Here is a 72,089-nt window from a genome sequence, read left to right as displayed (position 1 = left end):
AATACCATGGTATCAATGAGCCATCACCAAACTGAAGTGGGTGGGGAGTACTCTGCTGCTTCTGTTTTGCTTGGAGACCTTTCTGTAGGGGGTGTGTGTCACCCTGGGAGAAGCATATTTGTGTTGACTCTATTTCCAGTGGGAAGAAGTGTTGTGTGTATTTTAATGAAAGTGTGGAACACTTCAGAAAGCTTGAAACACAGCAAAAAATGAGACTCTAAAATAAGACTCTGATTTCTATCTCCTGCTCTCACCTGGAATTTTTGGTTGTATTTTGTGGGCCTGGTATTTTTTTCTTTTGGTTTTTTTAGCATTTTAAAAAAGCGTTCTGTAAGTCATTGGACAGCTCCTGAGTTTAGACAAGCCCTTGTTTAATTTAAATTGGCTTAGGTGAATTGGTGCAACTTTTGTGTATGTTTTTATACCCATTTAAACCTGGCTTGTATCTGTTTAGGTTGCACCTTTAAACTTAACTAAAGCTATGTAAAATAACACCATTAGTCATATCAGTACAACTTTGTGTGTAGACCGGGCCACTAATCTATAGTCTCTATCTACCAAATATTTGACAACTTACGAAATTAAATCACTCACTTTTCCAAATTTTTCGGTACAGGTTAACAAGGTGGGAATAGGTTTTGATGTCAGTGTTTATGGAAGTGACCAACATTAACTATCCTGAAACCTGCTGGTCAAAAATTAAAAAAACTGGCTTTGCAATTCTCGTGTTCAACTGGTTTATAATTTGAGAAATACTGTAGATGACAGCTACAACAAATATACCTAATTTATCTTGTTTTATAAGAAAAATGTCTTTTCTCCTTTACAGGTTTTGGCAGCACAAAGGAATTGGATGTTTCAGACTACAGATATCTACAATTTCTTCTTGTGAACTACAAATCTCAGTATGGAGGCCTAAGCCCCTTAAAAGGGACTTCAGTCTGAAATCTGGGAGGTAGTTTTGTGCACAAATAAAGAAACTAAAGTTAACAAAATATATTTCTGTATTGACCAGTGTAAGTTCTGTTTGCTTTCTGAACATGGCCTACAGAGATCTTTTAATTAATCCATATAAAATACTAGAATATTCTAGCATAAAGCCATATATTTGTATTAAATGTTATAAGAGTATACTTGTACCCAAGCAACCTGGCTTAGTTTATGATGCCCAGAGTTGAGAGTGTCATGGAAGAAAACACACTCGGTCTGTTCCAGGCCGGTGGGTATATGTGACAAGTTGGTGGTGTCACTGCTGTGGTCAAGAATCATTCTTGCTGGAGCTATAGCTCTGCTGTATGTAAGGTTGTTGAGTATAACCTTTAATTTTGTTTGTAGCGTCTTGCATATCTTTGGGTGAGGATTGCTAAAACAAAGAGTATTTTGTTTTGGCAGTCTGGCATATGAATACACCTTCAGAAGTTTTAGGGCTGTTCTGTTTGTGCCTCTGTAATGTCTCAGATTAGAATTTCAACATAAGTATGCGACGCTCTTATCAAAACAATCTTTACAGATGTATAAAAGCTGCATTCATATTGGCTATCTAGGATGAAATAAACACTTAATTTTAAATTGGAGCATGATATTAAGATGCAGTGTCTTCAGTTTTACCCATTTTAGTTTCTTTATTGGGGTGGATTTTGATCACCCTTACATATTTTTCTGTATCTCTTCCACCCAACCTCCTTCTGCACCGAAGTGCCATTGACTGTGAGATGAGAAGTACAGTATACTAAGGAAAATGTGATGTATTGTGACAGGAAAGTCCAGTTGACATACTTTCTGAACCTCCTAGAGTGTTGAGATCGTGTAACTTTTCTCCATTGAAAGCAGTTTTGCAGATTAAAATAAAAGCAGGACTTCCCACATGTATCAAATCTGTTTATGAATCATAATTCATTCCTTTCACATGCGTTCAGTGTTACAAACCAAAATGTTTCACTTTCAGGTCCTTACTCTTTTATATGGCCTGGGAGTTATTCAAAATCACCTCCATGCACAAAACTACCTCCCAGAGAAAGACTTGTCCCATTCTTCCCTAATATTTCATTATGAACATAGTGGAAAGCAGCTCGTTCCTGGCTAATCTGATGAATAACAGCACGGTGTGTGAACTGAAGTATGAGTTGTCATGTGAACTCTACAGAATGTCCACGTTTTCTACTTTCCCTCTCAACGTGCCAGTGTCTGAAAGGAGTCTTGCTCGAGCTGGGTTTTATTACACTGGTGTGAAAGATAAAGTTAAATGCTTCAGTTGTGGCTTGATGTTGGATAACTGGAAACAAGGTGACTGTGCTCTGGAAAAACATAAACAGCTCTATCCTAGTTGCAGCTTTGTTCAGAATTTGCTTTCAGTTAGTAATCTTGGATCATCCTCTCATTCAGCCTTCTCACCTCCAGCCACAATAAACAGTTTTTCACCATCTTTGCATTCCATAACTGGTGCTCCAAGCTTAGAACAAATTGGCTTTTTCAGCACTACTTTCTCCAGTTTTCCTCAAGAACCAGTAACTTCTAGGGCTGTTGAGGACCCATCACACCTGCGATCTAACTTTTATAATCCTGCAATGAGCACAGAAGATGCTAGGCTATGTACTTTTCAGACATGGCCCCTGACATTTCTATCCCCAACAGATCTGGCCAAAGCTGGATTTTACTATACTGGGCCAGGAGACAAAGTTGCTTGTTTTACCTGTGGGGGTCAACTAAGTAACTGGGAACCGAAGGATAATGCCATGTCAGAACATAGGAGATACTTTCCTAACTGCCCTTTTGTGGAAAATAAAACTAGAGGCCATCCAATATTCAGCATTTCTAACCAGAGCATGCAAACCCACGTGGCTCGTGTTAAAACATTCATAAACTGGCCAACAAGAATTCCAGTTCGACCTGAACAACTTGCAAATGCTGGGTTTTATTACGTAGGTAAGAAAAGTTAACCTATCTAATGTCTTAGTTTATTTCTTTTAGAATTTGCTAAGCAATGGCTTGTGTGAACGCTTATTGAATACTTTGTAAACTTGCTTTTAAAGGTCGTAATGATGATGTCAAATGTTTCTGCTGTGATGGTGGATTGAGGTGTTGGGAGTCTGGAGATGATCCATGGATTGAGCATGCTAAATGGTTTCCAAGGTAACTATTTGAAAATCTCTGTAAGTGGAAGAATTAGGCCAGTGCCGAGCTTTTTCAGACCTTCCCCTATAATTTTTTTATCTTGAAATTTGTCAGTTGGAGCAGAGTTAGGCCAATGTGAGTGCTTTTGAAATTGTCACTCTACAGGAGGGTGTGTGGGTGGTTTTTGTGTGTGTTCCAGATGGAAAGAATTGAGTGAGAACATCTCTACTGCTGAATAATAAAATGGGGGAAATAATGATGCTAATAACTATGAGGGAGATTTTCAAAGACAGATGTCAGTAAGACACAACTACTATTTGTACCTTTTGAAAATCTCCCCATATGTTAATGATTTTTAAATAGCTTTCATGAAGTTGAGAACAGTACAGGAAAAATAGTGTTTGGTATGCTAATCTTTGACACCGTTTACCATCAGCTATTAAACTTAAGTTCCACATCCAACTTTTTTGCTTAGCTCCTTGTTCATCTCCCCCTTTAACTTTTATCATTGTATTTTTTTTATCTTGAGTAAAGTTTAAATTGCTTTACTAGACTGATACGTTTTAAAACCTCTTAATTTTTTGATATCCATTTCATTGCAGTGTACTTCTTTTTATTTTTAAATTTTAGACTAGTTTGTAGACACTGAGTGATTTGAGGGGAGGGGTGGAGTATTGGCTGAGTTTTAAAAACTGTTGACGTTGTACACTAAAAGGTACTTATTACTAAATGCTTTGATATTGATGAGATCACATTTATATCTGATAAATACCGAAATTAGGCCATATTAAGATGATTCAGCAAAACATCCCTCTTCAGTAATGATACTTAAGTGTGTGCTAAAGTTCCATTGAAGTCACTGGGACTTAATCATGTGCTTAACTTTTAAGTATGTGTTTAAGTGCTTCCCTGAATTGGGGCCTAACTGAGCACAGTATTGTAGTCTTCTTATTCTGTGTGGCTTTTAACTAGTATATATAAGAAACAAATATTGTAACTTGACAAACATTTATATTCTGTTAATGTTTTAGATGTGAGTATCTACTGCGAATAAAAGGGCGAGAGTTTGTCAATCAAATTCAGGCGAGATTCCCACATCTCCTTGAACAGGTAAACCTAGAATTTTTATGTAATTTTTCTGGTTGCTAATATCAGCATTAGATGGTAGTACATAACTCCCCCCTCCCTCTCCCCACTCACTCTCCAGATATTGCTCTAAGTAGTTTGACAGGTATGAGTTTTAGGTTTGATTGACAGTTCATGAATGAAAAGCTTTACATGAAAATGAGATGAACCAATTCTAATTGATGATCTTCAAAACTGACTCTTTGCACATCTTCCATGAGCAGTTTTTGTATTTTTGAGAATTGATATTGAAAATAGATCTGGTAGCATTGGGACTTGACTCATTTGAAGAGCTTCACAGCCATTTACAGTCAAACCTTATGACACTTAGTGTGAGGCAATGAGAGTTCTAGACCAGGGATTGGCAACCTCTGGCATGCGGCTTGCCAAGATAAGCACCCTTGCAGGCTGGGCCAGTTTGTTTACCTGCTGTGTCGGCAGGTTCGTGGCCAGTGGGAGCCACGATCTGCCAGTTCGCCGTCTCAAGCCAATTGGGACGGCAGGAAGCAGTGTGGGCGAGGGATGTGCTGGCTGGTATGGTGAACCGTGGTCAGTGGGAGCCGTGATCGGCTGAACCTGCCGAAGTGGCAGGTAAACAAACTGGCCCGGCCTGCTGGGTGCTTACCCTGGCGAGTCGCGTGCCAGAGGTTGCCAACCCCTGCTGTAGACTTTGAGTATAAAGAAGTGAAGTTCTGATTATACAAGGCTTAGTGACTAATGCAGATTAGTACGTGCTAGTACAGAAATTGGTTCCGGGTGCCTCTCTTGTGGGACTTTTTTTTTTTTTTTTAAGTAAGCTGTTTGTAACAAGTTTATATTTGCATAAACAAAAGGCATAGTGAGTAACTTCATTTGGAAGAGAAAAGCTTGTGTTGGTATAAACTGCCTGGATTTACCTCAATACACATTCGCAGTACAAATTGTTTAAGACTTGTATAATCCTATCTGCAAATACTTCACTTAGGCTATTTGAGTTAAAATTCTTAATTGCAAATCTTTGGGTGGAGTGTGACTGGACAGTGACTAGCACAATGGGATCCTGGCCCCTTACTGGGGCTCTTAAATGCTACAGTAACTTAATTATTTGTACCAAGTTCTTCATTATTATTATTATTATTATTATTTATTATTTATTATAATAGGAGATATATCTATCTCCTAGAACTGGAAGGGACCGTGAAAGGTCATTGAGTCCAGCCCCCTACCTTCACTAGCAGGACCAAGTACTGATTTTTTGCCCCAGATCCCTAAGTGGCCCCCTCAAGGATTGAACTCACAGCCCTGGGTTTAGCAGGCCAATGCTCAAACCACTGAGCTATTCCTCCTTCCTTAAGCACTTAATGCTCTGGAATTATCAGCTTTGTATGCAAAGCGTTGTATGCTGACTTGTTTGTTTTTTGTTGTTGTTTAATGCTGTTCCTTTGCATTCCATAGCTCTTGTCAACTTCAGATACCCCTGTGGATGAAAGTGCCAATCCACCAAGTATGTACATTTTAGTTAATGTCTTTCAAGCTACATAGTGATAGAACTTTCAGCACACTTATAAACCTAATGAAAATATAAATAGAACTTTTGTATGGATGCTTTCCAAAATTAGCTTGCTAAGCAATTCATAGCATTTTAGAAAGCAGCAGCATTGGAATGCTTCCCAGCAGGTCAAAGCTTTTTTTGACAGTTGTGTAGTGTACTTAAAATGTCAGTGAGGTGTGTAGGAAATTTTATGCTACAATATTCCCTTCAAGTTTGTTGCAAGAAAAATTTCTCATCCCTTCATAATTTCCACAATACTTGGGATTTGTATACATACTGTATAGTTTCTGAAGAGTTTGTCTCTGTTTGTGTGTTCTCTAACTGGACTCTATGGACTCATTATTGGTTACACCAGCTTCTGCTAGAGTAACCCAGGGTATGGACCACCCTGGTATCAGAACTCTTTAGAGAGTGTTGTGATTACACAAGATACCTACAACCCTACCCTGCTGGGAGCCTGCAGCTATGTCAGCACCTTCAAAAGTGGGCAGCAATAGCCAGGGAGAGGGAATGGCCAAGCCAGCTTGGGGACATACTGAAGAAGTGCAGCCTTCCAGACAGCTTCCTCGAGCTGTAAAGCTGTCTTATTCAGTGGAATACCCAGGTATGATGACAGTGCTGTCTGACTTCTCTGGGGGTGAATTCCCCATAGTGCCATTGGCCCCTGCTGAGGCAGTGAGATGAGTCAGATTTCCAATTATTACGCTTAGTTAGCTAAGTGCCAGGAAAAGGATGACCAATAGTAGAACTGTAACAATTCTATTAATGCAGATGCGACTCAAGAACTTGTTATACTATATGAAAGGGAGGTATTTCCATAACTAACTTTTTTTACCATTCTTTTTCAGTTCTAATCTAATGACGCTGTTCAACAATGGCATGACCTCTGGGTTTTCCCTGCTTTTGCTGCTTTAAATTGGATCTTTGTTATTGTAACAAAGCTTTTTTTGTTGAAATACAGTCTAATAAAATTCTAAACGGGAGTTAAGTAAAAATATCTTGATCTTTAAGAAGTTAAGCCTATGTCATTAAATGATTTTTTTTATGCTAAATCTCATTTACATACTGAAGATGTTAAAAATGTCTAAAGTTTTCATATCCTCTAAAGTATCTCTTTTCTTTTTCTTTCTTCCCGTTCATGAATAGCTATTCATTCAGAATCTGGAGAAAGCCATTCAGAAGATGCAATCATGATGAACACCCCAGTGGTTAAAGCAGCCTTGGAGATGGGCTTTAGTAGAAGACTAATAAAGCAGACAGTTCAGAGTAAAATCTTAGCAACTGAGGAAAATTACAAGACTGTTAATGATCTTGTGTCCGATCTGCTTACTGCAGAAGATGAAAAAAGGGAAGAGGAGAAGGAGAGACAATCTGAAGAAGTGGCATCGGGTATGCATAGGGCACTAGTAATACACTTATCCTCGTTGTTAGATTGTTATCTGTTTGCTTTTTGGTCTAATTCTGGGGACACTTGTTTTCATGAGCTTTGGTAATTTTTTGTGTGTGTGTTTTACAGTGTTAATCCTTTATATTTACCTTTATCATCTGGATATCAGTGTGGAATTTAGGCCTCAATCCTGGAATTATCCTTAGTGATGCACCCCATATTTCACTGGGGCTCGATAAGATCCATGAGTCCACCTGCACAATGCTCTGCAGGATCAAGACCATATTTTTGTCAATATGCCTATATGTGGTGTTAAGTCCCTCATATAAACCAAAACTGTAACTCCTCTATATAGTAAAACTTCCACCACATAGAAACGATTATAAATATAATTTCAGTCTCCTAAAATTACTACTGGTCAGCTCTGTTACTTCTGTGACTTCTCAGTAATAATAAAAACATTGAGATTAATGTACAAGAGGCCAGATTTTTTTTTTAATTGATATTCCTTGACGTTAGATGTAGTTAAGTCAGCAGGGTCTGGCACAATTCACCCAGAAGTGCTTCAGCTAATTCCTTATGCAATCTTAGAACTATTACTTATCTTCAAGAGCTCATGGTGGACAGGTGTGGTCCCAGAGGAGCAAAGAAGAAAGCTACTATGTTTTCCCACCTTTAGAAAGGGAAACATTGAAGACCTGGGGAATTATAGACGAGTGGGCCTAACTTCAATACCTGGAAAAGATACTGGAACAAATTAAACAATCATTTTGTAACCTCCTAGAAGATAGTAGACTGATAAGTAATAGTCAACATGGTTTTGCCAGGAACAAATCTTGTCAAACTGACCTAATTTCCTTCTTTGGTAGGGTTACTGGCCCAGTGACTTGAGGATGAGAGGGTAGATATGGTGGTAGATATTGGTTGGTTTTTGGTTTTTAAAGTAAGGCTTTTGACACAATGCCATATGACAGTCTCATCAGTAAACTAGGGAGATGTGGTCTAGGTTAGTGGCTCTCAACCTTTTTTTTTCCCCATTTGTGAGCCCTTAATCTTCAAATGGAGATACAGACCCCTTTGGAAATCCTAGATGTAGTCTGTGGATGCCCAGGGGCCTGCAGACCACAGATTGAAAACCACTGGTCTAGGTGAAATGACTATAAGGCAGGTGGACTGGCTGAAAGACCATACTCAGAGTAGTTTTTGGAATTTGCAGGTGACACCAAGCTGGGAAGGATTGCAAGCATTTTTGGAGGATATTAGAATTCAAAATGACCTTAACAGACTGGAGAACAGATCTAAAATCTACAAAATTAAATACAATAAAGACAAGTGCACTTAGGAAGGAAAAAAGTGAAATGCACAATTATGAAATGAGAAATAAATAGCTAAGTGGAAAAACTGCAGAAAAGGATCTGGGGGTTAAAGGGTCAGAAGTTGAATGAGTCAACAATGTGTTGCAGTTTTGAAAAAGACTTAATAGAATTTTAGAGGTGTTTTTAACTTGGTTAATGAGGAAAGTTTGTGATTTTTGTTTGTTTTTAAACCATAACCTGGTCATGTTTAGCCTTAAGAAAAGATGACTATGGGGGAGAGAGGAAATGGGTACAGATAAAATAGCACATACTGTATTTCATGTCTGTTTTTATAAAGAGGCAGAGACCAGTTCTCCTCCATATCTACTGAAGGTAGGGAAAGAAGTAATGGGCTTAATCTGCAGTAAGGGAGATCTAGGTTACATGTTAGGAAAAACTTTCTAACAATAAGATTAGTTAAGTAGTGGAACATTTTACCAAAGGAGGCCGGAATCCCTGTCCCTGGAGTCTTTAAAAGAACAGGTTGGACAAACACCTGTCAGGAATGGTCTAGGTATATATGGTCTTGCCTCAGTGCAGAGGGATGGACTAGATGACCTCTCAAGACCCCGTCCAGTCCTGTACTTCTGATTCTTTAACATTTGCTTTTCAGTTTCAAAACCTCACAAGCATGCAGTCTGGCTTTGAAACTCTTAAAAAACAGTAGGAGCCATGATTTAATGAACATAATTTCTGTAGCACAGCATATTAAAGTGCTGCGTATGTCATCCTGGCTCACTATATGCCAACAGCTGAGATGTCACAACGTGGTACATTTCTAGTCATTAAACCACAGTAGAAATTGGACAGCCACAATCTGGAGAATATAAAACACAATTTACAATGTGTGGTTTGTTTGGGGTTGTTTTTTGATGTGTTCTGTACTGTTTAGGTCTTCCCCATGCATAACTCTGTCCCTATGGTTTTTCAAAAAAATACTTAGTCCACACAGATTTAACAGTATTTTTGACTGGCATTGAGTTTTGACTTGATAAGCCAGGCCTTTGGGTCTGTGCATTCCACATGTGCAATGAATATACCTTTCACTGTTGTGAGGTGGCCTCACTACTTTGGAGGAGAAGGGTGACTTTGTAAAACTTTACAATACTCAAACTACTTGTCTGCCTCTCATGTGATATGTGAAGTCTGTAGTAATTTAATAGTGTGTATTACTGATATGGAGTGGGAAGTGAAATGAAGAATGAAAAGAATCAAGGTATCTCTTATAATTGGATAGCACACATCAGTTACTAGTAACAGTGGAACTTCAAATCTTGTAACTTACTGAATTTTCCCCTTGAATTTAAGATGACCTGTCCTTAATTCGGAAGAATCGAATGGCTTTGTTTCAGCATTTGACATGTGTGCTTCCTATCCTGGAGAGTTTACTATCGGCCAAAGTGATAACTGAACTTGAACGTGATGTTATTAAACAAAAAACCCAAACGCCATTGCAAGCAAGGGAACTGATTGATATGATTTTAGTGAAAGGAAATGCAGCAGCCCACATATTCCGAAACTGCCTGCGAGAGTGTGATCCTATGTTGTACAAAGATTTATTTGGTGAGTTTGACTGACAGCTGTACTTTTTTTTTTTTCTTTTTTCTTTTTTTCCTTTTTCTTTTCCCCAGAAGATTGATAAACTTATTTCCTAAGTCTAACCATCTTTATTTTCTTAGTAATACGTAGATCCCTGCATGGATACAAAATTTATATCTGCAGATGTGGATGTCCATGGATATAAAATGGATATCTGCAGGGCTCTACCAGGAACCACAACAGCGAAAGCTGCAGTATGTCGGGCTGCTGCTGCACGCAGGAGCCAGCGCCCAGTCTGGGCAGCTTCTCCAGTATGACTGTATCTCCCCCAGCCTTACCCATTGACTTGGGCACCAGGCTCACCAGCAGCTGTCCCTGGTTGTGCTAGTGTGCACAAGTGGCTCACATGCTCCCGGACAAGAATCCCTTTCATGCAGTGATCTGCCTCTCCTGGGTCCTTTGAGCGACAGCCTGACATGCTCCTGCTTTCCTCGCTGTTCCTAGTAGAGCCCTGCAGCTCTGTGGATATAAATCTTGTATCCATGCAGGACTCTAGTAATACAGTCTGAGGTATAGTAGTAAAGCATTAGTTAAAGATTCTACTGGAATATAGATAATTCTAGTGACTAAAATGTTCTTTTTGTCATTTTAGTTGAAAAAAACATGAAGTATGTTCCCACAGAAGACACTTTAGGTAAATTTTCAGTTTTATTCATTTGAGTGGTTTGGGCAATAACTGAGGTTCTCACAACAAATTTTTCTCTTTGACACTATCACATTCTGGGGTGTAATCCAGACTAGTGAGAGGTTGTCACCACCTGCTCTGTGACCTGATTGCCTCATAATGCTTTACTATTGTAGTTCCCAACTTTTGCTGCTCACAGAGAGCCTACGAGCATGCAAGTTACTCTGAGTGTCTGTTTATAACTACAGTCCTAGTTTGGTGGCTCTGACTCCAGCAGCCTGTTAGCAGCACTCTTGTCACACTGTGGCTTCCACCAGCCTTGGTTACTACTTGCAGAGTAGCCTCAACATAACCCGAGTCCCAAATTTTTCCCAAAACTGTGTGTACTGCACTATGCAGCCGTTTTCAGGTCTGTTGCTCCTGCAAAGGGTCAATAGTCAACAGCTTGTGACTTCAACTAGTTACCAAACACACTGGACCCTCGCTAGAATGTGGGATTTGAGATCCATGCATGGTACCGCATTAACGTGAGGATCGTGTTAAAATGAATTGCAATTAAAGTAATTAAATTTGGGATCCATGGCCGTGACCGTGTTATATGTGAATTCGCGCTATATAGATGCACATTTTAGCAAGGGTCCGGTGTAGTTCATTTTAAACAATACCATTTTATTCTCTAATTCAAACTAAACCAAGCTTATTTAACTAAAGACATCTTAGGTGAGTACAACTCTAAGGCATTAAAGTCAGAAATAGTTACAAGAGAAATAAAAATACTCACTTTCTAGTAGCTAAAACTTAACAAGCTAGACTGGGTTCAGAGTAAAATCCTTACCACATGATCCCAGCAACATGGCTGACCAAATTCTCAGATCAGGGTCTCCCCCACTAAAATCAAAGGGCTGGCTCCTTTGTCTTAGGAGAGAGTGAGCTTGCAGTGTTTGTGGTGTTTTTTTGTTGTTGTTTTTTTTTTGCCCCTCACTTTTATAGTCCAGTCACCCTTTGAAATGCATTTTCCTGAAGGTTACCCTTAGATAAAGTTCATTCCAGCTCTTAGGATGGAGATCTGAAGTCTCAGGGTGAAAGAGGTTCTATGTTGTTCCTTGCTGAAATGCAGATCAGTTTGTTCCTGCACCCCTTCGTTGTCAAGTGGCCATTCTTTGCCAGGTGGTTGCCAGTCAACTTAGACCTGTGGCATGAGGCATCAGCTTGTCCTTTTGTCTATCAGAAACTGGTTCCCCCTTCCCCCCCCCTCCTCCCAGACTTGTGTGGTAAACACATTTTAGTCATAATTTCTATAACCCTTAATATGCACTTCTGACATACATGACACAAGAATATCAATGATCCGTGTGGTGTTCATTTTGAAATGATACCTCACAAGGCATATTTTGTACTGGGTGGCAGTTGTACTGAATTTCATTGCTTTCCCATCTCTAATCAGTTCTGCCATTTGAAGATCTCTTTGTGGTGTTAAGTTTGTTTGTTCTCTTCTCAGGGTTACCCATGGAAGAACAACTGAGAAGATTACAGGAGGAAAGAACCTGTAAAGTTTGCATGGACAAAGAAGTTTCTATTGTATTTATTCCATGTGGTCACTTAGTGGTGTGCAAAGAGTGTGCACCTTCCCTAAGAAAATGCCCTATTTGCAGGGGGACAATAAAGGGTACTGTTCGTACATTTCTTTCATGAAGAGAGAACCTGCAAGCTCCTGTTCCTGTGCATCCTAGCAGTGCTCAGGACTAACCCAGTGATGTGTTAAGAATGGAAAACTCTAGTAAAGAAGATAATGGATAAATTACTTGCTTAATGTGGCTTATGGGGTAATAGTGGACTGTTGTGTGAGCATGCTAGGCCTTATGCTGCCAAAGATCTTTTTTGAAACCTGTGTAAGTAATTATTTAAAAATGATGGAAACATAAGATCTATTTTTTGTGAAGTAACTTTTTTTTCCAGAAAGTCTTATCAATGAGGAAGAGATCTCATAAACATGCCTTTATCCTAATTTGAAAAGAAATCCTTTACTAGTGAAGCATTGTGTTCTAATACATTTAATTTTAAAGCTGAGTCTTAAATAACTGAAGCGTTTTCATGAGACTTTCCTACAAATGACACTTGATACTTGTAAGACTACAGGATCTTCTACTTCAGCTGTTCTGGTTGTATCAAGACTTAAAAAAAAATAGACTACAAAAAGACCTTATAAAAGTCTGACATTCTGTTAATGTGTGTATAATTGATATTTAATTATATGAAAACAGCATTAAAATGTTTTCAATAAACTATTTTAGAAGTGAAGACTTTTATTTAGTACAAAATGTTCCCAAAGTTAGCTTAAATTTTTGTATAGGTTGCAGTGACAATGGAAAAGTGTTTGTTAGCTGTATTAATCTGTACTGTGTGTTCTGCTGATTTCCTCTTAGCACAGCCTTTTTTAATTACACTTTTCCTAGCAAAATTAATCTGCTTTAGTTTCCTCCTTATTCAAATTAATAGGGAGGGTGATTACTGCATTAAAGGTAGACTAATGCAGGTATTACACACTCCTGTAATATTGGTAAATGTATTGTGTTTCACGCAGCTCCTGGCAAAAAGTGCCGTCTGAGCAGCATCCCATGCAAACAAAAGGGACTTCTGTTCAACTTCACTCCTTCTGTCTGCCTCTCCCTCATGAAGAAGAAAATGCTGCTAACAGAGGAGCAGCCCCTAGTACTCACTACTGTGTTGTCCTTGGGGCGGAATCCAAGTCCTGCTATAGGACTTGCACTCATGACATTAGAAACCAGGTTGCTGGCCAGTAGTGGTAATAGCCTTTTTAAGATGACGAGATCAATTACAGGTAAGTAAAAGTTCTTCAAGATGTGTGGTCCTTATCTGTATTCCACAGAGGATTATACACATGTGCCAGGCACTTGGTGCCGGAGCTTTTGAAAGTAGTGCTGTTTGGTAGTCTGTGCGTCTGGCCTTGTGGTCTTGCCCCAGGTGATAAAGGGCACATTGGGCTGCCAGCGTTTCCAGTTCCTTCTCTACCACAGAGCTGTTGACTCTGCAGCAGAGGGGAAGGAGGGTGAGTTTGGAATAGATAGGGACAATCTATCTTGAAGAACCTTCACTTACAGTAAGCAAGCTCGTTTTCTTTTTCGAGTGGTCCCTATTGTATTTCAGGGAGGGTGATTAACACACAGTACTTGTGTGGGAGGATGGGGCAAGGAGATGGGAGTGGAGGTCTGCTGCTTCAAACAGAGCATCTGTCATGGAATTGTGCACTAGAGCATAATATATGGAAAAGGTGTGTACCAAACTCCACATGGCTGCCTTGCATATATCTGCAAGGGGCATGTTGTGGAGTGTGGCTGTAGTTGATGATTGTGCTCTTGTGGAATGGGCCCAAATCCCTTCAGGCAGGGGTCATCCTGATGATTGATAACAGCACGCCAATGTACTGAGAACCACTTGAAGATTCTGTGGGTGGAAATAGTTTGTTTCATTCTCTGCTATGGCAACAAACCCTGGGAGATTTCCAAAAGGGCTTTGTTCGGTCATGATAAAAATCCAATGCCCTTCAAACATCTGAGTGAAGCCGCCTTTCCTCATTTGAGATGTGAGGTTTGGGGAAGACGGTAGATAAATATATGGGTTGATTTGAGGTGGAATTGGAAAACCACCTGGCAGAGGAACTTGGGATGGAATTGTTACGGAAACTTTTCTTTCCTAACCAATGTAATGGTGACAAGGAAGGGAACTTTCATGGAAAGGAGAGAGAGTGAGCACAAGACCATAGGTCATCAGTGAGGTGAAGACTAAGTTAAGGTCACATGGTAGGAGGGGGGGCAATCAGTTGACTAGGTGGTGTATTTTTGCAGGAGGCAAAACTGCAGTTAACAGGTGGATAAAGATGGAACAACTATCCATCAATGGATGAAGGGTGCTAATGGCAGCTGTATGCACCTCAGTGGAACTGAGGGTCAGTCGTGAGTCCTTCCAATTAAAGGAAACATTCAAGGAGTAACAGGATGTGCATTGCTTCAGGGACAAGGCCCTGTCTGGTAGCCCAGGAAGTGAAATGTTTCCACTTGGCTTGACATGAGCATCCTGTGAACTCCTTCCTGCTGCTTGAGGCCATCTCCTACTGCCAGAGAGTATTCTTGCGCTAGTTGTAGGTGTCCATCCAATAACCAAGCTGTCAGGTGAAGAGAGTGTGGGGTTGGGGTATCTGAGACTGCCATTTTCTTGGGCCAGTACCTCGGGGAATGTTTGAAGTGTGATTGGGGGGGGGGGGGGAGAGAGACGGGCGGTATTTTGACATGCAGAGGAGGAGCAGAAGCCAAAATTGGTGAGGCCAGAATGTGGCTATGAGGATGGCTGTTGCCGTCTCCTGTCTGATCGTATGGATCACTCGTGGTAACTGCAGGAGGGTGAAGGCATAATTGAGGATTAGGGCATCCCCCTATGATTGAGTTTCAACTCCTCCCCTCAAACAATATTAGGGTACATTTGGTATTGGGGTGGGATGCAAAAAGATCCGTCACTGAGGGTACCCATTGGCTAAAGATGTCTGCAATTAGTCATTCAACTCCCATTCAGGATCAGTTGCAAAGTTTCTACTGAGAGCATAAGCAGTCGTGTTCTGGGCGTCCAGTAAGTAGGCTGCTGCCAAAAGAATATGGTGTGTGATGTACTATTTCCAAAGATATTCAACTTCCACATAAAGGGCTAGGGATTTTTGTTTATATAGAAGATGGTGGTGGTGTCTGACATGACAAATGTGTCAGTTTTGGATGGTTGGCAGGAAGGCCTGGCAAGTTTTTTGTACTGCCTGGAGTTCAATATGTTTATGTGCAGCCTGCATTTATCTTGCTGTCTTAATGGAAGAAGAAATAAATGGGCTGCATAAGTGTTAGACAACTTAGTCCTTCACTCTCCCACTTCCCTGGTCCTTCTCACATGTACAGAGAGCAACAATACTTAAAGTTCGAAGGTGCAAACAATTCGATGTTTATTGGGGTGAACTTCCAGCAAGCTTAAATCCAAATTCCTTTTTCCTTATTTTTGAATCCCAACTTAATTCCTGTTTGCCCCTAATTTATACAGTAATATTCTTAGCTGCACCTTAAGCAATCATGCTACTAAAATTTCCCTAACTGCTTCTAACATAACGTAACATGATTAGCTAACCAGTTATATCCCACCACCTTAATTAGTTTACACCCAGCAAAATTAATTACACAGGTGTCAAGGTTCCTCCCCTACTCTGAACTTTAGGGTACAGATGTGGGGACTTGCATGGACACTTCTAAGCTTAATTACTAGCTTAGATCTGGTAACACTGCCACCATCCAGAATTTCAGTGTCTGGGACACTTCCTGTCCCCCCCAAACCTTCCCCCTCCCTGGGCAGCCTTGAGAGGCTTTTTCACCAAGTTCCTGGTGAACACCGATCCAACCCCTTGGATCTTAACACAAGGAGAATTTAACCATCCCCCTCTCCTTTTCCCCCTACCAATCCCTGGTAGTCCAGATCCAATCCCCTTGAATCTTAAAACAAGGAAAAATCATTCAGGTTCTTAAAAAGAAAGGTAAAAATCATTTCTGTAAAATCAGGATGGGAAATACTTTACAGGGTAATCAGATTCATATAGCCCAGAGGAACCCCCTCTAGCCTTAAGTTCAAAGTTACAGCAAACAGAGGTAAAATCCTCTCAGCAAAAAGGAACATTTACAAGTTGAGAAAATAAAAATAAGACTAACACGCCTTGCCTGGTTATTACTTACAAGTTTGAAACATGAGAGACTGATTCAGAAAGATTTGGAGAGCCTGGATTGACATCTGGTCCCTCTTAGTCCCAAGAGTGAACAACCCCCAAAACAAAGAGCACAAAAGACTTCCCTCCACCAAGATTTGAAAGTATCTTGTCCCCCTATTGGTCCTCTGGTCAGGTGTCAGCAAGGTTTACTGAGCTCCTTAACCCTTTACAGGTAAAAGAGACATTAACCCTTAACTATCTGTTTATGACAACAGGAGACAGAAACAATTACAGAACCAGACAGAGATCATGCAAATAAACAGCAAAGTGGGAATGATAATTATAGAAGTAAGATTTCACAACTACATCTATACAGGACATAAGGGTTTCCTAGCTGTGTCTATTGATAAGTGAGTTCTTACCAGACAGAAAACTATCAAACTAAATTTCCTTTTACATCTTCTGGGCTTTTCCCTTTCTCTAGAGGTGATAGATTGGATCACCTTCCTAACAGCCCCAGCTTGCCTTATTTCAGTAGGGTTAGTTTGGAATGTGAGGATGACTGCACACTTCCCAGTTTATGGCTGCCTCTTAACCAAAGGCATTGGCCTAAGAACAGGGCCTCAGCCGTCACAGTGAGGGAAGGCCCTTATACAGATTCTTTCTTTTATATCTCTATAAGTAGCTAAATAATAAACATATACCTACATTCTTAAAGCATAGGCCTTTACAGACAGGCTTGAATATCTATATCCTAACAAGAAGATCTGTGAAGAGCATCTACAGTACTTTCAGATATGGGGGTTGTTCAGGGCCCAGCCCATAGGCTGGGCAAGTTGACTAGGATGGGTCTGTGATTTAATGGGTGCTGTAATATTGATTTATAAACCCAGAGTAGGGCCCATATTTTGTACAGCATCACACATACATTCCTTAACAAACCAGTTCTATGCATATAGACAACATCAGTACACTGTAGGCATCTAAAATGCCACTTGACTATACATCCTATGTAGATGGGACCTTGAAGTGAGTTGTAGAATCAACTGCACTAGTATAGATTAGATTAAACCATGGGGTCTCAAAGTCCTGGCCCACGGGCCATGTGCAGCCTGAGAACCTTCCCTGTGCGGCCCGCGAAGGGGAGATGTGTGCAGCCATACTGCTGGCAATGTCTGCTGCAGGCCCCAACTCCTGCAGCTCCCATTGGCTGGGGGAGAGGGAAAGAGATAACATCACTAGTCACCAGGCAGAGTCAACCATGGAGGCGGCGTCCCTTTTTTCCACAATGACTATAAAGTCAAAATACCAAACACAACTCTCTGATGCACACCTTGCTGCAAACTTGAAGGTTTCAACTGCTCAGTCACTGAGGCCAAACTGACAGAACTGAAGCATTGCCAGATGTCTGGTAAACGCTAAAAACTCTCTGGTTGGCAAAGAATTTTATAAAGTTGTAAGACAGTTTTATTATTTCTAAGACATTTGAAATAAAAAATACAATATAAACGTTTTCTTTTCTGAACACCATCTTCAGTGACGTTATTGACCGCTGGGAGGATTTGAGGACTGGCACTGGCCCTAAGGTAAATTGAGCTTGAGAGCACTTTATTAAACTCAGCCGTGGCTAAACCAGGTTATAGTATTGTTCGGTTGCCTAATACAGAAACACCACTTTAAGTGAAGCTGTTTACCTGGCCTAAAAGGAGATTTATAACCTCCCTTAAGCCTTCTCATCTCTAGTTAATTAGATGTATAAACCAATTTGGCTACAACTGAGATTAAGCCATGGATAAATACATGGCTGCCTAACCAGGTTCAAAGCTGGATGGGAGGGACAAAAATTACAAATGCATCCTGGCTGTCATCTCTATTTTTTTGTTCTACCTTACCAAATACTTTCCCCCTTGGATAGAATGCCAGACCATCTAATGTCCCAAAATCCATTTGACAACTGTAGCAGGGGAAGAAACTTTAGCATGCTGGAGATACTGGCTTAGAAATTACTGCCAGCTTGACTAAAATGCCACCTCAGAGTTCTTTGTTTTCATGTGAACGAATACAATATTGTAAGAAAAAAATCTGTTCCTGCATCCATTGTTCCACAGGCCCACTAGCTTTTGCTGGTAAAAAGTTGAGTACAGTTAGAAAAATACTATGCTGCCACCTAGTGTAAAGCTGTTTTAATTTTCTATGAACATGTTTTTTTAATTGTGGAGCAGAGATAGCTGATCTATAGTTAAAGCTGATACATTTATTTCTATTTATATAAACCAGACTCTTTGTTCTTCTGTCTCTTCAACCCCTTTCCTCCACCTTTGCGATACAATTTTTTGCTTCAAATCTGGCACATAGGGATATTTGGGTAAAACTCTTTAAAGTAATCGGGTGCAGAAAAATAAAATCAGTTTGGAAATTCTTATCATGCCCTTGTGCCGTCTTTGAGAGACTTCAGATAGTTTGTGAAAGAACTTTGCTGGTAGTAGTGCACAGGACTATATATGAGGCATTATTAAGTTACTTAATGCCCAATTAGCAAATTAGAATTGAGGATTCTTTCATGGATCAGTGGGACCTCTAGTGACCACTTAGAGAGTTTGCAGGACAGCTATTGAGTTCAGCTGCCTTACCTATAGTATTCCAAATCGCTCACCAATACTGATTTTTATACAGGATAAGCGGGTGTCTTGTCTGGGGATTAGAGAAATGTGGTGGTAGTTATTCATGTTCCTTTGGTCTCATAGTTTCAACATCTTGCAGACATTAAAATCTCCACAGCTGGAAGCAGAAGAAGGATATATGCAGACTTTAGAAATTACAAAAATGCAATTTTTTGGGGGGGGGAGAAAGTTGGGAGGATAAGTGTGGGTGGCAGGCAGAGTCGTAACAAGGACAAGGCGAGGGAGGCACTTGCCTCAGGTGCACTAAGCCAAGGGGTGCAGAAAGAGGAGGAGGGGAAAAAAAAAGAAGACCAAAAAAAGCCGCGATCGGTGGCGCTTCGGCTGTAGCTCTACCGCCGCCGCTTCATTCATTCTTTGGCAGCAATTTAACAGCAGGCTCTTCCCTCCGAAAGGGACTGAGGGACCCGCCGCCGAAAAGCCTGCCCTGGGGGAGGGTGCAATTTTATATTCTTGCCTCAGGTGCAAAAATACCTAGTTATGGCTCTGGTGGCAGGTATCATAGGCCAGGGAAGAGTAAGCTTACCCTAACTCAAACTGTGTCCCAGCCCATGGCCTGAGGTCCTGTCCTGGCTCCCCCTTGAAGCCAGTGGGACCTCAGCTTGGGCAGGTGTCCTGGAGCTGGGGCAGTTTGGCTGGGGCTCCTCTGGCTGTGAGGGGGATCACAGTGCTGGTGGGCAAGGGGGACAGGACCTCCAGTAGAAGGGCCATGGCTGGGGAGAGGGTGGGGGGGGGCCTAGCCTTCCCAAAGGGGATGTTTACGTGCTGGCCATGAGCATAAGAGTTACCAAACATCCAGTTTTCCCAGACATTTCTTTTGTTTGATCCTCCACACTCTTGAGTTGATTTTTCAAAAGAAGAGGAACTGTCTGGGATTTTTACGGAGCAGATGTCGTATTTCAGAAAGAGCTGGCTCAGAGTCCTGCTCAATCCCTTCCCTGCAGCCCCAAAGCTCAGATCCCGCCTGTGTGATGCAGGTGGTGAGTCTAGTTGATCATAATGGTCCCTTCTGGTCTTTAAATCTATGGATCAGTGCAGTGCAGCTTGACATTGTGTTCAAGGGCTTGTCTAGACAACAGTTTATGGCAAACAGGGGTGTCACGCTACCCTGTAGTAACCTGCTGTGCGTGTGGACCTTGTTGCTGCACACTAACAATTCCCCAGTGTGCTTGGATCTACTTCAGGGGTTCTCAAACTGGGGGTCGGGACCCCTCCCTCAGGGGGTTGTGAAGTTATTCCATGGGGTGAGGGAGGAGAGCGTCGCAAGCTGTCAGCCTCCACCCTAAACCCTCACTTTGCCTCCATTGTTTATAATGGTGTAAAATATATAAACAAATGTTTTTAATTTATAAGGGGGTCGCACTCAGGCTTGCTATGTGAAAGGGGTCACCAGTACAATAGTTTGAGAAACACTGACCTACTCCTATTTCAATGCAGCATAGCTCAAAGTGCACTGGGGAACATTTAGTGCATGCCCACAGGTTCCACCCAGCTGCTTAATGTGCGGTATATTTGTGCAGGGTAGCTTTACACCCCAGCTTGCTGTGATCTAAAGGTTGGTGTAGATGACAATGTGCCAGTTCCAGGTCCTACTGCTGTGAAAAGCAATCAGACAGCACTTAGGGAGATATGCTTCTCATGGTGACACTGTTGGCGAGCAAAGTGGTGTAACATGAAGCCAAGAGCGGGGTAGCTGAGGTCCAGTGCACACAGAGTCTTTTAGGGTGAAGGCAGAGGGAGTGAGGTTTAATGACATTAATCGCTATACAGTGGAAAGTATTGTTCGGAGGACTCAGTGGTTTCTATTCTTTTTATAACCAATTAACTATTGTTCTTATTTCATGCAGTGCCCAACGCCATGTTTGAAAATTACCAGTGTCAGCTTTGAAAATGTTTTTGAGTGCTAGTTCTTGGCAGAGCTTCAGTTGCTGATACAATAATAGAAAAGAACAGTTTCTACTCAGCATTGAACTTTCTTCAACCCTTTGTGCAAGAGTTTTGCAGCGGACAGTGGTAAACAAAAATGGGACCATAAACACTGACTTCCTATGTAATGCTGCTGCCCAAGAGACTCCAGGCGGTTGTAAAATGTCAGCATTCTAAACCCACTGCCCTTCTTGTACTGGCGGGAAATGTGTTCGGGCTTTGGGGAAATTTTAAAATGATGTTAAGCAGCAGCCGTTGAACCTGATGAGCTGATTTGGCATCAGCTGAAGTCACAGGGCAAGATTCTGAACTGCTATAGATCAGCACAGTTCAATTGACTTCAGTGGAGTGCTGCCACTTTGTCAGCTGAGGAGCTAGCCCAGACCGTCACCAAACCACCAGGTTTTTCTGCTACTGTTTTGAGATGTTACTATCAGGAAGTTGCGCCACAAGTGTTTTGTGGGTTCCTGTAGTTGCAGTGAACATGCTTTCTCCTCTTCCTCATTTCGCCTGTGAATGCTGAACAAATGAGCCGTTGGCTCAGAATGTTCCATGCTGCTGTGTATGTGGCACCGGTGTCCCTGTACTCAGTAGGCCTGAGACCAGGAACAGTGAGTAAGGTACCCCTCTGACCAGCAGAATCCAAGAGCCATGTATGGAAACTGCTCACACCAACTGAACAGGCTCAGTAACACTGCTGAAACCGACTGCTCTCACTCTACCCCCTCTCTTCCCCCCCACCACTATCTACAGGTGCAGGTCATCTCTGTAAGTACAATCCTGGAATCATTGTATGATTTGATTGATTTAGAGCAAGTCTATGAAATATGACCCCCCCCCGCCCCCCCCGAGCTTAATATGTGGCTGGATCAAGCACCTAAGAATCCATGTAGTGCCAGCTGACTGGCAGATCAGTTTGTGGACAGTAGGTCCAGATATAAAGAGACCACCAAGCGGACTGAGAAAAGGCACCATTGGGGTCACCCCAGATACGGGATTCTGATAAACCCACAGGGGAGGAGCTGACCCCAGTAGCCCCCCTGAGGGAAGTCAAGGAGCTGCAGTATAATATCTGTAGCTGAACAAGGATAGAGAAGCCACAGGGCTGCGCTTGGCAACAGAGCCACCTTGTCCGAGGGGGCTGCCAGTGAGGGGGAGGACGCTGCATCCCTGCTGCTTCAGACCTTGGGACACCAGCGATATGGCTAGGTTAACAATGTTGGAGGGGGACAAACCTACACCGATGCCCCCCAAATGCTCAAAGGGGCACTTCTAGGGTGACCACCCATCCCTAATTGGGTGGAACAATCCTGAAAGGTACATTTGTCTCAGATGCCCTGCAGCATTGCCCTGAGCCTGCACAAGGCTCAGGATGGTATCAGCCTCTTCCCAGCGTGTATATGTGGGGAGCTGAGGTAGGGCTTAACCCCCCCCCCCACCGCCATCCCCCTCCATGAGGCCCTACTCCTCCTCTCCCTCCCCCCAAGCCCCGCCCCTGGCCAAGCCAGAGCCGGGCAGTAGTAAGAGCCATCCAGGGAGCCTGGACCATTGTGGGGAGCCCTGGATCCATTCCCTGGCCCTGGGTGGCATGCCCCAGAGGGCAGGGCCACAGGCTGGTGGCTGTTCTTGGATCAGTTTTACCATTGTCTTACTCCAGCTTCTGGCCAGGGGGCATGGCCTCAGGAGGCTGAGGAGCAGGGGGCAGGGCCACGGAGGGGACAGAGCTCCTGCATGTGTCTTATTTTTTGCATTTGAAAAGGTGGTCACCCTAGTCACTTCCTACCCAGCCTAGGCTAAGGACACCCCAGGCTGCAGCCAAGATGGCTGACACATGGCAGACTGTGGGTTCACTGGTCTCCTTGCTCCCTGGCAGACGAGTGGGAGAAGGGAATGCCACAATCCCATCCAGTTTTCAAACCCAAAATTTTGGGGTAACAAAAGAGCTCAGGAGACTGCATGAAAACTCCCCATGTGCATCCTGTTAGTGTCAGCTAACAGACAAGAACTAAGAGAGGATATGAAACTGCTCTATCTTGTGTTATATTTTTTGTAATATTGTTATGAATCCTACGAATGCCTCCATTTCTCCCCATACTTAGCAGTGACAAACAATGCGGGGTGGAGGGGAAGACTAAAAAGACTGTGTGGGGTGTCACCTCCCTGCCTGGAAGGAATAGTGTCATTAAAGAACTGGCTGAAACATACCCAGCTCAGTAAGGGGTCCAGAGAGACAATGCAAACTCTAGTGACTCATGCATCAACTCTCAGCAGCGGGAAGCTCCGGCCAGAGAAGTTGTGAGCTCAGCACAGCCCTGCCTGGAGAACAAAAGCCTGAGCTGTGGCCAGGAGTAGATATACAGTTGGCTTCTAGAAGAGGCTGGAACCTCTGGGCTAAGGTCTAAGGACATAGGGCCAGAAATAGAATTCATTATGGCTTGGCTGGCAGTTTCCATAGTCAGGTGATCAATAAATTCTTTTCTTGATTGAAAAGGCTTTCTGTTGTCTCTGCAAATACAGTACTCACTGAGAGTTTTGTGCCCTAATAGCGTCTATGAGCCTTCCACAGGTGTCTGGTATTGCTGGATTTGCTGCAGGGAGCCATGGAGAGAGATGGGGATTGCTGGTACTGAAGGCCCCATCCCAGAGTCTTGGATGCCACAGGGCTGCCCTGGTGGAAGTGTGGGGGCCCTTGGGACACAGCCCATTAAAGAAGTCACTCCCAAGAGACTGGTGACAGGCTGAATCCATGACAGTCCCTAGAATTTTATTCTCCAGGGGTATGAATACACTCAGGTACTATGTTTTCAGAAGGGAAAAGTTATTGACCTGTAATTCTGTTTCCTTTAAAACCATTCTGACAGGTTTCTCACACACCTGCCTTCCTCCCTACTAGAGATGAGTGTCTGCACATGTGTGCGTGGGGGTTATATTTATAGAAGAAATGCTAGTAGGCTTTCAGTTTCTTTTTTTTTTTAAAAAACATCTTCAAGCCATTGTTGCTGACCTTGCTTCCTGTAGGAGTTCTGACCCCTGCCCACCAAGGAACCAACGGGAAAGCTCCAAGGTCAGACGTTAAGCTGAGTAGGTGGTTTGCAACTGCTACTTAACTAGGCTCTTGCTCGCCACTCTTACAGTGGCTTAGGGACTCATAATCTTAACAGTTTGGGGATATGCTTCAGGTTTTGCCCTAGGAAGCTAAAACACAGTATAACAGGATGCTCACTTCTGTCTTCAGAGAAGCAAAGTTATAGGTCAGTAATTTTCCATTTCCAGAAGATAAAAATAGAGCAGCAGGGTGAAACAGCTATGCAAGTACATGCTTCAAGATTAAATAGAGCACTTGCAGTCAGAGGAAACAATCACAGCAGTTAGCTTCAACTTAAGTTTTGGTCTGATAGATTTCATTATGATAAAGCTGGAGAAGGAAAATTGCAAACAGTTTCTATAAAAAAAAATAAATAAATCACATGATAATTCGAGTTAGAAGGGACAGACTTTTATTTTGAGGAAAGATATCCTCTGAAACCTGCATAATGTAATTCAGTTGAGATCCTGTTCTCCTGCGAGGTGTGGAGGATGGGAATGCTGTGTATATAATGGAGAGCAGAATTTTCAGGCTATGACAAAAGGTGAATTTAGTTTAAGTGAAGCATAAACACTTCACAAAAGAAAAAATAAGGCAAATATGCAAGGGTTAAAAAAAACCCTGGAATAACTCATGAACTCTAGCCCTGCCCATTTTTTGTTGTTGGCTTTGAAAACTCTGCATTATTAGAACATCCACAGATACCCATAATTCTCAGATTCCTTTTGTGGTCCAATTTTGCACTTTTGGTCTCAGTCCAAATTTTTTTATTTTTTTATTAAATGGAAGTTTGAGCAAAAACAGATTGCCCTTTTGTAAGTTACCAGTGTGGGCAAAACTCCAAAATGATGTTTTTTTCCCCATACAGGTAACTTGAATAATGTCTGAAGGTAGATCATAGGCTCATTTTGTACATCACATTGAGATCAAAAGCTCAAGCCAAGACTGAAGGAAGTCATTTGAATAGCTTAAAATTTAAAATCTCACATCTGATGCCTGCACTGTACTTTTCTCCCCCCTCCCTCTCCCCTTTTTAAAAACACATTGGATGCTAGGCAGCACTTAACTTTCAAGGCAACTTATTTTAGGGGGCTATGGTGAGTATTATATAACAGATTCTGAAAGGAAAGAGTACTTGATGACAAAAGGAAGAACGTCTTTCAACTTCTTATTCTCCGTCCAGGGGGAGGGAGGTGCCAAAATAATCGTGCAGTGAGATTGAGCCACTGTTTATTCTAGTTCTCTTAGACACTGATTCAATAATGCATGTAAATATGTGCATAAATCCCACTGATGTTAAGCATGTGCTTAAGTGTTTTGTTGAACTGAGGCTTTAACATCTTGTATTTCATTATAAGGCAACCAGTTCTACAACTCAGAGACTACCTGCATATTCTGTATAACACTTCCAGAATGGATGCATTGTTAGATCTTGGGAACTTTCCACTGTATGTTCTCATAATACAGCTAACATTTCCAGAGTAGATAAGTTCAAACAGCTTTACAATAAGGCAACACAGCCTAGAGGGCTGAGCACAGGGCTGGGATTTTTGCCACAGATGAGCTGCGTGTCCATAGGATAAGCATAGAGGATTAGCAATGTTCAGACAATCAAGTTAGTTAAATAGCTATGCATTTTAAGGCCCTGATTCTTCAAGTTACTACATATGGATAGACCCCTGCATCTACATGGTGTCCAACTGAATTCAAGTCCACCTACACCTGGGTACAAGTGACCACAAACATGGAGCAACTTGCAGGACCGAGGTCTATCTATGTACTTTACACATATTATGGTACAGCAAAGAGTTCTGTCATTATCTGACTGACTAGTATTATTTTGACAGTCAACTGACCATAAGGCTGAAATCCATTTCCCTTTCATTAGAATTTAAATTCTGAACCTTAATGGTGAGTAGGACTCAATTTTCACTTCCTACAGTACACAACCTCCCCCAAAAAAGGAATTTAACTTTCTTTTGCATCATTTACTGCTACATCTTAACTGCAGACATTAATATTGTTTTCCACACACAAACTTCAAACAATAAAATAAAACGTATTTTAAACTGCAGAAGTTCTGGCAAAAAATTCAACTCTTGTGTTCTACCATCTAAAAAGCAGATCATTAAATACCTGTATACTGTAAATTGACATTTTCATCCAACATTTTTTGGGGAATGATTCTTAAGGAATTAAAACACTGTTTCATAAAATCAAAAATGCATTGGATCTGACATTCTGGTAATAAAGGCAAACATTTCATTTTATTATTCATCTGCACAACAGAGGTCAGAGGATCTCAGTAACTCTACTGAGTAGCACTTAATACAGTAAAACTCTGGGCAACTACAAAAAAAAGTCCTGTAGAACAATGATTTGCAAACTGGTAAAGTTTAGCTGTACTCTTTATATATACATATAAAAAGAAAAAGACAAGGTTTTCCCCAAAGCAGTGAAATTAACAATCACTTAAAATACTTCATTTTTTTTAAAACAAGAGAAAAAAAAAAGTTTCAATGGCATAGCCCTGCAAACCCTTACTCCTGTGAGTATTCAAACAAGTAACTCTACTGATTGCAAAGGGAGTGCGTGAGTAAGGACTACCCACAGCAGAGTTTGCAGGGCTAGGTCTTATCATATACAGAAAGAATTATGTTTAGAACATTTTTTTTAATAAAATCCTATGAAAGTGCAAGACTTAAAAGAGTGAAATATTTCTAAAAAAAAAAGTAACTGGTATAAGACCTGTTTCCACCAAAGTGCTGCATCACACACTACAGGCTATCTTGCATGCAAAAATGCCTCTGGGCAAACTTTTCAACAGCTGTCTAATACATATGTGGTTGTGTCTTGGATGGTGAATTATCATTAGTAGTAACCATCAAAGCAGCTCTCCATTAGAGGAACTTTTCCATACAGGGCCAGCTGCAAAGGGAAACTGACTGGATTTGAACATTAGCTCATTGCTGTTGAAATAATCTAAAGGAACTCCAGATTTGTAGTCTTTGAGCCTCACTCGGATCTTCTTATATCAGTGTAAATCAGGACTACATCCACTGAAATCAATACAATTACACAGTGTAAACGGGAAGGGAATTAGAAATCAGTGTCAGGCCCCTTGCATATGACTCTCAATGAAATAAAGATCTGATTCAGCAGCACCCCCATCATCTCCCACCCCCATTCCCAGCACTTCCCACCCACCGGTGCTGATCAGCACTTCCCCCTCCCCCGCTTCCCTGAACCTCCCAATCAGCTGTTTCGTGGCATGAAGGAGGCCGCGGGGGGGGGGGGAGGGACAGGGGAATGAGGGCACAGCAGGCTGAGGGGAGGAGGTGGGAAGGGGTGGAGTGGGGGCACAGCCAGGGGTTGAGCAGTGAGCACCCCACAGCACATTGGAAAGTTGGTGCCTGTAGCTCCAGCCCCCAGAGTCGGTGCCTATACAAGGAGCTGCATATTAACTTCTGAAGGGCTGCATGTGGCTCCAGAGCCACAGGTTGGCCATCCCTGGACTAGATCATAATCTGTAAGTACAGAAGCACCAGGTCCTGCAAACAATGTTAAGAATGCAGGCATAGATATATATTTTAAATGCTGTCCTACACACTATATTTTATCACTTGCATTTGGAGAGTTATTCCCAACTCTTCCTAAAATCCTACTAGAAACCCTGTATAAAGCTTCCGAACAAAACAAAGCAGGGATTTTAAATTACATTCAAGCTAGAACAATTTTCAGTGGAAATCTTCATATTCACAGTAGGAGGCAAACTTTTTAAATACAATTTTATCTCAATCATACCATTGTGATTTGCTGCATATGAACCACTAATTTAATTCTAAATAAAACCTGTATATTACAATGATTATCTAGCCCATTTCAACTTGTAGACCACTCCATAAGAGACAAGTACTTGCATGGACTGTATCTCCTCCCCCTCCCAGTTCCCCACAGCCTGATTCTCACTATATTTTATTCTGCAGACCCAGAGACAATGTGGTGGAAGTAGCACATAGGGTCATGTGCTCCCTCAGATTTCTGCCCTGCCCTGAACCCCGCATACCAACATTTAAATTGTGTCCCCCACACTATAAACAGTTATGAGTAGTCTCTGTGAAGACCAATCAAGGAATATGCCCACAGATCACTGATCATCGGTAGACCATATTTTAAGTACGTTTTCTATCATTCTGTTCTGGATAGTTTACAACATTATAAATTGTAATTTGATAAATTGGAATAATCTCACATCCCTTTACTAGCATCAGCACTGAACCGAAATATTTTTGTTAAAAAACAGTCTGAGGTTCCCAAAACATTAACAAAAGTCCATCTCAAGTTTCAAGTTACAAATAAACACACGTTAATACAAAATAGTAGCAAAGTCACTTCCTCTTGTATTTTACCTGCCAAGCCTATTGCATTTTTCCTTAACTGCAACTAGTATTTTTTCAGCCTGTTGTACCCAACGTAGAACCATCCGCATTTATGGAGTATGTAGGCAATAATCAAATGTATTCACAATTGTAATGTCACATGGTATATTATGGTAATGATTTGGTATCTCAAAAGTTTCTATGCATTTATTTTAAAAAGCATTTCAGTTCATCATTAGGTAACAAACTTTAAAGGATTTTTTTTTTAAATTGCATCAACAACAGGGCATGTTTCGCAAAGTACTAACTTCTTCCAGCTTCCATTGAAAGAAATGGGAGCTCAGGGTACTTGGGAAGATCTTGACACTGTGCAGGATCAGATCTATGGATGCATTAGAGACTGGGACTACCGTTATGAACGGAAAAAAACTTTTTCAAACAGATGTTCTAAAAGCAGTGATCGGGTGGAATTTCCCTATTGTCTTCTCTGAAGTATTTTTAAATGATAGCATCATGTTCATCACTGTAACAGAAACATAGTAATTAATCATTTGCAAAAGCATCAATGCTCTACAATATGATATCAAAAGTTTCAGAATGTCATGACGCACTTTACTGCTAGCAAGGTTTATTTGCTATTAAAGGCACTCATCCTGGCATGTGTTGAGCACCCACAATGCCTGTATGGGATTCTGTAAAAGCAGCAAAGAATCCTGTGGCACCTTATAGACTAACAGACATTTTGGAGCATGAGCTTTCGTGGGTGAATACTCACTTCGTTGGATGCATGTAGTGGAAATTGCATGGGATTCTGTTACTCAGTGCTTCTCGGAACCAGGCCTGATGTTAAAACACTTATCTTTCACCACATGCCTTAAGCCTTGCTCGACATATAAGACATTGCAGTGTTTTCATATTTCATTCATCTAGCTAAGTAACTACCAAAGTTCACAATGGGTACATTTTATTCTGTCCTCCCTTGCCTATAGTAGTGATGGAAGCTATTCACTATTTCTTTCTCTTCTACCCTCAAAAATGAAATTATTTAAAACCAAACAAGACAATTTTCTAGTGTTAATCCTACATGAATTTATGTACTGGATTGCATTTTTTTTTATAATGGTTTCTGAAAACTCCAATCCAATGCAGATGTCCTTTTTGGGGCAGGTAAACATTTTGAAACAAATGGCTAATAGTGTATTATTTGGAGAAACAAAACACTTGGGCTCTGCATGTCTTGTTCACTCAACACTCCTGTGACTTCAATTGCTATTACACATCAACTGTTTTACCTGGTATTTTATTTACTACCCACAGACATTACCCCAGCGGTTACACAAACTAAGAGAAACAACAAGTATGTCACTAGAATAAAAAGAACACTTTTTCTTGCTGCACACAGGCCCAATCCTATATTCTCTGGATATCTGATGCTCCCTTTTTGGCTTTAGAAAAAAAATTGGCCTTAGAAAAAGAATGGCTCCACTGACCCCCCAATTGTACACTCTTCAGGGAAGGGATCATCTCTTTATTACGTTTGTATTGTGCCTAGTACAATTCGAGTGGGATCTATAGATCTTACTGCAATATAAATAAATTATTAACAACAACAGGATTTTAATATAGGGCAGTCCAGTAACAAATTTCTTGATGTATAATGATTGCCTGCGTTAACTGCTTTGCTAATGATGGAGCACCTGCAATCAAAATAAAATGGCTGATGTATAATAATGGTTGAAGGCAAGGAGAGTTGAAGGCAATCATCATCGACCTTACTTCTCTTCAGTCAATAATTTTGAAATTTTAAATCAGAAAAACAATTAAAGTTTATTTAGCCTGATTTGTCTCTATAAACCTGCATTGCTTCTTGCTTACGGTTGTGTTATCCTTTTTGGCCTTGACTTTTGGAAGTGCTGAGCATCCAAAACTCCAATTGAAGTCCAGGAGGGAGCCGCTGGTGCCCAGTTGCTCTGAAAATAAGGCCCTTGATATCTGTTCTTTATATTTTCTCCAATTTCTTCTGGATTTTCCTGGCATTTGGATTTAAAGATGCCAAATGGCAACTACCAGGACATCACTTCTGAGAAACCCTTGTTTTTTTCTCCTAATTGTCTAATGCTTTTCCAGTTATCCACACCTCTTTCAAAATAGATTTTACTCGTTTGATAGGTTCATTAACCAGCCCTTAAGTTCCAGGGTGCATTTCACGCAGATTCACTAACTGGTATATCATATGTTCCAATCGATCAAGTACCTCATTTTACCTGCTTTTTATCAATAGCTATTTTGACAATGTGGTCATTATTTCCTAAGTGTCCACACAGGTTTAACAAGAAAAGTAAAAACAAGACAGTTTTTAAAAACGGAGGAGAGTAAAATCAGAGAGGATATTCCATAGAATGATTCTTGTGAAAGGACAGGGGCAACTAACACTACAGTGCTTTGAAAAGCAGTATTGCCAATTCCCAATTTTGTGACAACTTCCAGAAGATATGATGTTATTCTCAAAGCCCACCCTCTGGAGTCATGTGAGTACATGAGGCACCTCGGCTTTCCTTTTAAACAAAGATGTTTCTAGTCATTATTGTTGTGGAGAAAAAGTTAAAAAGCACTAATCAAAAAAACTCAAAAAACAAAAGGCAGGGAAAAAGAATGCCCATTTTTAATAATTATTGATTTTAAACTAATCTTATGATCTTGGCGGGGGGAGGGCTGAAAAATGATTTTTGAATGCTTAGGATTGGCAATACTGGGGAAAGAATGACTGAAAATAAGAGCTAGTTGATGACTCTTGTATGTGCTTCTTTGTTTGGAGGGGGCTGGTGGAGGCTGGATGAACAGTGGGGTGTTGGAAGAGTCACTGTTGATAATGAGGGGGTGAAGCCATGACTCAGTGGATCCTGAGACTAGCAAGCTCAAAAGAGGGAGATGTACCAGAATCCCTTGACACTATCAAGTTCTAACAAGTCACCTAAAGTAAAACAAACACCTTCAACTGACATGGAGAATGGAAGCCATAGGGAGTAAGGTAATCCAGTGTAAAGACGTTCCAGCTCCTGTCCCAGAGGGTCTAACACCCCACGGTGAGATTACAGTTTGGACAGTAGTGCACAATGAAAAAAGAGCAAAGGCAGCTTAGTAAGAAAAGCAAAAGACATTCTCTGAACCTATACAGTTGAAATATGTCCTGACAAAATAGCTATTGTTCCCCTACAAGAAGGAGTAACATATCACTAATAAACCAAAAATGTGCAGTAGCTTGGTCAGTGACTAAGAAACAAGTACTGCATGGGATTAAAAAATAAAGCAAAGGCAAGTAATCCTAATTAGTGACTCTACAGCAAGGAACTCAGTCCAAGATGTGACCCATATAAAGAAACAGGCACCAGGATGAATACTTAGTCCTGCCTTGAGAGCAGGGGACTGGACTAGATGATCTCGCAAGGTCCCTTCCAAGCCTATGATTCTATGATCTGGTAATGAATGTGATGAGAAACCTAGAAAATGATAGGGGCATTTCCACTAAGCCTAACCCATCTAGGAACAAGCGAAGGGAGTGTTAGGTAAGAAACAAAAGACCAAGTTATCTGACTTCGGGGATTTGAGAAGAGACCTGAAGGCAGACTCAATATATGTGATCTCTTGGAGAGTCAAGAGTAAGATAGGAGACAAACCAGGGGATGGGCCTATATTGTAGAGGGGAGGATTTGAGGTTCACTTCAACATTTTCAAACATGAGTGCTCCAGTTAAGGCTTTAGTTTGTAAATGTTGGCTACAGATCACTGGAATGCTTTCTGTGATGAGGGGTGACTGATATAGACAGTCTCTGCTTAAGCAGATGAGGTAATAAACCCTGGATTCAAAACTGGCTTGTTAGCCAGTCCGTAAATTATGGTAGATTGTAAGGGGGAAAGAGGGACAATTTAATTCCAAGAATCTGGCATGTGAATCCAACACATCCAGGATAACATAAAAAGCAGAATTGCTCTACTACAGAAAATGAAGAGTAAGAAAAAATACCATCAAAAGAGTCTACACGCAGATGGAAAGGAATGAGAAACTAGGAAGAAGAAGTGTGGACAAATGACTATTTCTTGATCATACAGCTACTGGAATGTCACCACAGATAGGTACAATAAGTACAGGAGGGATAGAGAGGAAAGTAGAGGAAGAGTAGCTACATGCAGAATACCAAGAAATGATAGGACTGGTGAGTGTGCGGATGTGAAAGAGAGATAAGGGTCTGGGTGAGAGAGAGAGTTCTTTAAGCATCAGAGTTCATGGAAGAAATATTCAGCAGTGAAGAATTCTAGTAAATATTAACATGCAAAATTCTGGAAGAGGGCTGGAGGTTCTAAAAGGCAGCACAATGACAGCATAACCGTAATAAGCAAAAGAAGAATGCAGAGAATCAGAGATGATCAATATATCTTTCTGAGGAAATTCTCAAAAGATGTGAAGGTCAACCCCTCCACCCCACAAAAAACCCAACCCTAACCCTGTAGTGGAAATGGAGAAGGAAGTGGAAACAAGATTAGAATCAGTCAGAACTTTCAGGGACATAAACAAGGACAACAAAAAAAGCAGAATTAATGAATTTAGACTAACCAAAGGGCAGGGTAGGTAGTAAGAAAGGATTTGACAGAACAGATTACAATTATTATTTATTTGTATTATTGCAGGGCCTAGCATAATGGTGCATTTTGCTAGACAATGTACAAACAAGTAGCTTAAAATTTAAGCAAGAAAATCCCCAATAAAGATAGGTCCCATGAATAAACGAGGATCAGTTGAGGAGGTGAAACTGATGAAGGCTCTAAGCGGCTGAGATACTGACCTGCTTTTTTTTAAAAAAAATCTCCACTGAGCAAGAAAGTAGAGCATTTTCTTCTCTTAATTTCCAAACAAGAAACTAACAAATTAAAAGGGGAACATGCTTCCAAAAAACTTACATGGTTCTGTACTGAACACCTCTTCTTGAGTGATATGTTTTACATCCAACATAGAGAATGGCTAACATTCCAAGTGTCAGCACAATGCCACCAAAAAAACTGCCCACATCAAATCTGGAGGTTCTGGATAGCACAGCTGCAGATTTTGGCGTGGCTAAGAAGAAAATAAAAAGATAGTTTTTATGACGCTTGTAACTCTTGATGTAATGTACTGTGACTGTAGTTCTATCTGTCTAGGTTCTTATATACCCTCTGCCCAATCAACACATCATCTGAGGACTTCAGGTGACAACTTTATACCGTGCTGCTGGTAAAATATCAACCAATTCCACTGGAACCCACAGCCACATTCCTGGAGTGCCAGATTCTGGCCAGCTTCAGCACATACAACGAGTGAGGAGGATGGCACTAGGAGCCACTCTCCTCCCTTATACACTTGCACAGGAGTTGGCAAGAGTCCAACTGGCAGGCAACTTCCTCTACCCCCACACCTCTTTCTCCTCCAGTCAGTGGAGCTGGCCAGGCATGGAGTGGAAAGCGCGACAAACTCCCTTCAAGGTTGGTGCTTTCCAGAGATCCACTGGAGAACTGGAATTTTGGAACAGCAAACAAACCGATCATATTAATTAATTAATATTAATTTCCATAGATTCCTGCACTATGATATATTTTTACCACATGCTTTTCCTTATAAACTACTAGTCTACCTGAATCAAAACTCTTAACCTTAACTCCTAACTCAGTGGGTTAGGAAAACTGGGTTCCTCACCTGTAGATACAGCTATTCAGCCCAAAGAAACCTGCACAATCACCATCCACCTATGACAGATTCCTGCCCCAGAGATTATGCGCCTGGGAAACCCATCCCACACCTTCACCCAGGCAGATTCCAATTCCAGAGTGGTTTAACTAATTGAACATCCCATCAAAAGATCCAATTTGAGCTGATGTGGCCAACCAAATGTGCCATGGCACCTGCTGAGGTTAACAGGCACTTCCCATATTAAAAGGCTTCACCTAACTTGAAGCACATGATCTATTTATAAGTGTCAATGATGAAAGTGGTTTGGGTCAGCAGCTGCCTGCTAGGAAACATTGACTGACAGCTTTATATTCATATGAATAAAGGTTGTCAGATGTGAACTGTAATTCACTCAGTGTGGCACTCTGTCCCCCTCTACTGGTGCCTGGCCACACACATGGGTTCATGAGTCTGTTATAGTCTTGGCTAACAGATCTTTCAGCTCAGGCAGTAGAGGCTCATGTATTTAGATCTAGCAGTCTCAAATTCAACCCCTGCTGCCAATCCAGACACATGGTGTTAAATAAGCTCAGTAGGGCCTATACTTCTTACATGGAATTGTTATGTACAGGGGCTGTATTGGGTGAAGAGAGGTTATTTAGAATATAAGTTGAGTTCAAATGGAAATTTAGATTTGGCACTTATGATGAAATCTTCTCCCACAATGAATTATGGCTTTCAAAGAAAACAGAACTGACGGAATGACAGAAATACAGAAATGGAGTTCTTTAGCCTCCTGCAGAGTTCCTGCTGTCTACTATAACAGGCTTCCACCCAACATGGCTCTCATTTAAAAGAGAGAATGGCTTATCTGTTTAGCCAGCAAGTAGAGTCTTTCTTGGCTTCACTGCCAGCACACTAACTGAATGTTAACTGTGTAACTGTTGCAAGATGGTAAGATGGTGTTGTCGTTACAGTTTTTCCCTGTTATAGGCACAGAGATAACTCTTGGAAATTCTTCTCCAGCATCTGGAGGTTGTAAACCATCAACTAATTGAACTCAACAAGTATGACGGGCTCAGCTGGTATCAAAGAATAACAGAAGCTGGAGATAAGAGAGACTTATTATATTATCTAATGTGTGTCACCTTTCCAATGCACAGTTCTTACCTACTTTGTCTATACTGATGTTTTTGTTGATTTCAATTTCAATTTCCATAGCAGTAGAAAGAGGACATATTTTGGTCATATGAAGGTCTGATGAACAGCTGCTAAAAAAGTACCCTACTGGTAGGTCAGCATAAACAATCTAATCCATCATGAACAATCAAGCCATCATATCTGCTAACTGTTCCTGTAAAACACAAGTGTCTCTGAACTCAAAATATTGAGTCACCACTAAAAGTGTATGAGATATAATTCCATCCCCTAATACCTCAACAAAGAACCAATCAAATCTTACATTAAACCTTTGAATATACTGTCCTTACAATAGCTTGAGGATTGAATTTTCAAAATGTCTTAAAGGAGTAGGATGCCCATTTCAAAGTCCCAGGTAACATTTTCAAAATTGACTTGGAGTCCGAAGTTCTTGAGTCATCTTAACAAAACTTCCTTCTTATTTAAGTGTTGACAGGTCAGAATCTGACCTCAATTATACCTGTGTAAATCTTTCTGTGGAGTTACTCAAGATTTACACCACTAACTCAGTAGATTCCTCTTTCTTTTAAGGAAATTTTCAATGCTACAGTTCGTAAACAATGGAAAAACATGTCTAAAATGCCCAATCAGATAAAACTACAATTAACTGTAAGTCTGGCATGTTTATTTCCTGAATATGAATTCACAAACATGTTGTACCATTTAAAAACCTCAAATGCACATTGGGTCAAATGGCCTTTTCCTAATGCTAAAGTAACCAGAGATACTTACAAGCTTACAAGACTGCAGAGCAATGCAGACAACAGAAGAATATAAGTTAGCACACTGTGGGAAATAGGCAGCAACCTATAATACGTACCTGTGACGGAGCTGGAAGGAGACATAGTCTTGGAGGTGGTCACAGTGACACTGGCTGTTGATTGTATGGTTGTTGTGGGTTTTGAGGTGGTGGCTGATGAAGCTGTCTGGTTGTTGTTGGTGGTGGTTGTCTGGTTGTTGGTGGTTGTCTGGGTGGTGGTTGTTTTGGTAGAACCTATGAACAGTGTACAGTAATGATATCACATGGAAAATTATATTTAAAAAGATGATGCTAATTGTGAATGAAATTGCAGCTTTCGATTAACACTATTTTGAAAGATTCCCTATGTCAAAAATAGCTATTTTTTCTCCCTTACAAAATGGTAAACTATCCCTTCAGAAAGGAGGAATCACGTTAATCACTCTGGGTGTTGTTCTGCTCCTGTAGGCACCTACGCTCCAGCACATTGTTATTGGGTCTTGGAGGCCACCTGCCCACATGCATTTCCTAAACTGCTAGTCCCCAGTGCTGATCTCCAGAAGTGGGTGACAGGGCCCCCTGCTGTTTAATCTGCTCTGTCCTGTGCCTAGCTAGAGCTCACATTTGGGAGTTCATTATGCACGATGCATTTCTTCATCCTGCTTTTTCTTTTTCTTAACTTGAGCTCAGAGCCATAACAGTGGTTTGGAGGTAGTAGGAAGAGAGGTGGGTTTGACTTCTACAAATTGTTAGCAACAACTGTTCACTTTCATTTGTGCCCCATTAACATCTGAATTCCAAAGCACTTGTGAATTCAATTATGCTCATGTCCATTAGGTGAGAATAATGTAAATACAAATACTATGGTTGTAAGGCGCCCTCACCCAAAAAAGAGGAAAAATTCTGATCAATTTCACAAGTGTACTTCAGAGACTCTGCTATATTCAACAGAATTAATTTGGATTTACACTGATCTAAATGCGATAGGAATCTGGCCTTGAAAAACAATTTTACTATAAAATACCAGTATATTTACATTGCTCCAATTAAAGTCTATGGCAAAACTCTAATAGGCTTCAACCTAAATTCGTAAGTTCCTCTTGAAGATGACACTCACTCTACTTAAATAGCAGGTGTGTCAAACCTTGATCATATAAAGATATTTCTGTGCCCAACCCTACTCCTAATTATGACCTCAATTTAGGAAAGTAACCCCAATCAGGAAAGCCCTTAAGCACATGCTTTACTACTGAAGTTATGCAGGTGCTTACGTGCTTTCCTGAATCAGGGCTTTGTGTGAGAGATTGCAGGACTGAGATCTTTTGGAGTTTTCAACAAGATAAATCTTAAAATTAATCATAGAACCATAGGACTGGAAGGGACCTTGAGAGGTCATCTAGTCCAGTCCCCTGCACTCATGGCAGGACTAAGTATTATCTAGAGCAGGGGCTAGCAACCTTTCAGAAGTGGTGTACCGAGTCTTCATTTATTCACTCTATTTTAAGTTTTCGCATGCCAGTAATACATTTTAACGGTTTTACACTGTCTCTTTCTGTAAGTCTATAATATATAACTAAACTATTGTTGTATGTAAAGTAAATAAGGTTTTTAAAATGTTTAAGAAGCTTCATTTAAAATTAAATTAAAATGCAGAGCCCCCTGGACTGCTGGCCAGGACCCAGGCAGTGCAAGTGCCACTGGAAATCAGCTCACGTGCCACTTTTGGCATGCGTGCCATAGGTTGCCTAACCCTGACCTAGAGCAGTGGTTCTCAACCTATTTACCACAGTGGGCCAGATATGCAGCTCTCTGTGTTATATGGGCCACATCCACACAATATATATGCTGCCTGTACAGCTACCAAAAAGGTTTAGTGTTTGCTATATGACAGCAATACGACATACCTCTTTCATTTCAATGCTGGCAAATGTCTACCAAGAGCATTTTAAATCAGCAAAATGAGAACATTCACTGTTAAAATTAATTAATTGACTGTAAGAGTGGCATTGCTTGGTGTATTACCACTCCCACCTCTGTGGGGCTTCTGGCAGCATGGCTGTGCTGAGCACCCGGAGAACATGGTTGCAGAGCCTGCTTGCAAAGATGGGGAACCCTGCCTGGTGCCGGATACCCTACAGCCAGGGACTCTCCTCCATATGTCCAGCCTCCTCCACCCAGGGGCTGCCCTCAGCCAGGTGATACCACCCCATCACCCAACCCCAGCATCCAGATCCCACCAACACTGGGCTGGCACACATACCTGCCTGGTAGAGCCAGGGTGCCCTGTCCAGGGCAAAATGCCCACCTACATAGGGACTGCCCCCTCCAGAATCCCATCCCCCACCCAGGGACTGCCCCTCAGCTCTCCCCCTCATCTAGGGACTGTGCCCCAGTATCTAGTTCACCATTCAGGGACTGCTGCCAGACACCTAGAGTCTGTCCCCCATGACCCAGCTGAACCCCTTCCTGTGATCTTAGCCCTCTACATCTTCCTCCCAGCTCCACAGCTCCCTACCCTCTCCTCCCTACTCCCCCGTGATCACTGGTCTCCTACCTCAGCAGCAGGTAGCTCAGCCATGCCTGCTCCTGCTGTCCTAGGGCTGGGAAGCCTACTCCAGCTGATGTCACTGAACCCACAATTCCGCAGGGTGTGAGGGCGCTAATGCTGCTGTGCCCAATCCTGTCAGGGTAGGGGGCTGACGCCACTTGGCCTGATCCTGCATCAACTCATTTTTACACCCTTCCCACCAGGTCTGCACCTGAGGCTGGTGCCTCGCATGCCCCACCCTAGTTTCATCCCTGATGATGTCACTGCAGCTGTGTGCTGATTGGGATCCAGATCATCCCTGACAGGTGTTTGTCTAACCTACGCTTAAAAATCTCCAATGACAGAGATTCCACAACCTCCTTAGGCAATTTATTCCAGTATTTGACTATCCCAATAGGAAGTTTGTCCTAATGTTCAATCTAAACTGCCCTGGCTGTAATTTAAGTCCATTGCTTTTTGTCTCTCCTCAGAGGTTAAAGAGAACAATTCTTCTCCCTCCTCCTTGCAACAACTTTTTATGTACTTGAAAACTGTTACCATGTTCCACAATTTTTTCTATCTTCCCTCAGACTTCATGTTTCCTAGGCCTTTAATCATCATTGTTGCTCTTCTCTGGACTCTTTCCAATTTGTCTATATCTTTCCCAAAATGTGGCACCCAGAACCGGACACAATACTCCCCAGTCGAGGCCTAATCAATGCAGAGTAGAGCGGAATAATTACTTCTTGTGCCTTGCTTACAACACTCCTGCTAATACATCCCAGAATGATCTTTCTTTTTTGCAAAAGTGTTAACACTGTTGACTCCTATTTAGCTTGTGATCCACTATAACCCTCAGATCCGTTTCCACAGTACTCCTTCCTAGGCAGTCATTTCCTATTTTGTAGTTGCAATTGATTGTCCCTTCCTAAATGGAGTACTTTGCATTTGTCCTTATTGAACTTTATCATATTTAGTTCAGACCATTTCTCCAGTTTGTCCAAATCATTTTGAATGTTCATTCTATCCTCCAAAGCACTTGCAACCCCTCCTAGTTTGGTATCATCTACAAACTTTTTAAGCGTACTCTCTACGCCATTATCTAAAACATTCATGAAGATACTGAACCAAATCAAACCCAGAACTGATCCCTCCAGGACTCCACTTGTTATGCCCTTCCAGCTTGACTGTGAACCACTGATAACTACTCTGTGGGAATGGCTTTCCAATCAGTTATGCACCCACCTATAGTAGCTCCATCTAGGTTGCATCTCCCTAATTTATGAGGTCATGTGAGACAGTATCAAAAGGCTTATCAAAGTCAAGAGATACCATATCTGTCACTTCCCCCATCCACAAGGCTAGTTTTTTGTATCACTTCTGAAACCACAGCACAAAAGAATACCTATCGGATATATATCAGGCCCAGGATTCCTTATGGTCTTCCTTGTTATGGTGAAAATTCAACTAAAGTAATACTGCGTAAGGAACAGCTATTTATACTGTTTCCTCAGAAAGGGACGATTTTGCCGAACTTCAAACAAAGAATGGAATGCTGTTTCACATGTTCTGGCTGACAGGTGATCTCTTCTGCAATTTTGATTTCCCTTTTACCAAACACTCTCACACCTAAGAAAGTGACAATGAACTGTTCAGAACAAAAATACCATAGGAAAACGTACAAAAATAGAGGCGAGTAATATGCTATATCTGACATAATGAAATCCTGAATACTGAAGCAGAAGAGCAGAAAAATCTTAAGAAAAGGTAATTCCTAAGACAGAGCCCTAATGTAAACCACTAAAACATTATATCCTAACACTCCCCCAAACAGACAATACTGGTCAAAAGAGTTTTCTACTTTTCTTGCCAAATTACTGTATGCAAAGTTCTATTCATAGCTGGCTACTTTTGCATTATTTATATAACTATACAGCATCTAAAATTCATCCAGATAAAATGAAATATTTGTACTTATCTGGATTCATATTTTAGATTATTCAAATTTACAGTAATACTAATGTTTACTTGAATTGACTAAAAATAAAGTTAATGAAGAAAATAAAATGAAATCAATTTATGTTACACATATAAACTGGCACTCAGTTTCCACTCCTTGTTCAGCACCATATAACCTCTTACAGAATGTCACTCTTACAGAGAAGTTTTAAAAACTTGAGAAGCCACATTTTGATTTTAGAAATGAGGTTCTCCCAAAGATTGAGTAGCACTGCTTCAAACGCAGTTGAGAACAAGAAAAAGAATTGAGAGGCTGCGGTACAGATCTACCAGACTGTGAAATAAACTTTAAAAGGGAAGTGGCAGAAATCTTACACCTTGAGAAATTTAAAACTGGACACGTCGAAATGTTAGAAAATTACGGTAGAGAACGCTACACCATCCCCATAATACATCTTATCTATCACTCTCCTTTGATACTGTGAAATGGCACATCATATCCCTCATGTGCAGTTCAAAGGCAACATTCATTCAGATTAAATATCTGGCGCTGTTCCATTCATGTGCTTACCTTGTAGCAATTAGGAAATTCAGCTCCTCTCTGAAGCATGCGTAAAACACATTAAGTAAAATACAGAACACATTTTAAAAATGATATGTAAACCCTCCAAATGCCACAATCATCTGTAAATATCAAAACAGCCCTTACCAAGGTAGTATTTAAGATTTCACTTAGGGTTTGAACCTGCAGCGGGGGGGACAAGGTTGACAAAAAGTAGTGCTGAGCTACCAGAAGGGTTGCTGAGCTTTGTTCCTTATAAGCCAGTACAGTGGAGTAAACTGGGATGAGGCTCATACTGCTGGTAGGTGGACTGGCAAGGACCACTGTCGCCAATGTACGCTATGAGATAGATACCTTTGGGACCCTCAGACTTTTTGGTCACAGCTGGCTCTGGTTTTTGGTCACCGGCAGGCTCTGCTGGCACGGTCTTTGAAGAGAAGGTCTTAAACACTCTCGACAGAGCCACAACTACTGGGCGGTAGCATGATTAAAACAACTGGTGACAACACACACTTGCATTCACTGGATTGTCACCCATGCCCTTTCTCCTTGCCACATTACACCCTGGGCTTTGACGGTTGAGCTCGGTTCTTACCCAGCTCTTATATAGCACTTATCGGATCCCAAAGCATTTTACAAATGAAGGCAGTATCATTATCCCCATTTTTCAGATGGAGAAACCGAGGCACAGGGCAGGGAAGTGATTTGCTCAAGGTCACCCAGCAGGCCAGTGGCAGAGCCAGGAACAGATCCCAGGTCTCCAGAATCCTAGTCCAGTGCTCTCTCCACTATATGACACTGCCTCCAAGAACTTACATGGCCTCCATTGCCATAGTATCTGGATGATACTGTGAATTTATCCTCATAACATCTGTATGGTACAGAAGTTGCACTGTCCAAATTTTACAGATGTGAAACCAAGGCACTGGTTGGAAATTGATTTGCCTGTGGCTACACAGGCAATCTGCGTAGATCTCGCGTCAAAATCCAGAGTCAAATAAAAGCCCATCATTACCAGTAATAGATGGTCTGCAGAGCAAACTGTCCCCCCGATAACAACTACACCTGTCTTCATATCATCAGGTCTAAGGAGTGTACGGATGCCACTAAAGCTGGAGGCTATAGGCATGCACAATAGCCTGCAACAAATTCAGTCTGGCTATAAGCAAGGTACCTCTTCCCTCTGAATTAGTACGGACCCAACGCCCTAACCCAGTGATGGGGACACTGTGCTTCCAAAATGAGGTGTGTCCAACTGTGGTCACTGAGGACTGATATGGGACAATAGTCTTCAATGTGGCTACCTAAATTTTGCCTAAATTCCCCCCAAAGGTATAACTGGCTACAATATTCTTCAGCTCATGACCCAGTGTTTCTATGCAACAAATAAATAACGGTGATGTCTCACCCCATAGGTGTCTGAATTTCAGGGAGGGGTGAAGTGATTTTTGTGTTTTAAAAGTGTGCTGAAGTCATTTGGAATAAAAAAATAAAATAATATAAAGGATGGATTTCTTATACTAATGCATGTCAGTTAACGATGTTCACTGTACTTTTCACCACAGAGGAAACAGAAATGGAACATATTACTGATGGCAGTTATTCAGTCATGAAAAAGACCAAATTAACATATATTCTAAATTTTAAAATTATTCAACTATTTGCTTGAAACTTAGCTTATTCCTTGGATTTCAGTGAGATCCAAAGATACAAAGGAGAGCAACCCTGAACTTTGTAGCTCCAGTTATTTGAGTAATCACTGCACAAAATGTTTAATCAGAACATATAGGGGGAAGCATGTAAGATTTTTCCCCTGACTAAAAACTCAAAAATAACTCAGCTGTTTCTATTCAGTGTTCCCCCACCCACACACAAGAAATTTGTTTGAGAAAATCATGAGCAACTGAAGGCATGTACAGAAGCTAGACACCAATCTAGACTACAGAGTGCTCAACTTGCGGCCACTCTAGCAATACCATATGCTCTTTCACCTCCAAGATAATGAATCCTGTCATGGAATCACAGATTAATCCAAATCAGTAAGTGGTTAAACCAATCAAATATTACAGAAACAAAAATCTAAAACCATAGCACTATTTATATGTAATTTAAAGGGCACAATATATGAACACTAACCAGATCAACTGTAGTGTTTTTGTTTTTTTTTTACAACAGACAACTTAGTAATGATTAAGAACTTGACTGCACCATTAAAAAGCTGAAAGCGTAATTAAAAAGGGTTATCACACAATTTAAAAGTTTAACTCACCCAATGTAGTCGTGAGAGTGACATTTTTATCTAAAAGGAAGAAAAAAAATAAATAAATCCAAGAATGCTTAGACACAAAAATCAAGGGTTTTTTGGCATTAAAATGCATTACAAAAGTGCAGCTACCTATTGGTTACATCTTGTTTTGACTTGCGGATGGAGTGCCTGGCTGTCATAAACAGATAGCTAAGGGTTAATGTCTCTTTCACCTGGAAAGGAGTAACCTGAAACACCTGACCAGAGGACCAATCAGGAAACAAGACTTTTTCAAATCTGGGTGGAGGGAAGTTTGTGTGTGAGTCCTTTGTTCTGGTCTTGTGCCTGTCTCTCTCTCGGCTATGAGAGGATTTCTGTTTCCTGCCTTTCTAATCTCCTGTTTCCCAGTTGTAAGTACAAAGAGATTGTTTTTTTTTTTCTTTTGTAGTTACATGCGTGTAGTTGCTGGAGTGTTTTGAATTGTGTTCTTTTGAATAAGGCTGTTTATTCATATTTCTTTTAAGCAATTGACCCTGTATTTGTCACCTTAATACAGAGAGACCATTTTTATGTATTTTTCTTTCTTTTTACATAAAGCTTTCTTTTTAAGACCTGTTGGAGTTTTTCTTTAGTGGGGAACTCCAGGGAATTGAGTCTGTGCTCACCAGGGAATTGGTGGGAGGAAGAAGTCAGGGGGAAATCTGTGTGTGTTAGATTTACTAGCCTGACTTTGTATTCCCTCTGGGTGAAGAGGGAAGTACTTGTGTTTCCAGGGCTGGAAACCTGGAGGGTGGCATCCCTCTGTTTAGATTCACGGAGCTTGCTTCTGTGTATCTCTCCAGGAACCCAGGGAGGGAACACCTGGAGGGGGGAAGGGAAATGGTTTATTCCCCTTTGTTGTGAGACTCAAGGAATATGGGTCTTGGGGTCCCCAGGGAAGGTTTTTGGGGGGACCAGAGTGCCCCAAAACACACTAATTTTTTGGGTGGTGGCAGCTTTACCAGGTCCAAGCTGGTAACTAAGCGTGGAGGTTTTCATGCTAACCCCCATATTTTGGGCGCTAAGGTCCAAATCTGGGAATAGGTTATGCCGCAGCGCCTTCTGCCACATAATTAATCCATGGTGAAACACTGATTTATACCTACACTTGATGTCTTTGTGCAAGTCCCATTAATAGAAATTGCAGCTGTGGGTGTGTCCTAATCCAAAGCTCACTGAATGAATAGGACTCCCATTGACTCCGATGGGCTTTGGATCAGGTGCTAAGGTAAGAAAATGCCGCCTCAGATGCTGATTTTTCTTCAATACCCACAAATAAACCTCTCTCCAACACATGCCACCACCCCAACTACTCCACTCTGGCTGTGTGTCCTATACGATGTGCAGGCTGCACTCTTGAACCCCAACCCTGGGGAGAGCAAAGACGATGCTGGCTGGCAATGCAGATTGTCCCTCTTTGAAAGAGCCATGTAGCTCCCTGTCCAATGAATGACATCTTTACTGAACTCTGGGTTGAACTCAAGCAGTGTCTCCTAAATGGCTCCTTGTTACATGAAGGTTTCAAACATCCTGCTAGAAAGATCTTCAGATATGGAGAGTTGTATCAAACACCAATGCTAACTGCTCTCCTACTCCAAAAGATAAAACCTGAACAAAACAGGAGTTTATTCAAAAACAAGGAAAATGCCAGTGAAAGGGTTTCAAGTCTTAGGTTTTTAATTTTTAAAAAGTCCATCACTTCCAAACATGCCAAATTGACTGTGTAGTTACAGATTATATATTAGATATCTATATCTAGAGTTCAGTGTGTCTGCTCATGGCCCAGGAACTCTATCTGTCTTTATAATCCTATACGTATATATATGATTACACGTGATTCTTAGGCCATGAGCAGACACACTGAACCACGATATACAAACCTTGAGTCACCCCCAAAAAAAGCACTTTGCTCTTATTCAAAGGGATTCTGATAAAGTTCCCTAGCACGTTTGCACTCTCATTCCCATTCTGAACTCTTTTTTTTTCTTATTGTACCAAGACTATAGTGCTCAGTGACGCAGTACGCCTTTTCTTTGCAGAAAAGAGGTATATTTTCTATACTCCAGCCTCTTGCAGTTTATTTAGTTTCAATAATTTCCAAACATGAAGGATGAGCTTTTCACAGGCACATGAGGGAATTAGTGAAAGGCAATGTGAGCTGGGCACCCAACTCCTCTTTTGTGTCTTTGGAAAAAAGAAAAAAATCTTACCCTTCATATTTTACCAGCGAATCCAAGAAGAAAGAACATCAGATAGCAACAGAAGAAAAACATCTGTCCTTTTATATTTCTACTTCGCCTATTAATTTTCCCTAAAAGACCAGCTGTACTCTGATATGGATAATGCTAAACATACCTAGATTGCATTATTTCATATTTATTACTTAAAAAGGGAAAACAACTAATAAGGCAATTAATGTCATATGTTTTTGTTTTATTTTTAAAAGATGAACCACAATTCTTATGCTGGTATGCGCATGATAAATTATCTGCGTTTAAAGATATACTGACACTTTCAGTCAAATATTTAGGGCGCATAAAGAAGACATCAGTTCTGAATACTAATTGTTAGTGCATATTCTGACTCACCACAAGTGTAAAAAGATCTAGTGTCACATCCAAATGCATTCATAATTTTCCACACCATAGCATGGCATGTTTAATAATTATCACTGTGATTGCCTCTTAAAATAAAACAAATCCTATTTTCTCTCAAGGAAACAGGATTCTTCTACTTACTGCTAGCAAATAGAGAAAATTTTCACCAATGCTGTAAAAAATTTATTTTAGCAAAAAACTAAACGACAAGATTTGGAGTTGAATCACTAATTAATTCAGTGAAGTTCCATGGCCTATGTTATACAGGAGGTCAGACTAGAGGATGACAGTGGTCCCTTCTATCCTTAAAATCGACAAATCTGTTTCAAATGGGTGTGTGTGTTAGGGCAGGTCCACACTATGGGGATCAGTTGATCTAAGTTACGCAACTCTAGCTATGTGAATAACATAGTTGGTGTCGATGTAGCTTAGGTCAACCTTTTGCAATGTCTACACCATGCTGGGTTGATGGGAGAAACTCTCCCATCGACTTACCTTATGCTCCTTGTTCCAGTGGAGTACCAGAGTTGACTGCAGAGCGATCAGCAGTCGATTTAGCGGGTCTTCACTAGACCTGCTAAATCGACCCCTGGTGGATTGATCGTCGGGCGTCAATCCCCCAGTAAGTGGAGACACGCCCTTAAAGTTTACTTATATTGTAAGCTGTTTGAGCAGAAACAGTCTTTTTGTTAGGTTTGTACAGTGCATAGCACAATGGGACTTCGGCCTTTACTTGCTACCATAATACAAATTATAATAATAAAGCTAGTACCTCTACAGGAAACCTGGATTTAGGAACCATCTTGAGTGTGAACACAATCCACATTTGACAATGGTTTCTAATGCGATGTCAAATTCTGTTGCAGACATGGTAACTTTAAGATACTAATCTCTCTGTTCCCCTCTTTCATTCATGCCTATGCTTGCATGCCTGAATAGGGATTCTGCAAACAGTTAAATTAAGACGTGCACCATTTCCACCGCTACCCAAGGCTACCAGGCTTTGGTGAGATTACGTTCTTTTTTTTTTTTTGTACCCACTATTGAATCCTTAAGTTAAAATGCTAACGGCTATGGAGAGTGAAGATGGAGTTTCATCTGTATGAATCACCACATTCTTCAGCATAATATTCAAGACTCAACAGGAATTTCTAGGAATGAGCCAAGTGAGAATGTTCACAGCCCACTGCTCACCTCCTTGATTGCTGCAGGTCTCAGGGCTACTTGGTAATCACCAAGACCCACAGATATAGGAGTACTGGGAACTTATTACCTGATGTAGAAGTAGCTCTTACCAAAGATATAGCAACCCCTCAACTGACACAGTCTGAGGCAGAGACTGTTTTTTCGTTCCATGTTTGTAGAGCACCTCACTCGCGAAGGGATCCTGGTCCATGTCTGGGGCCCCTACATGCTACTGCAATCCAAATAATAAACAAGTAGTATTCTACTTGTGATATTAAAGCAAATAATAAGTGACAAAATAGTCACGAGGGGAAGAAACTAGATTTCCTTCTCTTCCCTCTTTCAAGTGGGAAATTTCAGTGCACCATGACAGATTATTTTCTAATGCTTGTTCAACACACACTGGAAAGTGGCATGATGTGCTTGCTCTCAACCAACCTTTCACTGACATGGTGAAACACGTCCGTGCCAAGCTCTCACAAGAAACGACTTTTGAGTTTCTCAGTTCTCTTGCCATGATTTGTTCTCTTTTAATAATGTTATGTTGCAACAACCCAAGGCTGGAATGTTGCAAATCAAAGGAGATGGATAATTTGTTTTAGTAGCAGATTAAAAATTGCATAGAAAATCCTATCTTCGCCCTGCTAAGGATGGAGCAGGGGTCTAGGGAAGAGGAGCATAGTTTTACAGGATTCTACATCTACAGCTCCCACACATTAATTATACACATTGACTTCATTTACCATAATACACCTAGCAATATGATCCCTCTTGCTCCCTCTAATAGTAGAGCATTAAAGTCTGACTCACTTGTATTATAAATAAGGATTTGGGAGCCTCCAAGTATTAAGGCTCTTTCCCCATGGAATAGGGGATGGAAGCTGGTGGCATCTCTTTAATAGAGTGACCTGTTCTTACTGGCAATATCTTGTTTGAACTGCAGTGTTTTGTGACATAGGCTCCATGGAGACAGAACACGTTTCCATGGCGCAGCTACCCTGGAGCCTCATCCAAACAGAAATTTCTCTCTCTTTCCCTGCCCCATGACACGTGGATTCCTACCTGTTGGTTACATTCACAGGATACTACACAGTAGGAAAATTCAAACAAATATCCACTCCTTGCATGACACCTTATTCACTGTTCTACTGCACTAAAATGGAGCCTGTTTGCTAAAGTTCAGAATGACCAAGAAGAAAATTAATCAAGGAGCTTTAGATTTTGCTTTTTTGACTCTTCTCTTCCTATGACATTGGGGAGCTCATGGCTTGGGGCCAGCAAGTTACCTGGAATGCTGTCACCTTTAATTTTACCAATAAAATAAAAATCTATCTTGGGAGGTCTCTTAGTGGTGCCATCCCATTGCAGAAAATGTTAATACCCCCATAAAATGCACTGTTTCAATTGCAGTCTATGGACTATTATCTAATTTTTCTGTTTGGGTATTTTTGGTGCTTGCCTGTATAATACCAGCAGGAAAAGGGTTATCAGACACTTACCATGTGCTGAAGTATTTGAAGTGGATTGTGTGATTGTGGTTGGGATGGACATATTTGTAGTCCCTTCAAAGAAAAAAGGAAAATAGTGAAAGAATGAACTTTTCTAGCATTAAAAATAAGCCACTTTTGCACAACCATAATGTACTGCAATTGAATGAGCAAGTCCCAAGGGCACACACATCTTTCTTCATGGCATCCAACTGCAGGTCACAACTGGGGTCAGGGCAGAAACCACCTCACACAAAGGATGGCTCTTATCCTATTGCAGGCAATCACAATTTTGCCACTGATTTCCCTTTTAGCAGGATCAGGGCCACATTCCTTAAGTCCTGTGAACCTTGTCCTTCCTGGGTTGGGGCCCTGCTCACCTGCCTTTTTACTAATTGTCTCCACTTTCTCCCTTTCCCCCCTCACTTCATGGTCTGTCACAGCTGCTGCATGTGGCCACGTTCTGACTGCCTGAGCCTGGATTTTTGCATTTTGGATTTTTCCCTGTCTCCCTCTCCCCCCCATCCCCCGCCCCAGTTTTGCTTCTGAGTATTTTGGTTTTGTTTTTTCTCATGGCCCTACCATCACATTCTCTCCACTCCTGCTTCTGCATTTGATTTAGGCCAAGTCTACAGTAAAAATAGTAATTTTTAATGACATTTCTATATTAGCAAAAGCCTTAGTGTAAACAGTTATACTGGCATAAAAGTGTTTTTGCAAGTACTGTAGAGTTTATTTTGCTCAGGGAACTGGTATAGTTTATCACCTTTTGGCCATCAGACGCTACGTCTACACTGGAAAGGTCTGCTGAGACAGTGGTGCAAACCTTTTTTGATGCAGATTAGGCCTTACGTCTCCATTTTCTCCTTACCTTCCTAGTCTCATTTTTAAAATGTATTTATTGTTTGTATTACTGTAGCATCTAGGAGCCCTAGTAACAGATCAGGACCCACTGTGGTAGGCGCTATACAAACACAGAACAAAAAGACAGTCCTATTTTTTTTCAGTTTTTCTCTTCTTCTCTCCCAACTTTCTCTGCTAACCTCGTCTCTCTTTTCAGTCCTCCCGCTCTCTACGTGCTCTTTCCCATGGTCCCTCCAGCCCCCGCTGTGGTGTGTCCCCTCTCCAGTCCTTCTGTCTTAATGGGGTTGTTACTCCCCATCTATGTTTGGGGCTGTTCCTTCCCTGCTTTTCCCGCCACCAGTTTGGGGCTGTGTCCCTTTCCTCATTTAAGGATCTCTGAAATTGTGGCTACCACATGTTCTTTCTCTCTTCTCTCATGTTGCTTGTACTACACCACTGCCCTCCACCTCCTTCCATAATGATTGTAGTGAGAGCACATACTGTACAGAGCTGCCTAGGGGGCGGGAGGGCTAGAGGTGGCAGGAGCAGGACAGAGAACCAAGCATGCCCCCCTTAAAAGGCCCTGATGTTCCTAAGGTCTGGAATCTCTGCTCTAAACCTCTCCCTTCCAAGTAACTCTGTAACAGCTGCACACAGGCAATTAGGGTGTTAAGGTTTAAAAACAGGTGAAGCAAACTACACACAAGCAAGGATGTGCACACGCATGCACATATGCACACACAATTTGCTGGGTAATTTTCATAAGACTGACTTTCAGGCATCCTGTTTGGCACATATAGAGTAATAAACAATGCTACAAAAATACTACATGGGTATCAATACTCAGAAAAATGATATTAATTACTTGTCTAGCCTATTGTATTTGAGAAATAATATGTGATCATCAATAATTAAACATACAGGGCCCGATTCTTCTTTTGGCTACAATGATTTTACACTTGTGCAATTCCACTGACACTAGTGAAGCCACCCTCACTATCACAGGCCCTATAGTGGGGGTGGGATGGGGTGAGGAACGGGTAAGTGTGCATGCTCACTTGTGAAATTTCTTGACTTCTGAGTGCTTAACCTGTGCCACCTCAGTGCTATGTTCGGACATCGGTTAAATGCACATGCATGGGAGTAAGAATCACTAAGACCACCCTACATGGCCTGCCTGAAACGTGGACCTGGGAGAGTCGCTATAACTAGAGAAGGTGGAGCTTAGCAGAGCCCTTGCTGCATCGCCCTCCTGGTTGGCCAGCAACAAATTATAGTAGCAAGGAAACAGGGGAGGAACTGATTTTGGGGTGTGCCTCTGAGTCAAAATGCTGCGTGGGGTGGTGCAGCACATACACCACCCATTAGGGTGGATAAAAGTCAAGGTCAATGCTCTTAAAAACAAAAACAAAACAAAGCAAAAAAAGCCAAGTAAGCCAGGAATTGTATTTAATTTGGATTTTTTAAATTTAAATTAAATACAGGTTTATTTAAAACCAATTTATTTAACATTATCTTCAAGTTAACAAACTTATGTTAAAGATTACATTTATTATAATCTATTCAAAATATTTAATTAATTAAAAAAGAAAATTAAGCAGTACAGTATACTCCTGTTTATCCAGAACCCTATTATCCAAACCTCTGCATTATCTGAACCCCTTCCTGGTCCCCCAACATGAGACACATGCTACAGAGAGCATGCATCTCATGTTGGGGGACCAGAAGGGATAGCGGTAACATGGATGTTCGGATAATAGAGCAGAGATCCCTGTCCAGGATTGCAAGGAGGAGCAGGACAATGAGTCCTTGGCCACAGCCTGACTCCTGCCCTCTCAATTATTTAAACTCCCAATTAGTCAAATGAAATCCATGTTCCCCATGCTACTCAGATAATTGGGACTATACTGTACTTGCTGCCAAGTTTTAAAGGAAGTCAGACCACTGAAATGGTGGAAGTCACTGCTGAAGCACCTGGAACCAGGATCTGTTGATGTGTTAAACCAGCTTTTGACTGCAGGAGTCTCATCCATAAGTGCGGAGAGAATATTTTCTTCATTTCAGTTTATTTAACCAGTTCAGTCAAAGTTAAGAAACCAAGTACTCAGGAAAGTTAAGACAAATCAACTAGCGCTGGGAAGTTAATGAACATAAATGAAATCCTAAGGATTAAGCTACAATGAACTAAAACCAGCTCTGAATCAGAGCACCCACACAAGAGTTTAATTCACTTTCAATGAAAGCTGTGAAGTTATTCATTTTAACTTTTCTGAGCCTCTTCTCTGCAGCAGGGTCAGCCTAGTGCTAGTACATGGGCTACATACAACTGTTAAAGAGAAAAGAGGTGAGAGAAAACAGACATGCACACAATAGAAACTGCTAAATTTGCACAAGTGACAAGGAGACTTGTGGTGGTTACTGATTTTTGTGACTTAGCAAGAAAACAAGCACAAAAGAAGAGATCAGTGATCCTGCATGGCAAAACATACTGTTTATTACTCTGACAGGGATAGTTTAGTTCTGATTATATGACAATACATCATAAAATACAAGTCAATGTCCTGTAATCTACTTCAGAAATACAATACAAGCTTAGTAATAAATAATAAAACCTCCATTCTTACTTCCCTAAAGATCTCGGAATGATCAGGCTTGCAAATCAGTGAGGTGAACTAGTTCCCACTGTATTTTAAACCTAAGGTGCCCACACAGAGTGCAGTGTAGCAATTTTCCCCTAGAAAGGACCCAATTCTGCAGCTCTTACTCAGAGTGTGAGGGGGTGGGGAGTTTGCCTGAGAGAGACCAGAAGGATCAAGCTTCTCTTCCCCTGGCAGTCCAAAGAATGGAATTTAATTCTGTTAAAAGTTAATTTATTGCAATACTTTGTCTCAGCTAATGTAATAATCACCATTTATAAGTTCTAGTGATGACATTTTATATGCGAGTTCAATCATATGCTTTTTGAATGACCTACTTTTAATTCTGTTAAAAGTGTATTCATTATCTGATCTACCAGCTATTTTACAGTCATTCTGTTGTTTCCCTTTGCTAGTGTCATCTATAGATACATCTTGAAACATGACTGTTTGTGGTCTGCTCTGCTGAGGTAGATCAGCTGCATCAAACTGGCCTAGCCTGAACGAAAGAACGTTTCCTGTGGGGATCTAAGATGGTGTCTGTTATGATGATTTATTCCTGTCTCCTGAAAACACTTGTGGTCTATACCACATGGGGTGTCAAATCTCTGATACAAGCTAACTTGGACAGACCAGAAACAAAAACTTTCATACACAGAGAATCAGTCAGTTGTTCCAGTTTTATGTGGAACGGGTCTCCGAGTCATTTCCAACGGCTATTTCTATGAGTGAATCGATGAAATTGTGTGATACTGTATATATAGAAAGTGGAAACCTTCATGTGTGTTAAACCTATGCATAACTAGAGGGTTGTGCACTTTGTTGCATCTGTAGGCTAAGCTCACAGCACACACCTGGCTCCTTGCATTCTTCCATCCCCACCAGAACCTCCCTGTGCGTCAACCTGACATCCCCCTCTATTTCAGGAACTCCCTGTAACCCCAACACCCCTCCCTTATACAGCAGAATCTTAGAGTTACAAACACCACAGTTTCAAAATGACCAAGCAACAACCATCCACCTCATTTGGAACTGGAAGTACACAACAGCAGAAACACACACAGCAAATACAGTACTTTGTTAAACATAAACTACTAAAAAACAAAGGGAAAGTTTTAAAAAAGATTTGATAGGTAAGGAAACAGTTTCTGAGTTTGTTTAATTTAAATTAAGACAGTTAAAATCAGCATTTTTCTTCTGTAAAGTTTCAAAGCTGCATTAAGTCAATGTTCAGCTGTAAACTTCTGAAAGAACAACCATAACATTTTGTTCAGTTACAAACATTTCAGAGTTATGAACAACCTCCATTCCTGAAGTTTTTGTAACTCTGAGGTTCTACTGTACCACAGGCTCTGGTAGACAGACAGACAAAATGCAACGGAATTGCTTTGCTGGGCCCAAAAGGTCAGAGATACGCAGTTCTGCCATTTGCATAAAACGAAGAAGAGCAAAATTTACAAATGTATTTTATTCTGGATATTGAAGAAGGCCCTGATCCTAAACTGTGACAGCCGCTATCTTGGCTGACACATGGGGATTGAACCTAGGACTTCCAGAGTTACAAGCATGAACTACTCAAACTAAGGCCTGGTCTACACCACATGGGGTGGGATGTCGATCTAAGTTATGCAACTTCAGCTACGTGAATAACCTAGCTGAAGTTGACGTACTTAGATCGACTTACTGTGGTGTCTTCACCATGGTGACTCAACTGCTGCCGCTCCCCTGTCGACTCTGCCTGCCTCTCTCGTGGTGGTGGAGTACAGGAGTTGATGGGAGAGTGCTTGGGGGTGGATTTATCGTGTCTGGACTAGACATGATAAATTGACCCCTGCTGGATCGATCGCTGCCCGCCGATCTGGCAGGTAGTGTAGACATACCTTGAGAATGAGCTAAAGCTATGCAGTTGGGGCTATAATAGACTCCTTTCCACTGCAGATCACTCACCAGCACTTTATGATTGAAGTTATGATTGAAATGACTACTGAAGGACTACTCCTGCGCTTAAAGTTAAGCATATGTGGATGTATTTATAGGATCAGGGCGAGAATCTGTCGGAGTAATCCAAGTGTTGTATACAGCTGGTGCTATATATAATCTCACATTATGGGTAGCGAGGATGAAGTTAGCTTTCATCAGAATCCTAATCTAACTTTACCAAAACTAAAGCAATTGGTAGGAGAGACAACAGATAAGGTAGGCGAGGTTCAGCCCTGAGTCACTCAACTTCTACCAACACAACTCAGAATGCAAGGACATTGGTGCTCCAAAGTCTAACCAGAACAACTTCTGATACTGTGACACCATGTAACAGGAAAAAAAGATATATTAGAATTGGAAAAGGTACAGAGAAGGACAACAAAAATGATGAGGAGTATGGAACAGCTTCTGTACGAAAAGAGATTGAAAAGACTGGGACTTTTCAGCTTGAAAAAAAGAGGACTAAGAGACGAAGTCTATAAAATCTTCACTGGTGTGGAAGCAAGTAATGAAGTGCTATTCACTCCTTCCCCTAACATAAGAACCAGAGTCACCCAATGAAATTAATAGGCAACAGGTTTAAAAAAAAAACTAATGAAAGTACTTCACACAACACACGGTCAACCTGTGGAACTTGTTGCCAGGGAATGTTGTGAAGGACAAAACTATAACAAGTTCAAAAGAGAAATAGATGAGTTCTTGGAGGATAGGTCCATCAATGGTTATTAGTCAAGAAGGTCAGGGATGCAACTCCATGTGCTGGGTGTCCCTAGCCTCTGTTTACCAGAAGCTGGGAGTAGATAACAGGGGATGGATCACTAGGTAATTGCCCTGCTGTGTTCATTCCCTCTGAAGCACCTGGCACTAGCTACTGTCAGAAGACAAGATACTGGGATAGCTGGACCATTGGTCTGACTCAGTATGGCTGCTCTTATGTATAAAAACATTGGGGGGTGCGGGGACACCTCTTTCTCACTCCCATGTAGAGATAAAGAAAGGAAAGGTGGTTGTGACCACCCTGGAGCCCTGTGCTGCCAAGCTGAGAATCCATGATCACAGGAGCCATTATAGGGCTTGGTACCAGCAACTCACGAGCAAGTGCACATGTCCAGATGTCAAGCACAGCATTGTATAGTAGGGGTATGCGGCTGGTATTGCCAGTGTTGAACATTTACAATGTGTCAATGTCCAGTTTTCTATCTTTGGATGTACGGTGGATGAGGACACAAACACACAGTAGAGTTATGTCTGATAGAACTTAACTCTGCATTTCCATTTTTTTGTTTTTAAATGTAACCATACCTCTGTGTGAAATCCCAGAGATTCATTCATGAATTGATTTCTTTTTATTTTTAAATCATAATTTTCTAATAAAGTTTTTCCCTTAAATATTTGATGCATATTCATAACTTAGTAGCAAATTAAAAAAACAACAACCCACTATCAACTTGAAATTACAATTCTGTCTGAAAATTTTGTATCCACTATAGTTACATCTATTTCTCTCTATTTTCTCCTACCTCATTTACTTTGTGTATTTGACAGCATTTTGAGTACAGTCAGTTTCACACTTTCCAGTGTAATGTTAATTAGTGAATCATTTTCATCCTTGATGAAATAGACAAACATCAACAGGGGAGCAGAAAAACTCTCAACATTTTTTAACAGAATTTAGTTTTTTAAAAAGTCAGAACATAATATTTAAGGGGTACTCTATTAGCAGCTGGACACGTTTTAAAATTACTTAGTATAGAATAACCCTTTAAACTGAGAGTGTCCCTTTAATGAAGTTATCTTGGAACAGAACTTGTAATTTCATCACTATATCATATTAACAGCCTGATCCAAAGCCCCCTGAAGTCATCCGAATCTTTCCAATGTCTTTGGATCAAGCACAGCTCATAAATATCACATTTCTCAAAAAAGAAAATGCTACTTTATAGTGCCTGGAAAATACAGATAATAAAAATACAATTATCTTCTTACAACATTTAAGCAATATTTGCCAGTCAGCTTGCTTACCGGGGTCTTGTATTGGTTTACAAAGACAAATCATGCTGTTCCTTATGTAAAACAGAACCTCCTGCAGTGTTTCATTGTATGACAGGGTCATAATGTATTAAACAAGACAATAGACAGGATACAGCATATGTTCCTTCAAAAAGAGCATTTTTTTATCCAAGGGAGAGTTGTTTTCTACTGAAACAGAGACTTTAAAGCCTGTCACGTTCCTCACCTGCTTTTTAAATTCTATTTTTCACTGCAGTTTCACCAAAGTAAACTCAGTGTAAAAACTTTTACTAACTCTGTATCTGTAACATGAGAAACAACTCAGGATTGCTAAACCCAGTGACATTTCACTTTAGTTCCTGATATCAGGTTGCTTTTTTGCAGATTATTTTGATTACTTATTTAAAGAAAAATTGTTGTGTTTGTGTGGGACTCCTTGAAAGCAATTTTTCTGGCATTCTGTCTAGCTTTTTACAGACATCCTTGCGGTTTGAGTGTTTTCAGAGGGTTATCAGTGCGGACTGAATCTGGTACCTTCACCACTTGAGTTAAAGAACTCATCAGATATGAGAAAGCAGCAATCTGTATTCTTGAGGGATCAGGCACTAAAAGGAAACATTATCATAAGCACCAGATCCGTGCATGACAAAAAGGGTCCCTTCCTTGCATTAAAGAGTAATCCCACAACTGCAGAGAGAGCAGCAGATACCAGTCTTGCCATAAATGCCTTAAGGCACTTGCTGACCTTCAACTGGGATCAAGAAAACTATTTCCCCCCTCCCCCAATTTATGACACTATACTACACAACTGACCAGGAGTCTTATGGCTGCCTCCTCTCCTTTCTCTGACATCTAGTGTAGGCCCCTAGGATAGTTCACTAGAAGGGCCTTGATCTATGTGCCTTGTTCCATTGTTCCTGTTGCTTCTGTCAGCTATGGTTTTGGTTGTACTGATCCCATATATAAGTATATTCTCTCCCTAATTTTGTATCCAGTCATATTAGTATTTTCTTTGTTGAAGGGAAGAGGGGATAGTGGAATTCAAAGTTGAACAAGAAAAAAAATCTAGGTTAGTTGTTTCCTTTTCTGCTTTCTTGCAATGTACAAGAAGGTTTATGTTTTGTTTTGTTTTGTTTTTAAAGGAAAAAAAGGGGGGGGGGTTCCACTTGTTTTTTCACTTTAGAAGTATCAAGAATGTCAAGTCTTGTCTTCCCTAGTTTCTTGGAGGTCTCCTTTAGAGGAATCAGAGTTATGCATTGGGAGCTTTCAGCTATAAATTGAAGGGGTTAGGAATTGATTCTTTAACAAACGATTGGAAGCGAAAGGTCTATTTTGTTAGACATTTGAATCAAATGCATCTTAATAGAAACCAAAAAGAAAAAGTTTTAAATACTGTAATTAAGATGGGAAGTGATTTTTAATTCAGTCATGTTTCACTTCCTTGGTATCTGTGAAATCAAAGCCTACTAGTCATCAATAGGGTCCTCCAAGAAAAACTGGGAAGATTTGACCTTAATTTCCATTGTAAAGAAAGCAGCAGACTTTTTTTTTTTTAAAGAAGCACACACTTTGGGCCTTTTTATACATCAAAAACAATTTTCTTTTCCTTTGCAAGCCACCTTTAAAACAGATGGCTATTCTCTCCAATATAATCATTTTTTGGTCTGGTTTTCTGGGATTTTGCTTCTTCACTAACCAAATGGCTAATTGTGTCAAGTATCAGAGGGGTAGCCATGTTAGTCTGGATCTGTAAAAGCTTTCGCTCATGCTCCAATACGTCCGTTAGTCTATAAAGTGCCACAGGACTCTGCTGCTTTTACAAATGGCTAATAAAATTTTATTTCAATTTCAATTCCTGCCCTAGATAAACATGTCAAATTATGAGATTATTTCTGCAATCTTAGTGCCATGGTTCAGATTTTATTAGGAAAAGAGCTTACAATGTAACCAAACAGGAAACATGACAAACCAAAGGTAAACTGTGTGTTTGAAATGAGGGTCATTTTGGAAGCGTGCACAACAGATTCTCAGACTCTGTACTTGACAAACCTAGTCCACTCCCTATATCCCTCCCTAAGGGAGTAAAACTTATATTGGGACATAGCTTGGCACGTCATCACTTACAGGTTGGATAAGATGTACACAATTGAGCCAATAAATATGATACCATCACCCAGTAAATGCAGATCACAAACCTTTCTGCACACTGTAAAACTGTAATCCTGATTGCAAAGTGTGATTCAGACATAAGGTAGCCATCTACGCATTAGATTAGATTCAGGGGGGTCTCAAACTTTTTTTTAACTGATGACCCCTTTCACATCACAAGCTTCTGAGTGCGATCCCCAAAATAAATTAAACACCCTTTAAATATATGTAACACCATTATAAATGCTGGAGGCAAGCAGGGTTTGACGTGGAGGTTGACAGCTCACAGCCCCCCATTAATGACCTCATGACCCCCGAGGGGTCCTGACCCTCCAGTTTGAGAACTCCTGGATTAGATCATCCTAGAATGGTGAAAAGAATCTTTTGCAAGTGTCTTTGAAAAGCACAACACATTTCTGCTAGACCTATATTTGATCTCTCATCTTAAAAAGCCCTAGTGCAAAACAAACTAAGAAGATGACTGCTCTAGTTTAGAGACTAACACCCCGATTAGTATCCCTGAGGTAGGAAACATGCTTTTATAAGCCTGCATGACCAGCAGCCCCCACGACTCTCAAGAAAGCTGGATTTACATCTCACCAAGCTATGGAATTAAAAGACAGTTCTTAACTGGGACCTCAGTACAGGGATACCTGAACAGCAGCGTGGCAATTGCGCCTGGGTGACAAGCTAGATTTCTTAGCAACCGGCCCCTGGCACCTCTGACACAGTTTAGGGAAGCAGCAAGCCGGTCTCTGGTATGAAAAAGGTTGAGAAACACTGAGTTAGGTGACCTAAGGCCACTTCCAATGTCCAGGCAGCCCCGACAAGGAGCACTGGCCAGTCCGCTAGGTCTTCCCGGTGCTTTGCTCTGCCAGGGGCCCTTCACCCACGCGGGAAGGGAGCGCCGATCAGGGGCCGGTCGTGGTCCCCACCTGGGGCAAGGCGCAGGCACACGGGGCAAAGCCTCTTCTGGGCGCACCATTGCCCACGGCTCTGAGTCACTTACCGGACGCGGAGAGGCAGAAGGCGGCGAGCAGCAGCAGCAGCGCCGCAGCGTGCAAGGGGCCGGCAGCCCCAGCGGAGAGTCTCATGGTCCCGGGAGGACTTGCCCCGTGCCTAGCCCGAGACACCCCAGGGCAGGAGGCGAGGGCTGAGCGGTGCTGCGGCTGCGCCCTCCCCAGCTCCGCGCCTCTCTGGAGCGGCCAGGCGGAGAGCAGGGCGCCGGGGCAGGGAGCTCACGTGGTGGAGGGGCGCAGCGCGGCTGGGCGGAGCAGGCTGCAGCGGCGGCTTCCTTTGTGGCTGGGGAGGAGAAGGAGAAGCTGCTCTGCCCGAGCGACTCCCTCCCAGCCGGGCCGTCCTCACCCACGGGCCGCTGCGCGCTGCCCCGGCTCTTCCCCGCTCCCCTGCAGAGTGCAGCCGGCCCGGCCCTTCCGCGTGGGAAGTGGAGCGACCGGGCCCCAGCCTGCTCCGCTCCCAGCCGCGCCGCTGGCGAGTGTTGGGGGGCGGCTCCCCCCGAGCCTGGGAGCCGGGGGGAGCGGAGCAGCCTGGGGCTGGGCCCGGGTCACTCCACTGCCCGCAGGAAGTGGCCAGATCTGTGCCCCTTCCTCGTCCTCCGCAGAGGCCTGGGACCACCCCTCCTCTCTCCCGTGGAGGCCTGGGGTGGGGCCTCGCCTAGCTCCCCCATGGAGGCCTGGGTCCAGCCCCCGCTCCCGCCTGCCTGGGCCTGGGGCCAGTGATCCCCCAACTCTCCCCCGTGGAGGCCTGGGGCCCCGTACAGTCCCTCCACGGGGGGCTGCATAGGGCACCAGAAATAGCGAGGCACAGCCCTGCCTATCATATATGGAAAGCTTAAGTTTCACAACAGCCATGTGTTAGAGACAAGGGGTCACTCGCCTAGTTCTGAGATGGGATGCAGCAACTTTTATAGCACAACAGTTTAGGGTGGGAAATGATGAAGAATACATTGTCTAATTGCAACTGCAGGAACACTTAAATTAAAATGTAATTAGCTGATTTGGAACCTGGCTAGATCACTGGAGTTAAAAAATGCCTACTTTTCAAAATTCACGATGGGACCCTTACTAATCACACAGGTGTCAGTTTTACCTCTCATTTTACAATTGATAGATTTAGCAGCAAACTTCCCCTGACAGACACATTGTGGGGCACAGTTCCATATTTACCGAGAGGTGTGAAATTCTTCATAAAAATGGTATTTTCTACAGTGCTTGGAGATGGCCTGTCTTAAGTATTGACTGAACCAGCGATAGCTTCTGAGATCTGACAGGTTCACAATACAATGCAGGATGCTACTATCGTTTCATTATCTTTTTTTACAAGAGGTCATTAAGACAGACTAATATGATCCTTCTTGGGAAATACTTACTGTTATATAGACTGTAGAGAGACCTGATAGCAATGGAAATATTAAAAATGATTAAACTACTCAGTTTTGAACTGTCAAAATAAAATAAATCAAGTCAAAACAGCCCATTTATTACTGTAGTGTTCTGAAATAAGCATAAGAATAGTTTTTTCAAGATGGAGATGCATATTTTCAGGTAAAAGCAGCAAAGAGTCCTGTGGCACCTTATAGACCAGTGGTCCCCAACCTTTTCATCTGGCGGGCGCCAGACGAAGGACCACTGTGGTGGTGGAGCACCTGCTGAAATGCTGCCAAATTTTGGCAGCGATGCCTCTCGATGACGCTGCTTGCTGTCGACAAGTGACGTCATCGAGAGGCATCCCCGCTGAAATTCAGGAGCGACGCCTCTCGATGACGTCACTTGTCGATGGCAAGTGGCATCATCGAGAGGCATCCCAGCTGAAATGCCGCTGAAATTCGGCGGCATTTTGATGGGTGGTCTCCCAGGGTCCAGGACACAGACACATTAAGATGCCGCCGCGGGCACCATGTTGGGGACCACTGATGCATGTACATGAAGTGGGTATTCACCCATGAAAGCTCATGCTCCAATACGTCTGTTAGTCTATAAGATGCCACACGACTCTTTGCTACTTTTACAGATCCAAACTAACACGGCTACCCCTCTGATACTATTTTCAGGTACTAACTCAATTAATATTGCACTTCAAACAGTTAACTCATCTTTAAAGACACTTCACCAGTACATTGGAAGCCTGATACAATTTAGATTCCTCATTGCACAGGATGTCCAGCACAGCATGCTCTAAACATCAGAAACCAGAAGTTTTTTGGTTATGAAATCTTCTGTTAGTCAAATCAGAAAAAATGAATTACTTTCAGTTTGGAGAAATAAATACACTTAGAAATGCAAACAACCTTCTTCCTTCTTTTTGTTTTTGTTTCTTAATAGAGACTTCTGCAAATTGAATGGCTATAGTTATTCAAAAAATGAGTTTTCAATAAGGCTAGGGTTTTTTAAAATGAATACCTATTGTTTAATATGGATTTAGGAGCCTAATTTTAGCTACCAGTTGTTGAAAATCTTGGACTGGGAGTTCACAAGGCTTGCTTTTCAAAGATGGCTGAGCACCTGCAGCTCCCATTGTCTTTAGGTATGAGAACTTTGCATATCTGAAAATGAGACTCTTAATGAGCAAATTGAAAAACAATGCAGATCTCCACTTGATGCAAAAATATATTTTGAATAGCTTCATAAGTTTTAATGAGTTATATTTTCTAGTCCCAAAGTGAGAAAAATGTTCAGTGCTATAGTTATCCTTTTTCTTTGAAAGTAAAAATATTTTGTATATTGGTCCTTGGAAGAAGTCAACAGAAAAGAGAATTACACATTTTATTGCACTAATTTTTAAATTACACCATTATTTTGGACAAAAATGTTGTGGAATAAGATAGTTTAGATTAGAACACCGAATGTTAACTTCAGATAAGGGTGTTCTATATTATCAATAATATTGGTCAAATTTTGCTCTAAGCTTGTGTGAATCAGGTTTGGCAGAAGCTTTCTAAAAGTGTGTGTGTGGTGGCCACCCGTCCCTGGACCGTGGCACCGCACTCTCACCTCCCCTTCCCCAAAGCCCCACCCCCCTGCTCCCTCTTCTTCACCCCTTGCTTACCCTTACGACTGGTAAAATAGTGCCTTCCTGCACCCCGTTCCGGTGCCCTGGTGCGAATCCAGAATTATTCTGTTGTTACTGGTATGACTGAAAGCAGAATTTAGCTAGGTGTCTCCACTTTGGTCTGCTGACTTCACTTGATATCACCCTCCCAAGCCCTCTTTTATCCCCCTCCAAAAATCGTAGCTGTTTTCACATTCTAATTCCCTAGCACATACATCATTTGAGTTGAAATGCACTTTCAATCAGCTTTGCCGGTCCCCCCGCCACAGGATTTAGTGTTATGCATATTTGGCCAGAGATTAATGCATTCAAACAGTTTTCCTTCTAATTCTAGTATTTTGAATCCTGTGCTAGAAATGACTACCTTTGTGTCACACAACATCAAGGGGACAGAGAATAAGACTGAGAATATATTATTGCCCTTATATAAATCCATGGTATGCCCATATCTCGAATACTGTGTACAGATGTGGTCTCCTCACCTCAAAAAAGATATACTGGTACTAGAAAAGGTTCAGAAAAGGGCAACTAAAATGATTAGGGGTTTGGATAGGGTCCCATATGAGGAAAGATTAAAGAGGCTAGGACTCTTCAGTTTAGAAAAGAGGAGACTAAAGGAGGATATGATAGAGGTATATAAAATCATGAATGATGTGGAGAAAGTGGATAAGGAAAAGTTATTTACTTATTCCCATAATACAAGAACTAGGGGTCACCAAATGAAATTAATAGGCAGCAGGTTTAAAACAAATAAAAGGAAGTTCTTCACGCACTGCACAGTCAACTTGTGGAACTCCTTACCTGAGGAGGTTGTGAAGGCTAGGACTATAACAGCGTTTAAAAGAGAACTGGATAAATTCATGGTGGTTAAGTCCATAAATGGCTATTAGCCAGGATGGGTAAGGAATGGTGTCCGTAGCCTCTGTTTGTCAGAGGATGGAGATGGATGGCAGGAGAGAGATCACTTGATCATTACCTGTTAGGTTCACTCCCTCTGGGGCACCTGGCATTGGCCATTGTCGGTAGGTAGATACTGGGCTAGATGGACCTTTGGTCTGACCCGGAACGACCGTTCTTATGTAAAGACTCTGCCTTTAGAATGTACATCCATGTATATAGGGTGTCGAGGAGTACCACACCAGAACTAGTCCTCAATGAGTCCTGAGTGAGGTAAGCACATGCTTAAGTTGACCCTGATTCAGCTAGACCACCTAAGCACATGCTTAGAGAGACAAAATGGGTAAGATAATATCTTTTATTGGAGCAACTTTGGAGCAAGCCTGTCACTCTCACCAATAAGAAATTGGTCCAGTAAAAGATATTACTTCACCCACCTTGTCTCTGTAATATCCTGGGGCTGACACAGCTACAACTACATTGCATAATCACATGTTTAACTTTCAGCATGTGCTTATATCCCATTGACTTTAATGGGATTCAGGCAAAAGCTTGTTAAGCATATGCTTTGCTGAATAGGGGTGGCTTGCTGCATCAGGGCCTCTAGTGGTGGAGCACATACGGGCTCTGGCTGGGAGTTCAGATATGGCTCAAGCATTTCCTTTTTAGAAGTATAGGGCTGGCTATGCTGTCTACACCCACCAGCCTGTGCAGAAAGGCATCAGGCCTAATTCTGGCCCCTTTGGATTTTTTATTGCTACTGGTGGTGCTAGCACTTTTTGCATCCTCTGTTTCCATTGCACACCCACACAGACAGTCATGGGGCCTGATTTTCCCATCCTTCTGTAACCCAGTGGTGAGTGTGTGTTACAGGTCCTACTCTACCCAGCCACAGAGCATATGAGCTGTGACAGGCCCCAGCTACAGAGCCTTAGTTTTTAGCTTAAGCTCTAGCATCTTGTGCTCTTAACTCTGGAGGTCCCCAGTGCATCGTCCAAGATGGTGGCCATCACACTTACATGGACTTATCTTACTACATGAGCACTACTCATGAAATAAAGTTCTAACTAATGTAAATGAGCATGGCAGAATCAGGCTTCTAATTATTAACAGCTTCAGAATAAAAATAATTTAAGTATTGTCAAATTTCCGTTCTGATCACTCTGTTCAGGAAGACTCTGCCAGCCTCTGTTAGGTAGCGCTCACTTTCCTACTACAGGAATCTATATTGTTTTCAAAATGGAGTTTTGCACTGTAGGTCCATTTTCCTGCTCTTTTAGTTCTCCTGGAAGTTGTAAACAAGTTTCGGTCAGAACCAGTTTTCCTAAGGGGTTTCCCAGAAGGGCTTCCCGCCTTTTCTAAGGGGTTTCCTGGGCAAGCGTATAAAAGGCTGCCCTGGACGCAGCCTCGGGGCTGTCCATCTGAGTGGCAGCCGGGGACAGTCACCGGTCACAGGTCTTACCTGCAGCCTCCTTGTTATAACCTTAGTCCCAGATTTGGACCTTAGCGTCCAAAATATGGGGGTTAGCATGAAAACCTCCAAGCTTAGTTACCAGCTTGGACCTGGTACCTGCTGCCACCACCCAAAAAATTAGAGTGTTTTGGGGCACTCTGGTCCCTCTGAAAAACCTTCCCTGGGGACCCCAAGACCCAAATCCCTTGAGTCTCACAACAAAGGGAAATAATCCTTTTTCCCTTCCCCCCTCCAGATGCTCCTGGAGAGATACACAGACATAAGCTCTGTGAAACTACACAGAGTGACTCCCCCTCTCTGTTTCCAGTCCTGGAAGCAAAAAGTACTTTCCTATTCCCCCAGAGGGAATGCAAAGTCAGGCTAGCAATCCAACACACAGATCTCCCCTTGACTTCTTCCTCCCACCAATTCCCTGGTGAGTACAGACTCAATTTCCCTGAAGTAAAGAAAAACTCCAACAGGTCTTAAAAGAAAGCTTTATATAAAAAGAAAGAAAAATACATACAAATGTTCTCTCTGTATTAGATGATACAACACAGGGTCAATTGCTTAAAAGAATATTGAATAAACAGCCTTATTCAAAAAGAATACAAATCAAAGCACTTCAGCACTTATATTCATGCAAATACCAAAGAAAAGAAACCATATAACTTACTATCTGATCTCTTGGTCCTTACACTTAGAAACAGAAGATTAGAAAGTAGAACTACTTCTCCAAAGCTCAGAGAAAGCAGCCAGACAACAAAGACTCAGACACACAATTCCCTCCACCCAAAGTTGAAAAAATCCGGTTTCCTGATTGGTCCTCTGGTCAGGTGCTTCAGGTGAAAGAGACATTAACCCTTAGCTATCTGTTTATGACACGCCCCCCAAATTGCAGACAGTGGGGAAGCTCACTGGCGGCGATTTCCTTCTAGAACTTTAAAATAAACAGATTACTACAACACATGCACCTTTACATATACTACTAAGTATATAACTAACAGACTTTTACATTTTAAGAACACTTTTTAACTACTGAATTCTGGGAAACTCTCACGGGAGAGTGCATGAGCTACTTTGTTAGAAGCTCCTGTGATGTGTTGAATATTAAAATTAAAATCTTGGAGAGCTAAACTCCAACGAAGAAGTTTCTTGTTGTTCCCCTTGGCAGTATGAAGCCACTTTAGTGCAGCATGGTCAGTTTGTAGTTGGAACCGCCGTCCCCAAACATATGGGCGTAGCTTTTGCAGGGCGTACACAATGGCATAGCATTTCTTTTCACTGACTGACCAGTGACTTTTCCTCTCAGACAGTTTCTTGCTGAGAAACACGACAGGATGGAAGTTGTGATCTGTTGCTTCCTGCATGAGCACTGCTCCTATACCACGCTCAGATGCATCTGTGGTTACTAGGAATGGCTTGTTAAAGTCCGGGGCCCTGAGCACAGGGTCAGACATGAGCATCGCCTTAAGCTGGGTAAAGGCCTTTTGACACTTATCAGTCCACTTAACGGCATTTGGCTGGGTCTTTTTGGTTAGGTCAGTCAATGGGGCAGCGATTTGGCTGTAGTGTGGTACAAATTGCCTGTAGTATCCGGCCAAGCCTAAGAAGGATTGGACCTGCTTTTTTGACTTTGGGACAGGCCACTTTTGGATAGCATCCACCTTGGCCTGTAGGGGGTTTATGGTTCCTCGACCCACCTGGTGCCCCAGGTAAGTCACTGTGTTTTGGCCTATTTGACACTTTTTGGCCTTAACAGTTAGTCCTGCCTGCCTGATGCGCTCAAAGACCTTTTCCAGGTGTAGTAGGTGTTCGGGCCAGGAGTCTGAAAAAATGGCCACATCATTGAGGTAGGCAACTGCAAATTCTCCCAGTCCAGCTAGTAGACCATCTACCAGCCTCTGGAAGGTGGCGGGTGCATTTCGAAGGCCGAAAGGAAGGACATTGAATTCATACACCCCCGCATGGGTGACGAATGCTGACCTCTCCTTGGCAGGTTCATCAAGCGGTACTTGCCAGTACCCCTTGGTTAAGTCTATTGTAGAGATGAACTGGGCACGTCCCAACTTTTCCAATAGCTCATCGGTACGTGGCATTGGATAGTTGTCCGGACGAGTTACCGCATTTAGCTTACGGTAGTCCACGCAAAAGCGTATTTCCCCATCTGGTTTGGGTACCAGAACCACTGGAGATGCCCATGCACTGGTAGATGGGCGGATTATACCCATTTGTAGCATGTTCTGGATCTCCCGTTCTATAGCAGCTTGGGCATGAGGAGACACTCGGTAGGGTGGGGTTCTGATTGGGTGAGCATTACCTGTATCAATGGAGTGGTATGCCCGTTCAGTCCGTCCTGGGGTGGCTGAGAACAGTGGGGCGAAGCTAGTGCACAGCTCCTTGATTTGTTGCCGCTGCAGACGTTCCAGGGTGGTTGAGAGGTTCACCTCTTCCACGCCACCGTCTTTTTTCCCGTCGTAGTAGACACCGTCAGGCCACTCAGCATCCTCTCCCTGGACTGTAAACTGACAAACCTGTAAGTCTCTGGAATAGAAAGGCTTGAGAGAATTAACATGGTACACTTTAGGCTTTAGTGAGGAATTGGGAAATGCTATGAGGTAGTTTACAGCTCCCAGGCGCTCTTGGACCGTGAATGGCCCTTCCCATGATGCTTCCATCTTATGGGCCTGTTGCGCCTTCAAGACCATAACCTGGTCTCCTACCTTGAAGTCAGTACGTACTGCTTTCCTCTGGGCGTCTTTTTTGGGAAAGGGCCCAGAATATCCACAGCTACTCGCTGAAATGGGACCTCAATTATGGGGAGTGGCTGGAGAGGGGCCTTGACCTGGTCTTGAGGCTTTCCCACTCTTTGGCATACCTCACAAGACCGGACATACTTGGCAACGTCCTTGCCCATCCCCTCCCAGTGGAAGGACTTCCCCAACCGGTCCTTGGTTCTGTTCACCCCAGCATGGCCACTGGGATGATCATGGGCTAAGCTTAAGAGCTTCCCCCGGTACTTAGTTGGAACCACCAACTGTTTTTGCGGCTGCCATTCTTCCCGGTGTCCACCAGAAAGAATTTCCTTGTATAAAAGTCCTTGGTCTATAACAAACCGGGATCGATTAGAAGAGCTGAGAGGCGGTGGGGTGCTCCGTGCCGCCGCCCAAGCTTTCTGAAGGCTGTCATCCGCTTCCTGCTCAATCTGGAACTGTTCCCTTGAGGCTGGGGTCACCAGTTCTTCCTCAGACTGTGGACTTGGGCTTGGTCCCTCTGGAAGCGATGTAGGTGATGGGGTTGTTTCCGTTGCTGGTGAACCGCTCTCCGCTGGTGCACCTGAGGGTATTTTAGGCTCTGGCTGAGCCTTTTGGGTATGGCTGTCTTTTGCTTCTGCCAGTTCTGGCTCGCTGGCGCCCTCTGGCATTGAGTTTGAAGATGTGGTTGCACTTGCTGGTGCTGGTTGCTGTTCCAGTTCCGGGCCTGGGACTGGAGGTGCTGTGGCTGTTTCAGTGGTTGGCATGGAATCCGGGTCCACTACCTCTGTCTGGGTCTCTGGTAACACAGACGGGGCCTCTGTGGACGGTTCAGGAACAGGAATGGGTCTGGAAGCTTGCCTGCTTTGGCTACGTGTAACCATTCCCACTCTCTTGGCCCGCCTCACCTGGTTGGCCAAGTCTTCCCCCAGTAGCATGGGGATAGGATAATTGTCATAGACTGCAAAAGTCCACATTCCTGACCAGCATTTGTACTGGACAGGCAGTTGAGCTGTAGGCAAATCTACAGCTTGTGACATGAAGGGGTAAATTGTAACTTTGGCCTTTGGGTTGATGAATTTGGGGTCAACGAAGGATTGGTGGATAGCTGACACTTGTGCCCCCGTGTCTCTCCACGCAGTAACCTTCTTTCCGCCCACTCTCAAATTTTCCCTTCGCTCCAAGGGTATTTGAGAGGCATCCGGGCCTGGGGATCTTTGGTGTGATGGTGGTGTAATGAATTGCACTCGCATGGTGTTCTTGGGACAGTTGGCCTTGATATGTCCCAGTTCATTACACTTAAAGCATCTTCCATCTGATGGGTCACTGGGCCGAGGTGAGTTACTGGAGACTGGTGAGGTTGAAGGGTAGGGTATCTGTGGCTTTACTTGGGTGGTATGTGGGGTCTTTGGCTGTCCTCGGTTGTAGGGTTTATGGTCTGTGTGCCCCCTGGGGTAATTGTTCCCCTTGACAGTAGCTTTCTTGCTTTTTGCCAGTTCCATCCATTTGGCTCCAATCTCCCCCGCCTCAGCGATATTTTTGGGATTTCCATCTTGTATGTACCGTGTGATGTCTTCAGGAACACCATCCAAGAACTGCTCCATTTGTATGAGGAGGTTCAGTTCTTCCAAGGTTTGAATGTTGTTTCCTGTTATCCAGGCCTCATAGTTTTTTGCAATGTAGTAGGCGTGTTTGGGAAATGACACCTCTGGTTTCCACTTTTGGGTTCTGAAACGCCGACGGGCATGATCTGGGGTTATCCCCATTCGGTATCTGGCCTTGGTTTGAAAAAGTTTATAGTCATTCATTTGCTGCTTAGGCATTTCAGCTGCCACCTCTGCTAAAGGTCCACTGAGCTGTGACCTTAATTCTACCATGTACTGGTTTTCGGGAATGCTGTACCCAAGACAGGCTCTTTCAAAATTTTCCAAGAAGGCCTCGGTGTCATCACCTGCCTTGTAGGTGGGAAATTTCCTGTGCTGTGGAGCAATATTTGGCGCCGGGTTGTTAGGGTTGGCTGGCACATGCAGCCCAGCTTTTGCCAAGTCCAGTTCATGTTTTCTCTGTTTTTCCTTCTCTTCATGTTGTTTTTCCATTTCTTTTTGTTGTTTTTCCATTTCTTTTTGGTGTTTTTCCATGTCTCGGCGGTGGGCCGCCTCTTCTTCTTCTTGCTTCCTTCTGTGGGCCAACTCTTCTTCTGCTTGTTTCCTTCGGTAGGCCACCTCTTCTTCTTCTAGTTTTCTTTTGTGTGCTGCCTCTTGGGCTGCCTGTTCTCTTTGGAAGGCTGCCAGTTTCATGCTTTCTTCCTTTTCTTTCATCTCCATCTCTTTTTGTTTTATTTCCAGTTGTCGCCTGTGTTCAGCTTCTTTGATTTGTTCTTCGGCGTCGATTTTTGCCTTAGAAGTCATGGTTCCTGTTTTCTTGTGTTGGGGTGCCCTCCCGTGTTTATCTTCTGAACTGCAGGTTCTGTTGCCTCCTGAAGTCTGCCTAGCAACAGTGTTTTTTTTTCTTTTCTCTCTCTAGCTAATGTTCAATGAAAGGAAACCAGAAAAACCACTTTATTTGCATGCCTATAAGTGCTGGTACTTGCCTCCTAATGGGAGGGCTATTGCATGACAAAAGACCCTCAACAGTCTCTTAATGGCTTCTCGCTTAACATGCAAGCCACAAACTGCCAGAGAGAGCAGAAAAAAAAATTCTCTCTGGTTCCCTTTTAAAACCAACTGTTTCTCTCTGCTAAAAAGCCCTTAGCAGAGAAAAGAAAAATATAATATTTCTACTGGCTTCTGGATTCTGTCTATATCCCACCGCTGCTACACCATGTCATAACCTTAGTCCCAGATTTGGACCTTAGCGTCCAAAATATGGGTGTTAGCATGAAAACCTCCAAGCTTAGTTACCAGCTTGGACCTGGTACCTGCTGCCACCACCCAAAAAATTAGAGTGTTTTGGGGCACTCTGGTCCCTCTGAAAAACCTTCCCTGGGGACCCCAAGACCCAAATCCCTTGAGTCTCACAACAAAGGGAAATAATCCTTTTTCCCTTCCCCCCTCCAGATGCTCCTGGAGAGATACACAGACATAAGCTCTGTGAAACTACACAGAGTGACTCCCCCTCTCTGTTTCCAGTCCTGGAAGCAAAAAGTACTTTCCTATTCCCCCAGAGGGAATGCAAAGTCAGGCTAGCAATCCAACACACAGATCTCCCCTTGACTTCTTCCTCCCACCAATTCCCTGGTGAGTACAGACTCAATTTCCCTGAAGTAAAGAAAAACTCCAACAGGTCTTAAAAGAAAGCTTTATATAAAAAGAAAGAAAAATACATACAAATGTTCTCTCTGTATTAGATGATACAACACAGGGTCAATTGCTTAAAAGAATATTGAATAAACAGCCTTATTCAAAAAGAATACAAATCAAAGCACTTCAGCACTTATATTCATGCAAATACCAAAGAAAAGAAACCATATAACTTACTATCTGATCTCTTGGTCCTTACACTTAGAAACAGAAGATTAGAAAGTAGAACTACTTTTCCAAAGCTCAGAGAAAGCAGCCAGACAACAAAGACTCAGACACACAATTCCCTCCACCCAAAGTTGAAAAAATCCGGTTTCCTGATTGGTCCTCTGGTCAGGTGCTTCAGGTGAAAGAGACATTAACCCTTAGCTATCTGTTTATGACACTCCTCTGTAAAGAGAAGAGAGAGAAGGAGAAGAAACAACACTTACCTTTGTCATCATCCATCACGGTTCTCCTGAACATACTATCTGCTCTGCTTTCCTGTCCCTCACAAATCCTGCTCTCTTCTGAAATCTTTCAAGTGTAGTCAGAGAGACAGATGTTTATCTTCAACTTATCGCCTCAAAACACTGGTTGAGGCAAGGGTGGGGAATAACTTTTTAATAGAACGTGCATTTGCTTTGGAAGATATCCATGTAGCAATAACTTTACTGATACCTGCAAATATGCTCTGTTTGACTTGTTAAATCCAAATCTGTTGGAAATTAAGTGCCATAGAAACAGCCTCCTCATCACTTTAATATCATACAATTTTCTTTCTATAAATCCCTGGAGCTGCCCCTTCTGAATGCCCCTTAGGTTTATTGGCTATAAACATTACATGTTGGGCTGGTTAGAAAATGGGGAAAAAATTTCACAAAGTGTTTAATTTTCATCAACATTTTCCAACCAAAAATGATTATCTCAATTCTCTGGGCTTGTGATAGATCTGTTATAACAGTTATCAAAAAGTTTAATGTTTTCTCCAGTGACTTGCTAACACATTTTGCCACCAGGATAAATATGGAATAATTCTAATGGATTACCACAGATTTACACTGGTGTAACTGAAATTATGCATTCAATATCCTGTTTCAAGTTAGTAAAAATAAAAGAATGCTGTAGGTTTTATGGAAGTGTACAAGATACAGATTTATAAAAACAACATGAAAACAGGTAGTTATGCTGGGGAAAAGGAAAACCTTATTGAAGCTGATGGGCGTACTAGTTGTCCTTTATTC

The 72,089-nt window shown here is 42.0% G+C and overlaps 2 protein-coding genes across 6 annotated transcripts in view; one reads left to right on the top strand and one right to left on the bottom strand.

Annotated features, from left to right (window-relative positions):
• The window catches only part of BIRC2 (baculoviral IAP repeat containing 2), a 15,602-nt gene extending 2,584 nt beyond the window's left edge, over positions 1-13,018 (top strand). For 3 of the 5 annotated variants that reach the window (XM_050936763.1, XM_050936764.1, XM_050936762.1), the window contains exons 2-9: positions 830-2,922; positions 3,030-3,129; positions 4,143-4,221; positions 5,671-5,719; positions 6,914-7,156; positions 9,818-10,072; positions 10,701-10,742; positions 12,232-13,018. In XM_050936763.1, the coding sequence (XP_050792720.1) occupies positions 2,049-2,922; positions 3,030-3,129; positions 4,143-4,221; positions 5,671-5,719; positions 6,914-7,156; positions 9,818-10,072; positions 10,701-10,742; positions 12,232-12,425 (1,836 nt within the window). In that variant the 5' untranslated portion in view covers positions 830-2,048 and the 3' untranslated portion in view covers positions 12,426-13,018. The remainder of the gene's footprint in view (positions 1-829; positions 2,923-3,029; positions 3,130-4,142; positions 4,222-5,670; positions 5,720-6,913; positions 7,157-9,817; positions 10,073-10,700; positions 10,743-12,231) is intronic. The other 2 variants (XM_050936766.1, XM_050936765.1) reach the window with 2 other exon arrangements.
• A 15,524-nt stretch (positions 13,019-28,542) lies between these two features.
• TMEM123 (transmembrane protein 123) lies at positions 28,543-59,561 on the bottom strand. Its single transcript, XM_050928534.1, has 6 exons — positions 59,406-59,561; positions 48,792-48,854; positions 43,496-43,525; positions 36,260-36,433; positions 33,498-33,651; positions 28,543-29,067 (listed from the first exon to the last, which is right to left on the bottom strand). The coding sequence occupies exons 1-6, from the start codon at positions 59,488-59,490 to the stop codon at positions 29,043-29,045; spliced, it is 531 nt and encodes a 176-aa protein (XP_050784491.1). The 5' UTR covers positions 59,491-59,561; the 3' UTR covers positions 28,543-29,042.
• Between the last annotated feature and the right edge of the window lie 12,528 nt (positions 59,562-72,089).

Source organism: Gopherus flavomarginatus, chromosome 1 (genome assembly GCF_025201925.1).
Source record: "Gopherus flavomarginatus isolate rGopFla2 chromosome 1, rGopFla2.mat.asm, whole genome shotgun sequence".
NCBI lineage: Eukaryota > Metazoa > Chordata > Testudines > Testudinidae > Gopherus > Gopherus flavomarginatus.
Note: the sequence above shows the minus strand (reverse complement) of the source record. Positions and strands in the feature narration are given on the sequence as shown.

Coding starts and splice junctions, on each gene's coding strand:
- TMEM123 (XM_050928534.1), bottom strand. CDS start 59,490: ATGAGACTCTCCGCTGGGGCTGCCGGCCCCTTGCACGCTGCGGCGCTG. Junction 43,526..48,791: donor TTCAAATACTTCAGCACATG/GTAAGTGTCTGA, acceptor TCTTCCTTTTAG/ATAAAAATGTCACTCTCACG. Junction 33,652..36,259: donor TCCTTCCAGCTCCGTCACAG/GTACGTATTATA, acceptor TTTTCTTCTTAG/CCACGCCAAAATCTGCAGCT.